At 47.4% G+C, this 72,089-nt stretch overlaps 1 long non-coding RNA gene and 2 pseudogenes across 1 annotated transcript in view; 1 reads left to right on the top strand and 2 right to left on the bottom strand.

Moving 5' to 3' along the window:
- The window catches only part of LOC117082424, a 5,391-nt gene extending 927 nt beyond the window's left edge, over window positions 1–4,464 (bottom strand). The window contains exons 1-2 of the long non-coding RNA XR_004436607.1: window positions 4,302–4,464; window positions 132–340 (exon numbers count right to left, since the gene is read on the bottom strand). This is a non-coding gene — a long non-coding RNA (uncharacterized LOC117082424). The remainder of the gene's footprint in view (window positions 1–131; window positions 341–4,301) is intronic.
- A 24,209-nt stretch (window positions 4,465–28,673) lies between these two features.
- On the top strand, window positions 28,674–45,161 carry LOC117082255 (annotated as a pseudogene).
- A 12,782-nt stretch (window positions 45,162–57,943) lies between these two features.
- Window positions 57,944–72,089, bottom strand: part of LOC117082422 — a 21,037-nt pseudogene continuing 6,891 nt past the window's right edge.

Raw genomic sequence — 72,089 nt, 5'->3', positions numbered from 1 at the left:
ACAGTCACAATGACATGAGATCTCATGCAAGGCCCCTCGCTGCTGGACCCACATCCCCCTTGGCTATCGTTGCTGAGGTAGACCTCATAGTGCTTTGGGGAATGAGAGCATTGCCCATGCTGTCCACTCACCGAGGGCAAGAACTGCATCTCCCTGGGCTGGCTCTCACCGTCTTCGCTTTCTGTGCTTTAGGGAGGTCTTTGTTGAAGCCAGCCTGAACAATGGCAGAAATGTCTTTTCTAATGACATCACTTTGAAGAGCACCACCTGTGTGAGTACCAGGGTGGGGATGCCACCAACCTGGGCTGTCCAGAGCCTCCGCACTGGAATGAGATACACCCTGGGGAGGACAGAAAGAGCACACAGTTCCTAGGCAGTCCCAGAAAAGTAGCATGTGCAGCAGACACCTGAGCCTGCGTGATCCTGTTCCAGCTGGCACGGGGGGGTGAGGCTTGGAGGCTGTGTGCCAGGAACCAGAATCCAGGACCTCTAGAGTCTCCAGCTTCTCCACATGGGCCTCCCAGGTCCAGGGGATCTGGAGAATTCCACGCACTACCTTCAGGATGCGCGTGCCGCTGAACCAGTGCCCCAGCTGCTAATCTGATCCTAAACCCACTTACAACCCCATCCGCCCAGCCTGCCTGGTGGTCATCTGCTGTCATTTCCCAGATACTGTCAGCCTCCTTTCTGCCTCTCCTCCCCGCTCGGGCCCCGGAGCTGCCCCTCTCTGCTCCCTCCCCGAGCTCTGCAGTATGTCCATTCCTGCTGCTGATGGGGAGGCTGTCAGGCACACAGGCCAGGCTCAGGCCCAGCTCAGGCCAGCACAGGTTCTCTCTTCTCCCCTCCCTAGCCTTCTTTCTAAGCAGAGGTGGAAGGCCTGGGCAACTTGCATTCCCACGGATGCCGCCCAAAGTCCCTTTACTGTGAAGAACAGCCAGAGAAGAGTTCCCGTTGCTTACACCCCATGTATCCCTGGTTCTGAGCCAGGCCTTTCTCTGAGCTCTGTAAACCTCACAAGTGTCCCCAGGGAGGGAGGCTTATTCCCTTTCCACAAGTGTGGAGGCTGAGGCTCAGAGCGGTGCATGGATGTGCCCATGGTGCAGAGCCTGGAAGTGGGGAGAGAGGCTGTGGGGGATGGACCCGGGTCTCCTGCCCCTGCTCCTGCACCTGCACCTCTCTCAGCCATGATACCCCCACCCTCACTTATCTTTGTACCTGTAGATTTAGTTGTCCTCAAAGAAGCCCTGTGCTGCAAGTGAGGTGTTCAGTGAGGCTAGGTTCATCAGATCACAGAAACTTCTGGGACTTTCTTGGCAATGCTCTAGGGCAGCGCCTTTGAGCAGGACCGAAGGAGGAGTCTGTAACTCTCTGGGGACCAGCCCTGGCCACTAGCCTCACTTTGGTACATGGAGGAGGGACCAGCTAGGGAGAGCGAGGAGTGGGCAGATGGGTCACCAAATGGTGGGCACTGGGAAGAGGCCACCCAGGCCACTGACATTTGCATTGTCTACCAGGCATAGTGCACGTTAATACCTTTCTCCTACAGGGTGCCAGTCCACCACAGACCACCATTCGCCACAGGCAACCCATCCATCACAGAACACGCATCCATCACAGACTACCTGTCCACCACAGGCCACTCATCCACCCCAGAGCACCCATTCATTATAGAACACCCATCCACCACAGGCCACCCATCCATCACAGGCCACCCATTTACCACAGAGCACCCATCCACCACACAGCACCCATTCACCACAGATCACCCATCCACCACAGAACACCCATCCACTACAGGCCACCCATTCACCACAGAGCACCCATTTACCATAGAACACCCATCCATCACAGAACATGTATCCACCACAGATTACCTGTCCACTACAGGCCACCCATTCATCACAGGCCACCCATCCACCACAGGCCAACCATTCCCCACAGGCCACCCATTCCCCATAGGCCACCTTTTCACCATACAGCCCCCATTCACCACAGAACACCCATTCATCCCAGGGCACCCATTCATCACAGGCCACCTATCCACCACAGGCCAACCATTCCCCACAGGCCACCCATTCCCCATAGGCCACCTTTTCACCATACAGCCCCCATTCACCACAGAGCACCCATTCATCCCAGGGTACCCATTCACCACAAAGCACCCATCCATCACAGCCCCTACATCCACTACAGGCCAGCCATTCACCACAGAGCCCCCATCCATCACAGAACACCCATCTGCCACAGGCCACCCATTCACCACAGAGCACCCATCCACCACAGGCCGGCCATTCACCACAGGCCACCCATTCACCACAGAGCACCCATCCACCACAGGCCAGCCATTCACCACAGAGCCTCCATCCACCACAGGCCACGCATTCACTACAGAGCCCCCATCCATCACAGGCCAGCCATTTACCACAGGCCACGCATTCACCACAGAGCACCCATCCATCACAGGCCAGCCATTCACCACAGGCCACCCATTCACCACAGAGCCCCCATCCATCACAGGCCACGCATTCACCACAGAACACCCATCCATCACAGGCCACCCATGCACCACAGAACACCCATTGATCACAGGCCAGCCATTCACCACAGAACACCCATCCATCACAGGCCACCCATTCACCACAGAGCCCCCATCCATCACAGGCCATGCATTTACCACAGAGCCCCCATCCATCACAGGCCAGCCATTCACCACAGGCCACCCATTCACCACAGAGCCCCCATCCATCACAGGCCAGCCATTCACCACAGGCCACCCATTCACCACAGAGCCCCCATCCATCACAGGCCAGCCATTCACCACAGGCCACCCATTCACCACAGAGCCCCCATCCACCACAGTCCACGCATTCACCACAGAGCCCCCATCCATCACAGGCCAGCCATTCGCCATAGGCCACCCATTCACTACAGAGCCCCCATCCATCACAGGCCAGCCATTCACCACAGGCCACCCATTTACGACAGAGCCCCCATCCATCACAGGCCAGCCTTTCGCCATAGGCCACCCATTCACTCCAGAGCCCCCATCCATCACAGGCCAGCCATTCACCACAGAGCACCCATCCATCACAGGCCAGCCATTCACCACAGAGCCCTCATCCATCACAGGCCACGCATTCACCACAGAGCCCCCATCCATCACAGGCCAGCCATTCACCACAGAGCCCCCATCCATCACAGGCCATGCATTCACTACCGAGCCCCCATCCATCACAGGCCAGCCATTCACCACAGGCCACCCATTCACCACAGAGCCCCCATCCATCACCGGCCACACATTCACCACAGAACACCCATCCATCACAGGCCACCCATTCACCACAGAACCCCCATCCATCACAGACCACCCATTCACCACAGAACACCCATCCATCACAGGCCACCCATTCACCACAGAACCCCCATCCATCACAGGCCACCCATTCACCACAGAACCCCCATCCATCACAGGCCACCCATTCACCACAGAACACCCATCCATCACAGGCCACCCATTCACCACAGAACCCCCATCCATCACAGGCCATGCATTCACCACAGAACACCCATCCATCACAGGCCATGCATTTACCACAGAGTCCCCATCCATCACAGGCCATGCATTTACCACAGAGCCCCCATCCATCACAGGCCACCCATTCACCACAGAGCCCCCATCCATCACAGGCCAGCCATGCACCACAGAACACCCATCCATCACAGGCCAGCCATCCATCACAGGCCAGCCAGCCATCACAGGCCACTCGTTCACCACAGAACACCCATCCATCACAGGCCACTCGTTCACCACAGAACACCCATCCATCACAGGCCAGCCATTCACCACAGAACACCCATTCATCACAGGCCACTCATTCACCACAGAACACCCATCCATCACAGGCCAGCCATTCACCACAGAACACCCATCCATCACAGGCCAGCCATTCACCACAGAACACCCATCCATCACAGGCCAGCCATCCATCACAGGCCACCCATCCATCACAGGCCACCCATCCATCACAGGCCACCCGTCCACCACAGTCCACCCATTCACCACAGAATATCCATCTATCACAGAGCACCCTTCCACCACAAACCAGCCATCTATCACATACCACCCGTCCACCACAGACCACCCGTCCGTCATAGACCATTCATCTGTCATAGACCATTCATTCACCACAAACCACCCATCTATCACACACCACCCATCCACCACAGACCACCCATCAACTGCAAAGCACCCATTAATCACACACTGCCCATCCATCACAGAGCACCCGTCCATCACAGACCACTTGTTCATCACAGAGTACCCATCTGCCACAGAGCACTCGTCCATCATAGGACACTGGTCCATCACAGGAGGCAAGTCAACCAGAGGGCTGGACAAACAACCCACTAATCATCCAGGTCCTGCCGGCCCTGCTCCTGACCCTGCTGCTGCTTTGTGGTTTCTCGCAGGTGTGTGGCAGGAGAATAAGTGCTCCCTGCCCACCCAGCCCTGGGGCTCAGACACAGGTCCAACCTCCAAGGGACTTCAGCATGTGACTGCCGCATGATCCCACCTGTGGGAAGTTTCCCATCAGTTCCCAGGTCATCACATGAGCCAAGGGAAGCTGTCCACACGTTCCCAGAGCCTAGCAAGCCTGGGCTTCTGCAGGGCCTCCTGCCCTGTTTGGCCACAGAGAGCTGGCCGGGGATGCCCTGGACATGGGGCTGAGGCCTGCCCTGGCTCCTAGAGAAAAGTGACCCCAGAACCCCTGAAACCAGGGCTGCCTCAACAATCCAGACTTTCGGAAGCCTCAGAAGGACAAGGGCCAGGAGGCGGCCTCTGTGTGGAGGGAGGAAGACAGGGTCCCCCATGAGGCCCTGCTGGCCCAAATGGAAGACGGTGTTATAACCCCCAGCTGTCTGTGCCTTGAGAAACCAGCGTGGATCTTGGCATATGTCTGGTGCCTTCTCCATTCCTTCATCTGTCTTTACTGAGCTCCAGCTTCCTCTGGGCCCCATGCTGGGCTGGGGAGGGACAGAAATGAAGCAGCCACTGTTCCCCATGGGGAGCTCACAGTCCTGCCTGGTCAGGGCTGAGAGTGAAATGTCCATCCCACAGGAATGGGAAGGGCCCCCTGTAAGGCAAAGCAGGACCCAAAAGCAGAGACGGAGCCCAGGGCGGGGAGGGCAATAGAGGCCTTGGAGTTGGGGTGGACAGACCCAGCCCAGAGAGTTGCAGACAGACAGAGCAGGGGGAGGAGAGGACAGAGCCCAGCCCAGGGAACACGCAGGTCTCATCTCTGCCCAGGGAGCCACGAGGGGAGGAAGCCGGGGACTCAGCCATGAGGCTGGGAGGTCAGGGAAGGCTCCCAGGGTTAGACAGGCTCTCCCTGAGGAAGACAAGAGGGGCGGGCACTATCTTTTCCATATGGCTGTGGGCAGAGAAGGACACTTGCAGGGGCTGGGCCTCTCTAGGGACCTGATCCCTGGCCTGGCTGACCCCTAGGAACCCCACAGCAGCAGTACAGGGGTTCCCCTTGGATAAGGTTGGAGGCTAAGGCCTGGGAGGAAGAGCCTGCTGTGACACCCTAAAGTGTGCCCAGGTGACACCCTAAAGACCGTGCTCTGTCCTGCTGCCCCACCCCCATCCAGCCCTGCTCCAGACCAGGGTCCCAGCTGGGTACAAGGCCAAGGCAGAGCCAGCCCACCCCCATCCAGCTCTACTCCAGACCAGGGTCCCAGCTGTGTGCAGGGCCAAGACAGAGCCAGTCCACCCCCATCCAGCCTTGCTCCAGACCAGGGTCTGTGTACCAGGCCAAGGCAGAGCCTGCCCACCCCCATCCAGTCCATGTTTGTCTCTTTTGAACATTCTAGACTGTCAAGGATCCACCACCTCTGCAGAAACCAGAAAAGGTAAGTTGCGGTTCCAGTCCCGATATTGTCACATCCCAAGGAGCCCACTGACCTTCACCAAGAGTGCCATGAAGCCTGAGCCCCATGACCTCCACCTGCTTGGGAAGAGAAGAAGGTGACAGAGGGGCAGAGTGGAGCCTGAGAAGGGTGGGGACTCACAGTGATGTCCCCAGCACACCCTTCTCGCTCCCCGCACCCCTCAACATGAGGTTTCTCACCAATTCACAGCCTGGGGTGGCCAGTTTCAGCAACTGTGATGATCTCTCCTGAGTAAATGGGGCTCTTCTGACAATATCCACAGAGCATGTATAAGATGCTAAGGATGGAGCGCTCTGGAAAAGAAGCCCCATGTTTTAGGGATCTGGCCCCATCCCCAGCCTCTGGATGTGGGTGTGGCTCCATTTGGCCTCCCTGGATCCCTGTCTCCTGGCAGGGATGAGGGGCTGGCTGGCGTTAGCTTCTAGGGACTGCAGGGCTGAGGGATGCGGGAGTCCTGGCAAGCACCGAGCTGGGAGAGACATCCAGCCCAGTGAACACAGGGGCCAGGAGTCCGGAAGCAGGCTCCTGGGACAGGGACCCACCCCAAGGGCCATGGGCAGTGGTGAGGGCAGCAGCTAAGGCAGGAGACCCTGGACCTGAGATGGGGTGGGAACAGACCTCCCTGACCAAGTCTGTCCACTGCTGCAGAGTGGGCTCGGGGAGGATGCATCTGCAACCAGGTGGATGCGGACAGCCACTTGTAAATTCTGGGACCATTGCACAGCCCCCAGAGCAGGCCCCTTTCAACAAGGGTGGCCACGGGAGAACCAAAGGGGCAGAGACGAAGTCGTTGGCATTTAGGGGAAAAACTATGTCTGCAAACCAGGAGGAGTTTGCATGTTTCTCACACGAAAGATGCTCCCCTGTTGTGTGGGCTCCTCACTGGTCCTTTCATTCCCCAGACACACATCTGGGAGCGGTCAGCACTGTGCCTGGTGCTGGGGCAATGACACCATGGCCTTGCACTCAGGATCTGCCCATAAAGGAAGCAAACAGTTGTTTTTCCTTTTTTAGAAGCCAGAATAGGAGAAACCACCTCCTCTTCCTTCATCACCACTGCCCCCGCCTCCTGTGTACACCTGCCCCACTGTGATTGTTTATTGCTGTGGGTGCCGAGGAATGTGCAGGATAAGAGGGATAGAGGTGAGAAGCACAGTGGAGAGGTGCTGTGACCCCCGGGCTGGGACTGCAGGAGGAGGGTGCAGCTGGGTCCTGCTGCAGAGGCCTGGGCCCTGGAGGAAGGCAGGCTCTATGGGTGTTGGCCTTGGGTCACTTGATGCCAGGGACAACCAGATACCCACCTCACCCTAGTGTCCCACTGGAGGGCAAGTATGAGGGCTCCTGTCCCCTGTACCACCAGGCCTGTCCCAGCACAAGGAGTTTCCTCTTTGAAGGATCCAGGTTTCTGGACATAGCAACTAGTGACATCTGAGCAGTCCTGGCTCTCCCAGGGGTTATAATCAGCTCTGGTAGTGGCTTAGGTTTCAAACCAGTGGCCTGCGGGTTGATGAGTCAAACAAACTGAATCACAAAGAGTCTCCCGCAGGTCAGTAAAATATCAACGTAAAATAATCAAAGGGTCAGAATGTAGATTAAAGATAATTTATTCACTTGAAAAGATTGAGGATGGACCAACTGGGAAGCATAGATTCCAAAAAGCAAGTCAGTATTACAAAGTGGAGAAGTTAGGGACCATTTATACAGACAAAGTTCAGGAAAGTTAAACTGAATTTTAACATCTGTCCATGTGAAGCTTAATGCATAGTTACAATGATCTGATTAGTGGAGATAGTCTTTCTCTTTTGGGAAAGGTATATTTAACATTCCACAGTAAACATGTAACTATCATGAGGTCTTGGGCACCCTCTGTTCTCAGTTAAGAACAGGACAACAAAGGAGGCAAGTAATCTATAACAAGGATCAATGATGGGAAGGGAGGCGTTCTGGTCTCTGGTCTCTCTTAGTCATTTACAGAACTAGAACAATGAGAGAGGTTAAGCTATAATCTATGAAGCCAAATTGCAAACATGGTATGTGACTGAGTCTTCAGGGCTTAACTTCCCCCTTAGCATAATAAATTTAGAAGGTCAGGACATTTTACTTCTCTTATATTTCTTCCTTTTCTTCAAATTATTTCAGAGAAAACGTGGCAGAAGAATCATGTATTTAAGTCAAAATCTCATCCTACTAGGAAGGCTCGTTCCTAGGAAGTCATGTCCAATGGGGAAGAATTAGAAAGAAGTAAAGCCAGTGTATAAAGTAAACAAGGGAGAAGTGGTCCTCAAATCTGATTCAGGCCACATGACTGCCTCTTCATTCAAAGCAGTTCTTTGAGCAACCATTATTCTAGCCTTTTTGGTTGTGCATTGACTTGATTGCAAACATGTGCCATAACAGCAGTGTAGACAAAAACAGGACAAAACATAACAAATGATTACAATTTCCAGAATTAGTAACAGTTCTTTTATACCAAGTTCTGCAAGATACAAACCAGCTGCATAACTAATCAGAGTACTGAATCTGAAAAGTTAGTTATTTGAATTTGTATACCCGTGATTAATTCCATGATGTTGTTCGAGTCATCTGGAGTAGACACAACACTGAGATTTTCTGATGTACAAGTTCCTCCTCAGGCTGCACTGAGTGTGTCTAAAGCCATACTCTTCTGTAATGTAGCAGTTCTCACAAAAGCAACTTACTTGTTTAGTGATGACATACCCAGGGCCTTTTGTGTATAATTGGTTAGGATCTCTGCATGACAAATGATATTCTCAATACCTGATTTGTGGTACAAAGATGAAAGTTAAATGATCATACCAATGAAATGCAGGATGAACACAACGAGATTGTGAATGAGAAAAATTTGCAGATTTTGACAGGGTATGAACTACTTAGCCCTGTGCCCAAGCATAAGCCAAGGAACACAGTCTTAGCCTATCCTGGGGGTAACCATGGCCACAAGTTAGTACTACATAGCCAAGACATTCCATTTGGAGCTAACCAATAAATACTTGCTCGTTGTGCCTGTTCACCATCATGCCAATCAGTACTTTGTAATGTAATAGTGTGGATATATCATTCTTTGGATATCAATCCCACATCTTCAGCGTTATTTGAGTAAGGTATCTTTGGTACAATTTATCTGTTCACAAAACAAATGGGCAAGCTGACTGAGCTGACCACAGCAGAGGATAAGCCAGATAAAACAGTCCCAAATTTGTGTTATACTAACCTGAAATTGAGTTGTCTTATCTCTCAAATGAGGCAGTGCTGTTTCATCCCTCTGTTGGGGCACCATCAGTGTTAAAGGTAATGTATTAGTCCATTCTCACACCACTATAAATACCTAAAACTGGGTAATTTATAAGGAAAAGAGGTTTAATTGCCTCATGGTTCTGCAGGATGTACAGGAAACATGGCTGAGGAGGCCTCCAGAAACTTGCAATCATGGTGGAAGGCGAAGGGGAAGCAGGGATGTCTTACATGGCCAGAGTAAAGGAATAGAGAGAAGGGGGAGGTGCCACACACTTATAAACAATCAGATCTCATGATAACTCACTCTCTAACATGAGAACAGCAAGGGAGAAATCCGCCCCCGTGATCCAATCACCTCCCAACAGGCTCCTCCTCCAACACTGGAGATTCCAATTCAACATGAGACTTGGGTGGGGACACAAATCCAAACCATATCAGGTAACGAACTAGTTTCTTATACTGAGAAGCTCTTTTCATGCTCTTTACTCTGTAAAGTATTATTAATAGGCCAGTGGCATACTTTATCCTTAGTCATGCTAGTGTCAAGCATCAATGACTGTTTACAGAAACATGAATACATTCCTCCTCCTCCTTCTTCTTCTTCTTCTTCTTCTTCTTCTTCTTCTTCTTCTTCTTCTTCTTCTTCTTCTTCTTCTCTTCTTCTTCTTCTCCTCCTTCTCCTTCTCCTTCTCCTTCTCCTTCTTCCTCTTCCTCTTCCTCTTCTTCCTCTTCTGCTTCTTCCTCCTCCTCCTCTTCTCCTTCTTCTTCTTCCTCCTCCTCCTCCTCCTTCCTCCTCCTCCTTCCTCCTCCTCTTCCTCTTCCTCTTCTTCTTCTTTTTTTTTTTGAGATGGAGTCTCACTGCCCAGGCTGGAGTGCAGTGGCATGATCTCAGCTCACTGCAACCTCCGTCTCCCAGGTTCAAGCAATTCTCCTGCCTCAGCCTCCCGGATAGCTGGGACTACAGGTGCGTGCCACCATGCCCGGCTAATTTTTTGTACTTTTAGTAGAGATGGGGCTTCACTGTATTATCCAGGATGGTTTTGATCTCCTGCTATCATGATCCACCCGCCTCAGCCTCCCAAAGTGCTGGGATTACAGGCATGAGCCACGGTGCCCAGCCAAAGCATGAATACATTTCTGATATTATACCCAATCTTGTCCTTAGAGAGGAGATACTCATCATGAAATATCAGAACTACTGGAAGGGGCATGAGACTCATATCAGCCCATTTTGGCATCATTATGGAGAAATATGTGAAACTGAGTAATTTTTAAAGAAAAGAGATTTATTGGCTCATGGTTCTGCAGGCTGTACAAGACGCATGGTGCCAGCATTTGCTCAGCTTCTGGGAAGGCCTCAGGAATCTTACAATCATGGCAGAACACGAAGAGAAAGCTAGCATATCACATGGCACGAGTGGGAGCAAGAGAGAGAGGAGGGAGGTGCCACATTCTTTTAAACAACCAGATCTCGCATGAACTCAGAGCAAGAACTCATTACTGTGAGGAGACACTAAGCCATTCACGCAGGACCCATCCCCATGACAGAAACTCCTCCCACCAGGCCCCACCTCCAATATTGGGGATCACATTTCAACATGAAATTTGGAAGTGACAAAACATCACTGCACATTAATAAAAAGTATTTTATTTAATAATTAGTAATTAATTTATTTATTTAATAATTTTTATTTATGTGCAGTGATATTTTATCACCTCCAAATCAAAATACAAATTATTTTATTTTAACAAGATATGGAGGTACATATCACTGCACATAAATAAAATAATTTAGATATTTCAAAGGTATCCCATTTAGACCTTTTTAGTTTTAAGTCTTCATAGGTTAAGAACATTTTTCTAGATACTGACAGGAGATGGTGCCATAAATACTATACATGAATCAAACTGGAGTTTCTAAAGGGGGATCTCTCACCACGAAGAATGACTTGGACATAAAGGGATTATTGCCCATAATCTGAGCTCTCTTTCTCTCTCTTTTTTTTTTAAGACTCATGGGATGTATGAGCGTGTTTGTTACACAGGTATATTGCATGATTCTGGGGTTTAGATTTCTATTGAACTCATCACCCAGATAGTGAACATAGTATCCAATAGGTAGTTTTTACACCTTGCTTTCCTTTTTTCCCCACTTTCGGGGTCCCTAGTTGTCTTTTTTTTCCATCTTTATGTCCATGAGTATCCAATGTTTAGTGCCCACCTACAAGTGAGAACATGCAGTATTTGACTTTCTGTTTCTGTTTTAATTTGTTTAGGATAATGGGCCTCCAGCAGCATCCATGTTGCTGCAAAGGACATTTCAGTCTTTTTGTTGGCCACATAATATTCCATGGTATATATGTGCCACACTTTCTTTATTCAATCCTAATTGGCACTTAGGTTGATTCAATGACTTTGCTATTGTGAATAGTGCTGCAATAAACATATGATTGCAGGTTTCTTTTTGACAGAAAAAATTTATTTTGCTTTTGGTAGATACCCAGTAGTGGTATTTTTTTCATTCTTTAAGAAATCTCCAATTCTGAAGTGGTCAAGATGGCTGACTAGAAGCAGCTAATGTGTACCACTCTCACAGAGAGGAACAGGAAGGGTGAGTAAATGCAGCACCTTCAACTGAAACATCCAGGTACACACATTGGGACTAATCAAGAAAACAACTCTACCCACAGAAAATGGAGAAAAGTAAGGCAAGACACAGCCCACCAGGAAGACACATGGAGCCAGGGAAGCCTCCCCCATCCAGGGAAACAGTACTGGAAAATCAGAGGTAACTAGGGACTGGAGTGGACCCCCAGCATACTGCAGCAGCCCTAAGGAAAAGTGGACAGACTGTTACATGGATGTCCATTCCAATATCTCCTCACTGGGAAGATGCTTAAGGCCCAGGCCTCCAGCCACCCCCCACCGGGGCTATGGAGCCAGGAGCAGCTCTGCAACTCCCTGGATAGAGCTCCTAGTGGGAGGGGTGGGTTGCCATCTTTGCTGTCTTGCGACCCTTGCCCTTGCTGTCTCCAGGTGTGGAAGAGTCTGTGGGGACCAGGGGCTGGTCCAGACCCCTAGCAGAGAACAACCTTCTCTCAGAAAAGTGGCCAGATTATTCTCCATGCAGATTCCAGTTCTTACTTCTCACTGGGCAGGGCCACCCGACCTGGATTCCAGTACAACCACCCTGCCTCTGCCTGATCACCACAATCAGAGGGAGCCCAGCATTCCCCAAGGGGGAAATCCCAGAGTGAAGCCACAACCCCTCTGCCACTACAGTTGCAGTGGCACAGCCCTAACAGCCCTAGAACTGGGAAGGAGCAAAGGGCCTAGTCATTATGCTGACACTTCCAGCACACTGCAGCCACCATACAGAGAGGAGTCCAGCCCCTCTTTTCTGGGAACCCCCATCCCCACTCCAGAAGGCAAGACTGCTGGCTCATGAATACAGAACAGTCACTGCACCCACAGCTGAGTGAATACCATTGGTAGTAACCCAGAGTTTTCCTGGGAAGAGGGTCCCAGAGGCATCTAACAGACCTTCTGCCACTTCCACAGTAACAGTTACATTCCAGATGCCCTTAATTTGGGGAAGATATAAATCATTATACCATAAAGATATATGCATGTGAATGTTCATTGCAGAGGTGTTCACAATAGAAAAGACATGGAATTAACCTAAATGCCTATCAATGACAGATTAGATTTTTTTTAAAAAGTGGTACATATACACCATGAAATACTATGCAGCCATGAAAAACATTATGCTCTCTTTTGCAAGAACATGGATGGAGCTAGAGGCTATTCTTTTTAGCAAAATAGTGCAGGAAGAGAAAACAAAATACTGCAGGTTTTCACTTATAAGTGGGAGCTAAATGATGAGAACTCATTAACAAAAAGAAGGGAATGACAGACAGTGGGATCTGCTAGAGGATGGAAGGTGAAAGGAAGGAGATGAGCAGAAAAAAATAACTATTGGGTACGAAGCTTAATACCTGGGTGATGAAATAATCTGTACAACAAACCCTCATGATACCAATTTACCTATATAACAAACCTGCACATATGCTCCAGAAAAAAATTTCTTTAAAAGAAATCTTCATACTGTTTCTATAGGAGTTGAACTAATATACATTCTCACCAAGAGTGTATAAACATTCTCTTTTCTCTGCATCCTCACCAATATCTGTTATTTTAAAAAATTTTAATGATAGCTATTCTGACTCATGTGAGGTGGTATCTTATTGTGGTTTTGATTTGCATCTCTCTGATAATTAGCGATGTTGAGTATTTTTTCATATGTTTGTTGGACACTTGTATGTCTTGAGAAGCATCTGTTCATGTCCTTTGTCTATTTGATAAGGGAGTCATTTAGGGGTTTTTATTGTTGATTTGTTTAAGATCCTTATAGATTCCATATATTAATACCTTGAAGGATGCTTAGTTTGCAAATATTTTCTCCCATTTTTTAGGTTGTCTGCTTATTCTGTTGATGGTATTTTCTGTGTGTGTGTTAGTGTGTGTGTGTGTGTGTGTGTGCAGAAGCTCTTTAGTTTTTGTGTTTTTTTTTCTTTTTTTATTATACTTTAAGTTCTGGGGTACATGTGTAGAACATGCAGGTTTGTTACACAGGTACACACGTGCCATGGTGGTTTGCTGCACCCATCAACCCGTCACCTACATCAGGTATTTCTCCTAACGTTATCCTTCCCCTAGCCTCCCCACCCCCAAACAGGCCCCAGTGTATGATGTTCCCCTCCCTATGTCCATGTGTTCTTGCTGTTCAACTTCCACTTATAAGTGAGAACATGCAGTGTTTGGTTTCCTGTTCATGTGATAGTTTGCTGAGAATGATGGTTTCCAGCTTCACCCATGTCCCTGCAAAGGACATAAATTCACCCTTTTTATGGCTGCATAGTATTCCATGGTGTATATGTGCCACATTTTATTTATCCAGTCTATTATTGATGGACATTTGGGTTGGTTCTAAGTATTTGCTATTGTGAATAGTGCCGCAGTAAACATATGTGTGCACATGTCTTTATAGTAGAATGATTTATAATCCTTTGAGTATATACCCAGTAATGGGATTGCTGGGTGAAATAGTATTTCTAGTTCCAGATCCTTGAGGAATCACCACACTGTCTTCCACAATGGTTGAACTAATTTACACTCCCACCAACAGTGTAAAAGCATTCCTATTTCTCCACATCCTCTCCAGCACCTGTTGTTTCCTGACTTTTTAATGATCGCCATTCTAACTGGTGTGAGATGGTATCTCATTGTGGTTTTGATTTGTATTTCTCTGATGACCAGTGATGATGGGCATTTTTTGATATGACTATTGGCTGCATAAATGCCTTCTTTTGAAAAGTGTCTGTTCATATCCTTTGCCCACTTTTTGATGGGGCTGTTTGTTTTTTCCTGTAAATTTGTTTTGTTTCGGTTTTTGGTTTTTGAGATGGAGTTTCACTCTTGTTGCCCAGGCTGGAGTGCAATGGTGTGATCTTGGCTCACCACAACCTCTGCCTCCCAGGTTCAAGCGATTCTCCTGCCTCAACCTCCCAAGTAGCTGGGATTACAGGCATGCATCACCTGGCTCGGCTAATTTTGTATTTTTAGCAGAGACAGGGTTTCTCCATGTTGGTCAGGCTAGTCTCGAACTCCTGACTTCAAGCAATTCTCCCACCTCAGCCTCCCAAAGTGCTGGGATTACAGGTATGAGCCACCATGCCTGGCCTTTTTCTTGTAAATTTGTTTAAGTTCTTTGTAGGTTCTGGATATGAGCCCTTTGTCAGATGGATAGATTGCAAACGTTTTCTCCCATTCTGTAGGCTGCCTGTTCACTCTAATGATAGTTTCTTCTGCTGTGCAGCAGCTCCTTAGTTTAATTAGATCCCATTTGTCAATTTTGGCTTTTGTTTCTATTGCTTTTGGTGTTTTAGACATGAAGTGTTTGCCCATGCCTATGTACTGAATGGTATTGCCCAGGTTTTCTTCTACGATTTTTATGGTCCTAGGTTTTATGTTTAAGTCTTTGACCCATCTTGAGTTGACTTTTGTATAAGGTGTAAGGAAGGGGTCCAGTTTCAGTTGTGTCAGATTTGTCAAAGATCAGATGGTTGTAGATGTGTGGTGTTATTTCTGAGGCCTTTGTTGTGTTCCATTGGTCTATATATCTGTTTTGGTACCAGTACCATGCTGTTTTGGTTACTGTAGCCTTGTAGTATAGTTTGAAGTCAGATAGCGTGATGCCTCCAGCTTCGTTCTTCTTGCTCATGATTGTCTTGGCTATGTAGGCTCTGTTTTGGTTCCACATGAACTTTAAAGTAGTTTTTTCCAATTCTATGCAGAAAGCCAGTGGTTGCTTGATGTGGATAGCATTGAATCTATAAATTACTTTGGGCAGTATGGCCATTTTTACAATATTGATTCTTCCTATCCATGAGCATGGAATATTTTTCCATTTGTTTGTGTCCTCTCTTATTTCCTTGAGCAATGGTTTGTAGTTCTCCTTGAAGAGGAACCTCACATCCCTTGTAAGTTGTATTCATTCTCTTAGTAGCAATGGTGAATGGGAGTTCACTCACAATTTGGCTCTCTGCTAGTCTGTTACGGGTGCATAGGAATGCTTGTTATTTTTGCACATCAATTTTGTATCCTGAGACTTTGCTGAAGTTGCTTATAAGCTTAAGGAGATTTTGGGCTGAAATGATGGGGTTTTCTAAATATACAATCACATCATCTGCAAACAGAGACAATTTGACTTCCTCTCTTCCTATTTGAATACGCTTCATGTCTTTCTCTTGCCTGATTGCCCTGGCCACAACTTCCAATACTATGTTGAATAGGAGCGGTAAGAGATGGCATCCTTGCCTTGTGCCGGTTTTCAAAGGGAATGCTTCCAGTTTTTGCCCATTCAGTATGATATTGGCTGTGGGTTTGTCATAAATAGCTCTTATTCTTTTGAGATATGTTCCATCGATATCTAGTTTATTGAGAGTTTTTAGCATGAAGGGGTGTTGAATTTTGTCAAAGGCCTTTTCTGCATCTATTGAGACAATCATGTGGTTTTTGTCATTGGTTCTGCTTATGTGATGAATTACATTTATTGATTTGCATATGTTGAACCAGCCTTGCATCCCAGGTATGAAGCCAACTTGATTGTGGTGGATAAGCTTTTTGATGTGCTGCTGGATTTGGTTTGCCAGTACTTTATTGAGGATTTTTGCATTGATATTCCTCAGGGATATTGGACTGAATTTTTCTTTTTTGTTGTTGTATCTCTGCCAGGTTTTGGTATCGGGATGATGCTGGACTCATAAAATGAGTTGGGGAGGATTCCCTTTTTTCCTATTGTTTGGAGTAGTTTCAGAAGGAATGGTATCAGTTCCTCTTTGCACCTCTGGTAGAATTCGGATGTGAATCCGTCTGGTCCTGGACTTTTTTTTGGTTGGCAGTCTATTAATTACTGCCTCAATTTCAGAACTTGTTATTGGTTTATTCAGGGATTCGACTTCTTCCTGGTTTAGACAGGAGGGTGTATGTGTCCAGGAATTTATCCATTTCTTCTAGATTTTCTAGTTTATTTGTGTAGAGGTGTTTATAATATTCTCTGATGGTGGTTAGTATTTCTGAGGGATCAGTGGTGATATACCCTATATCATTTTTTATTGCATATATTTGATTCTTCTCTCTTTTCTTCTTTATTAGCCTGGCTAGCAGTCTATCTATTTTGTCAATCTTTTCAGAAAACCAGATCCTGGATTCATTGATTTTTTGAAGGGTTTTGCATGTCTCTATCTCCTTCAGTTCTGCTCTGATCTTAGTTATTTCTTGTCTTCCACTAGCTTTTTAATTTGTTTGCTGTTGCTTTTCTAGTTCTTTTAATTTTGATGTTAGGGTGTCAATTTTAGATCTTTCCTGCTTTCTCTTGTGGGCATTCAGTGCTATAACTTTCCCTCTACACATTGCTTTAAATGTGTCCCAGAGATTCTGGTATGTTGTGTCTTCATTCTCACTGGTTTCAAAAAACACCTTTATTTCTGCCTTCATTTCGTTATTTACCCAGTAGTCATTCAGGAGCGAGTTGTTCAGTTTCCATGTAGTTGTGTGGTTTTGAGTGAGTTTCTTAATCCTGGGTTCTAATTTGATTGCACTGTGGTCTGAGAGACTGTTATGATTTCCATTCTTTTGCATTTGCTGAGGAGTGTTTTGCTTCCAATTAAGTGGTCAATTTTAGAATAAGTGCAATGACGTGCTGAGAAGAATGTATATTCTGTTGATTTGGGGTGGAGAGTTCTGTAGATGTCTTTTAGTCCTGTTTGGTCCAGAGCTGAGTAAAAGTCCTGAATATCCTTGTTAATTTTCTGTCTTGTTGATCTGTCTTAATATTGACAGTGGGGTGTTAAAGTCTCCCACTATTATTGTGTGGGAGTCTAAGTCTCTTTGTAGGTCTCTAAGAACTTGCTTTATAAATCTGGGTGCTCCCACATTGGGTGCATATATATTTAGGATAGTTAGCTCTTCTTGATGCATTGATCCCTTTACCATTACGTAATGCCCCTCTTTGTCTCTTTTGATCTTTGTTGGTTTAAAGTCTGTTTTATCAGAGATTAGGATTGCAACTCCTGCTTTTTTGCTTTCCATTTGCTTGGTAAATATTCCTCCATCCCTTTATTTTGAGCCTATGTGTGTCTTTGCACGTGAGATGGGTCTCCTGAATACAGCACACTGATGGGTCTTTACTCTTTATCCAACTTGCCAGTCTGTCCTCTAATTGGGGCATTTAGCCTATTTACATTTAAGGTTAATATTGTTATGTGTGAATGTGATCCTGTCATTGTGATGCTAGCTGGTTGTTTTGCCAGTTAGTTGATGCAGTTTCTTCATAAATTGTAAATAGCTTAGGCTATTTAGGCTTTCTTTACAATTCGGTATGTTTTTGCAGTGGCTGGAACTAGTTGTTCCTTTCCATGTTTAGTGCTTCCTTCAGGAGTTCTTGTAAGGCAGGCCTGGTGGTGACAAAATCTCTCAGCATTTGCTTATCTGTAAAGGATTTTATTTCTCCTTCACTTACAAAGTTTGGCTGGATATGAAATTCTGGGTTGAAAATTCTTTTCTTTAAAAATGTTGGATATTGGCTCCCACTCTCTTCTGGCTTGCAGGGTTTCTGCAGAGAGATCCGCTAATAGTCTGATGGGCTTCCCTTTGTGGGTAATCCAATCTTTCTCTCTGGCTGCCCTTAACATTTTTTCCTTCCTTTCAACCTCGGTTAATCTGACAATTATGTGTCTTGGGGTTGCTCTTCTCAAGGAGTATCTTTGTGGTATTCTCTGTATTTCCTGAATTTGAATGTTGGCTTGTCTTGCTAGATTGGGGAAGTCCTCCTGGGTAATATCCTGAAAACTGTTTTCCAACTTGGTTCCATTCTCCTCATCACTTTCAAGTTCACCAATCAAACATAGATTTGGTCTTTTCACGTAGTCCCATATTTCTTGGAGGCTTTGTTCATTCCTTTTTATTCTTTTTTTCTCTAATCTTATTGATATCCTTTCTTCCACCTGATCAATTTGGCTATTAATACTTGTGTATGCTTCATGAAATTCTCATGCTGTGTTTTTCAGCTCCATCAGGTCATTTATGTGCTTCTCTACACTGGTTATTCTAGTTAGCAATTCGTCTAACCTTTTTTCAGGGTTCTTAGCTTCCTTGCATTGGGTTAGAACATGCTCCTTTAGCTCGGAGGAGTTTATTACCCACCTTCTGAAGCCTACTTCTGTCAATTCGTCAAACTCATTCTCCATCAAGTTTTGTTCCCTTGCTGGTGAGGAGTTGTGATCCTTTGGAGGAAAAGAGGCATTCTGGCTTTTGGAATTTTCAGCCTTTTCGTGCTGGTTTCTCCCTATCTTTGTGGATTTATCTGCCTTTGGTCTTTGATGTTGGTGACCTTCAGATGGGGTCTTTCAGTAGACATGCTATTTCTTTCTGTTTGTTTGTTTTCCCTCTGACAGCCTGGCCCCTCTCCTGCCAGTCTGCTGGAGTTTGCTGGAGGTCCACTCCTGACCCTGTTTGCCTGGTATCACCAGTGGAGGCTGCAGAACAGCAAAGATTGCTGCCTGAGTTTTCCTCTGGAAACTTCTTCCCAAAGGGGCACCTGTCAGATAACAACCAGAGCTCTCTGTATGATGTGTCTGTCGGCCACTACTGGGAGGTGTCTCCCAGTCAGGATACACAGGGGTCAGGGACCCACTTGAGGAGGCAGTCTGACCCTTAGTAGAGTTCGAACACTGTGCTGGGAGGTCCACTTCTGTCTTCAGAGCTGTCAGGCAATGACATTTAACTCTGCTGAAGCTGCACCCCCAGCTGCCCCTTTCCCCAGGTGCTCTGTCCCAGGGAGATTGGGGTTTTATCTATAAGTCCCTGACTGGGGCTGCTGCCCCTTTTTCAAAGATGCCCTGCCCACAGAAGAGAAAGCTGGCAGTCTAGGCACAGCAGCCTTGCTGAGCTGCAGTGGTCACTGCCCAGTTTGAACTTCCCAGCGGCTTTGTTTACACTGTGAGCATAAAATCACCTACTCAAGCCTCAGCAATGGTGGACGCCCCTCCCCCCACCAAGCTTGCACGTCCCAGGTCCATCTCAGACAGTTGCTGTGCTGGCAGTGAGAATTTCAAGCCAGTGGATCTTAGCTTGCCAGGCTTTCTGGGGGTGGGACCCACTGAGCCAGACCACTTGGTTCCTTGGCTTCAGCACCCCTTTCCAGGGGAGTGAATGGTTCTGTCTCACTGGCGTTCCAGGTGCCACTGATGTATAGGAAAAAAAGAACTCCTGCAGCTAGTTCAGTGTCTGCCCAAATGGCCACCCAGTTTTGTGCTTGAAACCCAGGGCATTGGTGGGGTAGGCACCAGAGGGAATCTCCTAGTTTGCAGGTTGCAAAGACCATGGGACGAGCACAGTATCTGTGCCAGAGTTCCTCAGGCTCAGTCCCTCACAGCTTCCCTGGGGAGGGGAGAAAATTCCCTGATCCCTTGCACTTCCTGGATGAGATGATGCCCCACCCTGCTTTGGAACACCCTCTGTGGGATGCACCAACTGTCCAACCAGTCCCAGAGAGATGAACTGGGTAACTCAGTTGGAAATGCAGAAATCACCCACCTTCTGGGTCTATCTTGCTGGGAGCTATAGACCACAGTGCTATTTGGCCATCTTGCCAGCAATCCTCCAGCTCTTTAGTTTAATTAGGTCCCATATGTCAGTTTTTGATTTTGTTGCATTTGCCGTTAAGGTCTTAATCATAAATCTTCACCTAGACCAATGTCCAGAAGAGTTTTTATTATGTTTTCTTCTAGGGTTTTTACAATGTGAGGTCTAACATTTAAGTCTTTAATCCATCTCAAGTTAACTTTTATATATGGTGAGAGGTAGGGATTCAGTTTTATTCTTCTGCATATGGCTAGCCAGTTTTCCCAGCACTATTTATTGAATATGGTGTTCTTTCCCAATTGTTTGTTTTGTTAACTTTGTCAAAGATCAGTTAATTGTCAGTATGCAGCTTTACTTCCAGGATCTGTATTCTGTTCCATTGATCTATGTATCTATTTTTGTACCAGTACCATGCTGTTTTGGTAATTATAGCCTTGTAGTATAGTTTGAAGTTGGGTAATAAGAAAAAGCCTCAGGCTTTGCTTTGTTTGTTTGTTTGTTCTGCTTAGGATTGCTTTGGCTATTTAGACTTTTTAATTCCACATGAATCTTAGAATTAGTCTCTCTAATTCCATGAAAAAACAATGTTGGGAATCAGATAGGAATTGCATTGAATCTGTAGACTGTTTTGGGAAGCATGGTAATTTTAACAATTTTGATTGTTCCAGTTCATGAACATGGAATGTTTTCCCATTTGTTTGTGTCACGCATGATTTCTTTAATCAGTGTTTGTGGTTCTCTTCATAGATATCTTTCACCTTCCTAGTTAAATGTGTTCCCTGATATTGTGTGTGTGTGTGTGTGTGTGTGTGTGTCTATTATAAGTGGGACTGCATTCTTGATTTGGTTCTCAGGTTGAACATTATTACTGTATAGAAATGCTACTGATTTTTGTACATTGATTTTGTATTCTCAAACTTTACTGAAGTTGTTTATCAGGTCAAGGAGTGTTTTGGAGGAACCCTAAGTGTTTTCTAGGTATAGAATTATATCATCAGGGAACAGATCATTTGACTCCCTCTTTTCCTACTTGAATACCTTTTATTTTTCTCTCTTGCCTGACTGCTCTGGCTAGGACTTCCTGTACTATGTTGAGTAGGAGTGGTCAGAGTCTACATTCTAGCCTTGTTCCAGTTCTTAGGAGAAATGCATCCAACTTTTGCCCATTCGGTATAATGTTCACTGTAGTTTCCCATACATGGGACTTCTTAAATTGAAGTATGTTACTTTGATGCCTACTTTGTTGAGGGTTCTTATCATGAATGGATGTTGAATTTTATCAAATGCTTTTCCTGGGTCTATCAAGATGATAATATGGTTTTTAATTCTGTTTGTGTGGTGAATTATATTTATTGATTTGCTTGTGTTGAATCATTTTGCATCACAGGTATAAAGCCCACTTTACTGTGAAGAATTATCTTTCTGGTGTGCTGCTAGATTTGGTTTGCTAGTATTTTGTGGAAGATTTTTGCATCTATGTTCATCAGGGGTACTGGCCTGCAGTTTTCTTTTTTGTTGTTGTTTCCTTGCCAGACTTTGATATCAGGATGACACTGGTTTCATAGAATGAGTTAGGGAGGAATCCCTCCTTCCTGATTTTTTGGAATAGTTTCATTAAGATTGGTACCAGCTCTTCTTTGTACATCTGGTAAAATTTGGCTGTGAATCCCTCTAGTCCAGGACACTATTGATTGGTAGATTTTTATTACTGATTCAATTTCTTAACTCATTATTAATCTGTTTAGGATTTCAAGTACTTCCTAGGTCAATCTTGGGAGGCTGTGTTTCCAGGAATTTATTCATTTCCTCTAGGTTTTCTAGTTTGTGCACATAGAGGTGTTTATAGTAGTCTCTGAAGATCTTTGTATTTCTGTGGTATCAATTGTAATATCATCTTTGTCATTTCTGATTGTGTTTATTCAGATCTTCTGTCTTTTTTTCTTGGCTAATTTACCTAACAGTTTCTCAATGGGTCTAATGGCCCAATTCTTCCCTTCACTGATCCTTTGTATGGGTTTTTTGGACTCAATTTTATTTAGTTCTGCTCTGATCTTAATTGTTTTGTTTCTTCTGCCAGCTTAGGGTCTACTTTGTTCTTATTTTTCTAATTCATTTAGATGTGATACTAGATTATTAAATTGAGATCTTTATACCTTCTTGATGTAAGGATGTAGTGCTATGAGCTTTCCTCTTAACATTTTGCTGTATCCCAGAGATTTGGTATGTCATGTCTCTGTTTCCACTTGTTAGAGTTCTGACTTAATTTTGTTGTTTACCTAAAAGTTATCAAAAGCAAGTTATTTCATTTCCCTGCATTTGTGTTGTCTTGAAGATCTTCCTTATATTAATCTCAAATTTTGGGGCACTGTGGTCCAAGAAGATGCTTGATATGATGTCATTTTTAAAAAAATGTATTGGGCCTTGCTTTATGACCTCGCATGTGATTAATACGAGAGAATTTCATGAAGAGAGAATATCTATTCTGTGGTTGTGGGTGAAGTATTCTGCAGATATCCCTTAGGTCTATTTGGTGAAGTGTCAAATTTAAGTCCAGAGTTTCTTTATTAGTTTTCTGCCTTGATGATCTGTCTAATGCTGTCAGTGCAGTGTTAAAGTCCCCCACTATTATTGTATGGACATCTATCTCTTTTCTTAGGTCTAGTAGTATTTGTTTTACAAATCCGGGTGCTCCGATGTTGGGTGCATATATATTTAAATTACTTAAATCTTGTTGAATTGAACTCATTATTATTATATAATACCCTTCTTTGTCTTTTTTTTTTTTTTACTATTGGTTTAAAATCTGTTTTATCTGATATGGGAATAGCCACCCCTGCTCTTCTTTGGTTTCCACTTATGTGACAGATTTTTCTCCATGCCTTTACTTTGAGCCTATGGGTGTCATTGCATGTGAGGCTGGTCTCTTGAAGGCAGCAGAATGTTGGGACTCATGTTTTTCTATCCAGTTTGCCTCGGAAAATGTATATCTTTAGTGCTCTGGGACTTTGAGAGCAGGGTGCTCCCTGCCTCAGAGCTTCAGGGAAGGCAGCTTAACAGAGGCAAGATCAGAGTTGAGACTCAGGCTCAGAAGACAGCTGAGCCTTGGCTTGCAATAGTAGTAGGTGCAGAGAAGAGCCCTCAAAGCAGAGGAACGAGGAAGGGTGGCTGAGACATAGTCGGGTCTTCTAGGGTCTGGGATGTGGGTGCCTGCAGTTCCTGCTTTCAGGCTTATTTCATGGACTAGCACTAAGCCCTTGTGGTGGCAGATTTTTGTTTGCTCATGCAATTCAGGCTGCTGTCCAGTAGATGGCACTTAAGAGTAAGAGCCGGCAAGGTGGCTGGTGCTGAATGGATGCATTCGCCCTGAATACATCAGGAAGAGATTATGATGGGATGCATTGAGGTCCTGAGGCAAAGAAAAGATGGGTGCTGCAAATCTCCATCCTGAGCCGACAGGAATGCAATCCACTTTCCTATGATGCCCCTGTCACAGGACCCATGACCTTCTGTTTATAAAGACTTCATTCATCCTTTGGTTCCCAGCCACACTGTGGCTGGGGGCTGTGGATATGCGTCTCTGATGAATATCACTAAAATGGGGCCTGAAGCAGAGCCTCTTCCCCTAGTCCATGGTAGGCAATTCCATGGCCTGTCCTCCATTGCCAGCATGCTGCTGCTCTGTGTAGGATGAAGGAGTTAGGTCCTTGCCTTCATGAAAGCTGGAAGCAGGAAAAGGCTCAGTTTCAGCAGGGGTGGTGCCACCATGAAGAGCACTTTCCTTGACTTCATGCTCACCATCCCTAGCAGGAAGGACCACCTTTGCATCCACAACAGTGTATGGTGGGGGAAGTGGGAGAAGACCCCCTTCCTAACATTTGTTCCCAGTCATCAATGATGCCCCCTGCAGCAGTGGGCCCCACTGCCCCACATTCTCTTTATCTTAACAGGGCCTTTGGCAGGATGTGCTTCCTTTCCTCTTCCTTTAAGGGCAGCCCACCCCAAGGGTTAGACCTCTAGGGAGTCCCACAACTCCATGGGGACCTGCCATGCTAGCCAAAGTGAGAGCAGGGGAGATATGGTGGTATAGTGACTGAAGGGCAGAAAATCCTCAGGCAGGGCAGTAGCACCATCGATGCACACTCAGTATGGTGCCCACAATCTCAGTTTGCTTCTGAGGGCAATGTAGGCATGCCTGCACAAACTGGCCAACTAGTTTGCTGTCCCTGGTGAGTTCTCTAATAGCTACGAATAGTGTTTCCCTGGGTCAAGAGCAAAGAGGTGCTCTCCAAAAGTTAGGTGTTCAGTAGATTGTCACAGGGGAGAGAAGAGCAGAGAAGCACTCCCACCTACACTTTCCACAGGGCTCTGAGTTCCTTGGGGGTTGATCTCGGCCAGACTCTTGCTGCTTTCCTTTTCCATGCCCCAGCTTCTTTCTGTGGGCATGATGACAGGCCCTGGCTCTTTTCCCTCTGTTTTCAGTTCAGAACTTGTTCATTTAACAGTAACTTAGACCTTCTTCCTAAGGAGATCTGGCATCCCACGTCCCTAGTCCGCCATCTTGAAAAAAAATGGATTATCTTTTCAAGTGACCAAAGACTGAAAGGGAAAGATGTTTTGGATCTGGTGTGCTGCTTAAGGGGGTTTACTCCTCAAGGTGTCACTCTTGTGTCACTTCTTCCCTTTTACATGGCTCACTAAATCCAGGAATCACGAGCAGTTACGGCACTAGAAGAACAACCCTTCTTATGTGCCCACCAGGGTAAACAAGCTTCCCTGCATGTTCTTCTTGGAGATTCCCTGGGGGACAATCACACGTTACAAGCCATGAACTCAATTGCATGTTACAAGCAATGAAGTCAAACACTTCCGCAAGACCTTAATTACTTGAGGTGCCTTTCGGCAAAGAAGGAAACTTTCCCTTATCCCAGGACTCATCTTCATCCTCAAATAAAGTTTCTCATTGGTTTGGCTCACTCTTAAAGGGACTTTAGATATGCCAAATGAATGAAGCTTCAGAGTTCAGTCAGTTTTTAAATAAAAAGTATTTATTCCTTAAATACTTCTTAAATATTTCTTATGCTATGAAACATTCACCTCTTCTTTTCAGAGAAGGAAACTACTTCCTTCCCTGACCAAAACTGTGATGAAAGGAAAGGACGTACAAACTCTAAAGGGTAGTTCAACAAGCAACCTGCAACCTTAGAGAAAAGTAAAAATCACAAATCCATGAACAGCAAAATTGTTAATATATACAGAAATATTCTAATATTATATATACTCTAATGTTGTGTGTGGGTGTGTGGGTGTGAAACTCCTACCTTAAAAGCAGAGCTTCAATACTAGCTGCATCAAATGTGGAACTGGATCACTCAAATAAAGTCTGAATCTCAAACCAAAATTAGACAGATTCGAAACCCAAGAGGAGCCATGGCAGAGATCCCTGTCAGTCCTGGCAAAGTTGGGTGAATGAAAAGACATTCATGTTGGCACCAAGGCCTTGGTCGATGACACAACAGGAGTGATCACTTGAGGCTCACTTTGAGTCCCTTCAAGGTGGCTGAATGTCAATCTAAAATAATCAAAGGGTAAAAATATAGTTTAAAGTTTAGGGATAGGTTGACCAGGAAGCACAGAGTCCAAAGAATGGAGGTCAGTATTCCAAAGTGTAGAAGTTTGGGATCATTCCTATCGACAAATTTCAGGGAAGTTTAACAGAATCTTAAAAAGGTATACTGCATATTTACAATGGTCTGATTAGTTGAGGTGGTCTTTCTCTTTGGGAAAGGTAGATTTAACATTCCACAGTGAAGATGTAAATATCAAGGGATTTTGGTTACTGTCTGGTTTCAGAAACAGGACAATAAAGGAGGCAGGTAACTGATAACAAAGATCAGTGATTGGACAGGGGGATGTCTGATCTCTGGTCTCTCCTAGTCATTTATAGAACTAGAACAATGAGGAAGAGAGTTAAGCTATAATCTAAGAAGCAGAATTGTAAACATGCTACATGACTCAGTTTCCAGGGCTTAGCATCCCCTTTGGCATAATACATTTAGAAAGTCATAAAATTTTATTTTATTTTTTTACAAAAACGAAAAGAATCAGTCATGAGCCACATTCTTACTGCCATGAAAACTCTGGGGAAATGCTGGTGGCACCTGAAGCCCTGGAAGCAAGCTCTTTGGGCAGAATGAGGAAAAACATTCACCAAGTGGGCCTTGTAGCTGAGATGAGCTTACAAGAGCTGCAGAGAGCAGGGGCTGAGATGGAGATCTGAAAGCAGGAGCTCCAGGAACCCACATCCCAGACCCTAGAAGACCCGACCATGTTTCAGGCACCCTCCTTCGCTTCTCCGCTTTGAGGGCTCTTCTCTGCATCTACTAATTTTGCAAGCCAAAGCTCAGCTGTCTTCTGAGCCTGAGTCTCAGCTCTGATTCTGCCTCTGATAAGCTGCCTTCCCTGAAGCTCTGAGGGAGACAGCACCCTGGTCTCAAAGCCCGAGAGCATGGACACTGGCTGAGTCTCTTTCCCCAGCATTAAAGATAGACATTTTCTGTCTTTTTCTTTCTCTCTCCTCTTCTGACACAGGTTTGGGAGCTCTTTCACCTCACAGAACCATTGTCTTCCCTGCCCCAGGTCACACCAAGCTCAGAGCTGAATTCAGAGCAATAATGTCTTCCCTGCCCCAGGTCACACACCAAGCTCAGAGCTGAATTCAGAGCAAGAATGACCAGAGCGTCTATAGACTTGGCCCAGACTTCAGCCTGGAGGTACAAGAACAGCCTGTCTCCTCTTCTTTTCAGGGCTCAGGAAGGCTCAAAAGCACATTCCACCTCCACCACCACCACTCCTAATTACTAGCCAGCTGAACCCAGAGACCAGAATATAACCACCAGGATGTATCAGGACACAGTCTATGCCTTCCTGGAGTGGCTCAATCACGGGGAGCCTGAAGCCCCTTCTTCACACTCCAGGGGCGGCACCCTACCTAGGCCCAAGGAGGGCCTTCCTTCCTGGTTAGTGCTGTCCTCTGTTCTTTATTGGGCTGATCCAGGGAATGTGTTCAGCCCTCACCACAGACCCTGGGGATCAGATTGTCCTTCAGGCTCCTGGCTTAGTCTGGGCCAAGGATCTGACCATGGGAAGCACAGGAAGATGAGTTCCAGGCAAACCCAGGAGCAGGGTTCTCCAGGGCCCCAGGGGCTGAGCAAGGAAGCTCTCCGGTGGTTTGGGAGTAACCATCACCAGGTCTTGAATGCTGGTCCAAAGCGGGGCAGGGCAGTGTGAAGAGCAGGAGCCAGGCCCAGTTCACATCCAGCTTTATGACTCTCATGCTTTGTAACCTTGAGCAAGTAACTCAAATTCTCTGTGCTTCAGTTTTCTTCAGTAAACTGTGATAATAGGAGCACTTACTTGCACAGTTACTGGGAGGATTAAAATAGTGAAAACATGGAAAGTTCTTAGTCTAGCAACTGGCCCACAGAAAGACTCAATATGTATTAGTCCTCATTATGTTACAAGGAGGAGGGCAATCTTAACAATTTGCTTTCTGATGGTTCCAAGGTGACGACCAAGGAGGGTATCTTTATTCCCTATTAGAACAAGTCAGGGTTGCCCACACAACCTTGTCAAACACATCCAGCAGCATTCCTGGCCTCAAGTGGCCTGCAAAGGAAGCGCATGGGTTCCAGGTCCAGACACAGTCTGGGGCCCCATGGGCACCATTTCAGTGTGCCTTGTGCTGCCCTCCTCAGCAGATACCTGACATGGCTCTCTGTTCCATGATCCCAGAGGGCAATTGTCAAGGGCAAAAGCTGTGGCCTTCAGCCCACTGGGAAGGTCCCTGTGCCCCAGCTCACCCAGCCCCTACACTGGGAACACATCAATGGCACCTGGTTGCAGCTCGGTGAATGAGGTTGCACAAAGTATCCTGACTGCCCTGAAAAGCAATGTGGTCATGAGGAAGCAATGCAGCTTAGACACTGCCTCCAGAAGGCATCAGGACCCTTCAGCTCACCTCAGCTCTGTCCCTAGAAACACACCCAGGTAAGACTTCAGTCTCCTCCTGGGGGAGGGGTCCTGGCAGCCTTTATGGGTTAAGGGATGGCCACTGTGGGCCACAGAGAGTTTGGAATGTGGAAATAAGAGTATTTTTGGTGTGGGAGGAGGAGAAGCCAGGGACAGTTTTAGAGGAAAAGTACAAAAGTTAGAGGGACATGTGCTGGCTGAGTACAGGTCTTGAATTGAAAGGTGAGGTGGAAATGGAGCCTAGGCAGGAGCTGGCGGAATGGGAAAGGAGCGCTGCTTTAGGGGGGCACACAAGGGTAAATAAAGCAGGTGAGAGGACCATGCCCTGCTCATTGGGGGAAGGTGCCTGAGACCGGGGAATAGAGAATAGGAAGGCAAGAATAGGCCAGAAAGCAGCCCAGGACCCATAGTGGGCATCCCTTGGTCACTCGGGGCTGCAGTGAGGCCTTTCTGGGCCCTGGTGGGGATGGGATGAGGGCCGTGAGTTGCAAGGCAGTGCAGGCCACTGGCAGGTGACTTCCTCCCGCTGGAGCCTGTGTTTTGGCTTCTCTGTGCCCCACACTCCAGGGAGACACAGGCCTGGCTTCCCCAGATGCCCACTGAGGCTGCATAGGAGCCTGACACTCCCAGAAGAAAGAAAAAGATCTGACCACAGACAGAGCCAAGACCAAGGAGGAGGAGGGCAGAACCAGGCAAGAACTCTGGGATCTTTTCCCCTTCAACAGTGGCCACTCAAGCACGCCCTTCATCCCTGTGCTGAAGCCCCCTGCTGCTTCCTGGCTGGGTATGGGGACTGGATCCTGCAGGCAGTAGGGAATCATTTTTAAAGGGTGTGAACTCAGTAGGGTGACCTCTGGAGATGGGTAGCTGGTGTATCTGGAACCATCTGTCTCCCCTTCCTCCACCCTTTTTGATACTGTCTTTCCTAGAAACCTCTTTTATGTTATGTAAATGGTTTGCCCTGCAGCCTGTATTGGGTGGAAAACAAGGTCCTTGCCATCAAGTCTCATCATCACACTTATCCAGTACATTAGTCACCTTAATGATGTGGACAAGTTTGGAACCAGCACTTGGGGGAAAAAAATTTCATATAATGCCATCCATTTAGAGATATGTCCCCAGAGCCAGGTAGAGCATCCCCCTTCAAATCTAGTACAAGATAGATTCATCTTATAAATGTGCAGAGCAGCATGCACCAGCAGCCCTGTGGTCCCAACACCTCAGGACCCACCTCAGTCCTGGGGGCCCTTCCAGATTTGGGACAACATCATCTATACAAGTCCTGTTTTCTGACTTGGCTTCCCATTCCAGTCTTTTTTATAGACACTGTACTATATACTTTATTTTTTAACCAACTGATGTAGTTTGGATATGTGTCCCCACACAAATCTCATGGTAAATTGGAATCTCCAGTATTGGAGGTGAGGCCTGGTAGGAGGTGATTGGATCATGGGAGTGGATTTCTCATGAATGGTTTAGTACCATCCTCTTGGCGTTGTCCTCACAATAGTGGTGACTTCTCACAAGATCTGGCTGTTTAAAAGTGTGTGTCACCTTGCTGTCTCTCTCTTGCTCCTGCTTGTGTCATGTGACATGCCTCCTTCCCCTTCATCTTCTGCCATGAATGGAAGCTTCCTGAAGTCTCCACAGAAACTGGGTAGACATCAGCACACCATGCTTCCTCTAAAGGCTACAGAACCACGAGTCAACTAACCTTCTTTTCTCTATAAATTACCCTGTCTCAGACATTCCTTTATGGTAATGCAAGAATGGCCTAATACACTGACAAATAGTACTGTTATATATCCATAGGATACACACAACAAAGAATAAAAGAGATTGACAAAGATCTACAGGATGTATAGGACACCATTAAGTGAACAAATATTAATATTATGAGAATTCCAGAAGAAAAGCAGAAGGGGAAAGATGAGGAAAATACATGTAGTGAAATAATATTAGAAGGCTTCTCAAGTCTTAGGAGAAAGATATATCCAGGTCCAGGAAGTTCAAAGAACCCCAAACAGATTCGACTCAAACAGATCCTCTCCAAGGCACATTACTGTCAAAATGTCAATAGTAAAGACAAAGAAAGAATTCTAAAAGCAGCAAGAGAAAAGAGTCAAGTTATATATAAGGAAATACCCATTAGACTAACAGTAGATTTCTCAGCAGAAACCTTAGAGGCCAGGAGAGAGTGGGATGATAAATTCAAAGTACTGAAAGAAAGCCACTAACAACCAAGAATATTATACCCAGCAAAGTTACTCTTGATGAATGAAGGAGAAATAAAATCTTTCACAGACAAGCAAAAACTAGACATTTATCACAACTACACCTGACTTCCAAGAAATGCTCAGGGAAGTCTTACATCTGGAAATGAACAGATAATCACCACCATGATGAAAAAATGCAAAACTATAAAACTCACTGGTATAACTTATACACAAAGGAGACAGAGAAAGGAAAATCATTAGATAAAACAACCCAATCACAAATATAAGCAATAAGGAAAGAAGTAAGGAACAAAGTCCTTTGGTCTTTGTTTCAGGGGCACAGGAAGTCAGGGAGCCCTGGCGCTCTAATTGAGTGGTTTGCTGCTTCCTATAGCAGGGTAAAGAGACAAAGGGAGACTGAATCAGGGTCAGGGATATGGGGCTGTGAGGGTTGGGTTTTCCTGAACTCAGCCTTGCCTGTTGAAGGATAGAGGGCCCAATAGAAGAGAGCCCACAGGGCTAGGGTTGTCCTATTGAAGTCCTGTCCTATTGCCAGTCCCTGACCTCAGCTGCACATCCCTGTGTTGCAGTTAGGCTTAGGACTAGGAATGCAGGTCCACTGAGAGGGCCTGAGTTCCCTTTGCACATCCATGGGAAGCTTCCCCTCTCACCATCAATGGTCCAGGTGGGACCTTTGGTGAGGTCACTCAGGCCTGTGTTTCCTGAGACTGGGATGAGCTCAGAAGGCTGTGAAATCTCTGGTCAATGTCACAGTGAGGAATGAGCAGGACAGAGACCTTGCCTGGTCCCCTCCTCCATCCAGGAAGCCCTGCACGATGAACAGTGGCTCCTGGAGAACTTGGGAGCTGATTTTTAACAGTCAACCCTCTTTTTACTTTTTTTTTTTTTTCAAAAAGAAATATGTAGGGCTCTTTGTACATTTGCCAGCAGGAGAAACGTTCATGCTGATAGGATTTGAAAGGGCACAGACCACTAGAGCACAGATAATGTATTCAAGTTTCTTAAGTTCCTAGAACATTGCTTGGGTCACCTCACTGTCCAGGCTCAATATTTCTTTGTTCCCTTGCAGGCAATTCAGAAGATGGAATATTTCAACTCTGGATGTAAGCACCTGCTGTCCCCATGGTGGTCATACAGGGGGAATACCAGAGTCCCTGGGTGATTTCTATGCAGCACTTTCTTTCTCCTGGGCTGATAATCTCAGCCTGGGGGCCACCATTTACATCATGGGTATGAGCCAATGTGAGTAGGAGCAGGTGACTCAGAACAGGTGGCAGGCGTCACTCTGGAGCCTACTGGGGAAAGGCACCCCAAGCAGCTTTCCGGGGGCCACCCCATCATCTAACCTGCTCCAAGTGACTTGGGCCAACCCATGGCCACTACAGAAGTGATTGACAGCAGGTTGTATAAATACCACCACACCAGAGGGGAGGGCTGAAGAGCTCCCCTGCTCCCCAAGAGTGGGCTGCTGGCTGGAGAAGCTTGTGACCCTCAGAGCCTGACATTCTGCTGCCCCCAAAGCAGACAGACATTGTTCCCTGACCCTGGGATCTGCTGCATCCTCACCCCCGGCAGAGAGTCCAAGGCACCTCCCATCTCTGTAGATAACAGCAATTGCAGATAGCCCGGACCATGTGTTTGTGGTGGAGAATGGCTTCAAGGCCCTGAGAAACACCACTGATGCCAGGAGTGGGCTGATGGTGAGGGGCTGAGGCACCCGGCTCCTATGGCAAGAGGCTCACTCTCCCTGCCCTGCTCCACCCCTCCTGTGTTCCAGCTCACATCAAAGGCCTGCACTGCAGTTAGGTCTGTGGATCCCCCACCATGTGTGCAGGAGGTGAGAGCTGAGGAGGCCCTGCTGAGGGCAGAAACGTCTGTGTCTGTGTCTGGCGGTGAGAAAAAGGGTGCGGTTTGTGTGTGTTGCCTGTGTATGTGGTGTATGTGTTTTTGTGGTGTGTGGGTGTATGTGTACTATATGTATGTGGTATGCGGTGGGCATATGTGTGTGTATTTTCTGTGTGGTGTGGCACATGTGTAAGTAGTGTGCGTTTGTGGTGTGAAGTATGTGTGTGTTGTGATGGTGTGCATGTGCTGCGTATGATGTGTGCATGTGGTGTGTATGTGACATGTATGTAGCATGGTTAGATGTCTGTGTGTGTGCATAGGGGTGTGCAGTATGTGAGTTTGGTGTATTTGTCGTGTGGTGTGTGTGTCAATGTGTGTGTGTTTCATGTCTAGTGTGTGCTTTTCTGTGGTGTGTGGTGTACTGTGTGTGTGCTATTTTTGTGTAATGTGTTGTGTGTTTGTGGTAATGTGTGTGTTGGGGGTGTGTGATAAGTGGTATGTGTGTCATATGTGCACATGGTTTGTAGTGTGTGTGGTGGCTGTGTGTGTAGAGGGTCATGTGTGATGTGTGGGTGTTTGACGTGTAGTATGTGTGTGGCATTGCGTGTGTGTGTGTGTAGTGGGTGCGTGTGACAGGTAATGTGCATGTGGTATGTGTGTATAGTGTGTGGTGAGTGTGGTGCTTGTGTACATGTATAGGGCTATGTGCGATGTGTGTGTATTTGCTGTGTATGTGATATGTGGTGTGTGTGGCAGTGTCACTGTGTATACGTATCTTGTGGTGTGTTGTGTGTGGTGTGCTCTGTGTGTATCAAGTGTGTCTATGATGTGTGGGTATGTGTATGTGTTGAGTGTATAGTGTGGTGTGTGTGTGATGTGTGCGTGCTGTGTATGGTGTTGGGTGCGTGCTGGGTGTGTGTGTTGTGTGGCAGAGTGGGGAATTTGTGCTCTTTGTGTGGTGCGTGTATGATGTGTGATGTGTGTGGTGTGTGTATGAGATGTGTGGTGTGTCTTTGGTATTTTTGGTGCATGTGTGTTTGCTATTTATGTGTGTGGTGTGTGGGTGTGTGTGCTTTGGGTGTGTGGTGTGATGTGTGTGGTATGGGGTGGGTTGTGTTCGTGGTGCAGTGTGCATGGGTGGATGGGTGTGGATGTGTGGCCTCATGGGTGTGAATGTGTCTATTTGTGTGGGGGGAATATGTGGGGGTGGTGGTGTGAGTACCTGTGTACAATTAGTGTGTTGTTACCTCACAACAATAAGTTTAACTCTGAAGCAAGAAAAGATGTGTGAGAGGCTCTCAGGAAAACACTAGCAAGTGGCATGGAGCAGCAGCTAACTCGGTCCACAGGCCAGGAAAAGCCAGGGCTCCTCCCAGGAAGACCAGGAGGATGCAAGAGCTGAAACATCTGTGTAATTTACCACATCAGCAAAATGGGAAACAGGAACCAGGCACCAAGCGGTTATCTCAGGGGATGAAGAACAAGAAGTGGGGGCATCAACATGCCACAGCACCCTGTGAGCAGAAGGAAACCTCCACAGCCCGACAAAGGCATCCACACAAACACCCTCGGCTCACCTCAATCCCACAGGATCAATCCCAGCATCCGTCCCTGCTGTCTGGAACATGGTGAGGATGCCCTCTTGCCATCCAGGGTCCTGGTATGGGTGGTGACAGCCTTGTGTGGTCCTCTGTGATGACCCCTGTCTTTCCTGACCTCGGCCTGTGAGTGCTGGGACTCCGCACAGCTGGCATTTACACAACTGCAGCTGCTGGAGAGGAGGGGAGCCCTGGGCATCCTCCCTCCATGGGGACAGCATGAGGCTGGGTGCCACTGGCCCCAGAGCAGCAGCTGGGCTCTGGCCTCCCTGTTCCTCACTGCAGGGTGCCCTGGCACTAGGCTGTGGGGACAGACACACCATCCATGTCTGAGCTCTGCTCCCCATGGGCACACGACCAGGAGCAAATTGTCCAGTGTCGGCAAGCTCCTGCAGTGCCTCCTATGAACAGAAAGGATGCAGTCAGGCCTGTCTTGAGTCCCAAGGCACTGGGCTGTGCAGGGACTGGCACGGGCTGGGAGCTGGTAGGTCCCAGAAATAGGAGCTGTGCTGACACTTCCATGATTGGTCCTGGGCTCTGTCCCCAACTCTGCCTTTCCCCAGTGCAGAGCTGAGGATGGGGGTGGAGTAGAGAGAGCTCCCCTCTCCCTCGGGGTCTCTTTCTGCTGCTCCTGATTTAAAGCCGCTCAGCCGTGCAGCAGTTGTGACAGCTGTGCTCCTCTGATGATGTCCCCTGGACATGCACAGGCTGTGGCGTCTGAGCAGCCCTGTCAACCCCAGGTGAGGATGTGAGTCGTCACTCTTCAGCTGGAGGCAGCTGAGTCGAGGCGACAGGTGCCCTCTGCCCACCAGCTCCGCCCTCTGGCTCTACCCCTGTGGCCTGGCAGTCACAGCCTTGACCTGTCAGCTGTTGGCCAACTTGTGCAAAGCTGCCCCACATGGAGGGTGACAGTCACAGCAGGGAAAGCCCAAGGCAGAAACTTGACCCCAAATACAACAGAATATGCCCTCTCAGCCGGCTGCCACTGAGAAGCCAGGAGGGTTCTAGGGAGCCCAGGAAGGAGGCCAGGGAGGGAGGCAGAATGTAACTTGGAACCACGCGTTCCATGAAGGTCCAGAGCAGTCCCCAGCCCTGCTCAGGGTGGCAGAGTTGGGCTGGCCAAGGTGTGCACTACCCAGGCTCAGATGTACCTTCCAGTGTCCGGCTGGTCAGGGCCCTTTGGAAGCCTGAGCAGGGAAGATATTGAGAGTGCAGCCCGGGAGCATCAGATTTGGAAGCAGCTGCTGTTGGCCTCCGCAGTGGGAGAGGACCGAATGCTTGCACTGAGGGGACCCAGCCCTGGGAGCTCAGCACAGGGCACCAAGCTGGCCTTTCCTGTCGTCTCTCTCACAGCCTCAGTGCCCCCACAAGTTTCTTCCTAAGGAAGCGTCATGGCCATTGGACAGGTGACCTCAGAGGCCAAACAGGAGATACCATGAGGAGGAACAGGCCAGGGCGAGCCAGCTGAGGTCGGCAGTTGGAAGACTTTGGAATGAAGGTGGGCCCTGGAGCTCCCCATGTGAGGAGGGTGGAGCCCCAGGCCCCAGTCAGGGGCTGACATGGAGGGACACAAACCCACTATTCCTGCCATTCCCATTTTACAAAAAATCTAGAAATTTGCATTTTTAGAAAAATGTTCAAGTGTTCTTGCTTTTTTTGTCCTTTGCGACAGGGTCTCACTCTGTTGCCCAGGCCAGCATGCACTGGCATGATCATGGCTCACTGCAGCTAAATTTTAAAAATTTTCTTAGAGACAGGGTCTCATTATATTGTCCAGGCTGGTTAATTCCTGGGCTAAAGTGATCCTCCCACCTCAGCCTCCCAGTGTGCTGGGATTACAGGCATAAGCCACCGTGCCTGTCAATGTTCAGGCGTTTCACTGTGGGTCCCCATTTTTGAAAATACTTGAAAGCCTCAGAAAGCATGTTGGCAGGCCAGCTTCACCCACAGCCCGCCTTGAAGGTGTGACGCTGCAGGAAGGCAGGAAGCAGGGTTCACAGGAAGCTTTCTTTGGGTACATGGACCGGGGCACCCCAGGCATCTGCAGGGATTAGAATGAGTGGGGCCAGGGCCAGGAGGCAGGGATGGAGGCCAATGCCCTTGGCAGCTGCAGACCTGTGGGAAGCCCGGCTGGCTCCTGGGGCCACCCCCACCGGCATGTGTCCCCTGTGGTGTTTGACTCAGGGCAGGAGCCACAGTGGTGGAAGGACACACTCCCTGAGCCTCAGGGTGGGTGTCCTGTGGTCCTCGCTGGGTCAGGAAGAGCAGGAGATGAGGAATCACCTGTAGGTCTCTGGAATCACAGTTAAAACAGGGCTTCTGTGATGGATTCCCCTGAGCAGGGTCCTTGGAGACTCACCTGCCACACCCGAGTCCTGGCCCTGCCCCTGTGGGTGTCCTGCCTGCCACAGGCACACAGAAAGACAGGAAGGAGAGACCCCGAGTGTTCAGCAGCCCTGAAGGAGGCATCCCGGCCTGGGTGCCCAGCTCAGGCACAAGACAGGGTGTCTTCAGGCAGCCTTGTGGCTCCGCTTACACCTTACATCAGGGAGGGCGTGGCCGAGTGCGCGGCCTGCACGCCTGGGGCCCAAGGGAGCACCGCAGATGTCAGGGCAGGAGCATCACGCTGACCCCACCCCGTGCAAGGGCTGAGACCTTTCCTGGACTCCTTGCTTGAGGCATGGTAGGGAGAGCGCCCTTGAGTACTCAAGGCCCAGCCGCCTCCTCTTGGACCCTCAGTGACACCAGATGAAGATGTGGCCCAGTGACACACAGACATTGGTTGAGACACAGACGCTTCCTCACAGCGGCCTCTGGGAATTCAGTTTTGGGGGAGGACCTCCAGGAACAGGGAGGTCAGAGGAGAGGCAGCCACCCACTCTTCCTCACTCAGACTTTGAAGGGCCTTGCCCCTACTGCCTCTCTGCATCTTCCACCAGAGTCCTCCCCCATAGACTTGCTTTCTTCCCCTTCATGCTCACTTCAGTCTCTCTCCCAAACCCACAGCACAGGAGGCACACACCCAAGCCTCCCCGTCTCCCACAGAGGGGAAGCCTCCTCCCGGCTCCTCATCAAAGCTGCAAGAGGTGCCCAGGCCCCTCCCATCCTCAGTGTCCTCACCTCTCGTCTGTGCTTCGTTCCCTCTGGGCTCAGTTCCAGGCATCTGCATTGGAAGTGTTCTCACCTCCCCGCCCATCAGGAGTTCTGCAGTGCCCTAGGGCTGTGCCACCTCCAGCACCATGGACACTTGTTCCTCCTGCCTCCCTCCAGCTTCCCAGCCTGACCTGGAACTCAGGACTCCACCCAGGGGCTTCCATGTCTGGGCCCACCAACTTCCCCGCGCTCAAGCCTTAGCACACCCTGTGGCTCTGACCCTGTCTCCCTCCCGCACTGGCCAGGGCAGAGAAAGACACATAGAGAGCAGTTGCCAGCATAGGTAGGTGTTCACAGGACACATACACCTGCCCTGCCAACCTCTGCACCCCAGGAATCCTCCCAGCCACTTCCCAGGGAAGGAGGCAAGGCAGAGGGAGGGCAGGGGAGGGAGAAGGTCAGGGAGGCCAAGAACTTTGGGAGCACAAGGGCCTGCAGTAACAATGCAGCCAGGGGCCGGAGGGTTCAGGGAAACAGTCGTTGAGATCAGAGTGGGCACTGAGTAGTGTCCTGACCACCCTGCCATGTGTGCTGTCAGGCTCCCAACCAAGGTCGCAGGGCGCCCCTCAGCTCCCTGGAGTTCCCTCTGGCCCAGCCCCTCAGGCCTCCCTTGGGGACTTAAAACAGCACTCCCCTGCCTGGTGTGAGTGTGAGCTGCAAGACCATGCTGCCCTCCGTGCAGTAGGTGATGAAGGACAGTCGCGTTCTCGGGCTGGAGAGGAAGCATGTGGCCCTGAGAAGCCAGAGAAACAGCCAGAGTGGGTGACGCCCATTCGCCACCTCCCACCCTAACTCTTCCTCTTTGGGGCCCCTTGCTAGATATAGGGAGGTGAGATAAATGTAGCGAAGCACTCTGAGGCCTGTGGAGATGAGGGGCCCACAAAGGAGAGTCAGAATGGCAAATCGCTGCATCCCCACAATCCCAGCACCTCCTGAAGACACTCGCACTCACCACACACACACACACACGCACACACACACACACACACACCACACATGCACCGCCACACACACACAGGCAAACACACACAAACACACATCACACAGACACACATACGCACATATGCACACACACCACACACATGCACACACAAACGTGCACACACACCGCACACACATATGCACACACATGTGCACACACATACACACACGCACATCACACACCCCACGCTGAACATGCAGGAAGATGGACACACAGCTCTCACAGCTGGTCTCTCTCTACTGGAAAATACTTTGCCTCTTCACCCCATTCCTCTCTCCTCTTCCTCATCCCTCCTCCACCTCAGAAACCAAGCAACAAGGCAGAGCAGAGGGAGTACAATTCAGGCCAAACCCACAGCTTCCCCACACCATCTTCCCATCACCTGTGTTTACTGAGGTCAGACCACAAAAGCCCTCTGGGGCCACCACCTAGCTAGAGGGTCCAGTGAGCTGCTGGGGTCCTGAGTAGTTTGGGGAGAGGCCCCTGGAGTCCCGTAAGCAGAACTATCTAGTGCAAGGGCAGCCTGGGGCAGGCCGATGTGTGGGGCAGCCTGCCAGCACCTGCCGCCCAGTGCTGGAAGCGGGGAGCACTGGAGAATGGAAGGACAGCAGGGCTCAGCCAGGACCCAGGGGCCCATCCAGCCCTGACCGTGTGCACACGCTGGAATGCTCTGTGCCTCCCCTCCTAGCATATGAGTATGGTTAGGTCCTTCGGGGTTTAGATGTGCTCAGCATCCTGCTTGGCACATGGCAAGTTCTGGATTCATGTTATTTCACATTCTCCACCTGTGCCCAGAGACCTTCCCCATCCATCCCAGCCTTCAGCTTTGCCCCCACTGGGGTCCCCAGCAGAACCCTAGGAGAGTGGGCGGGTGCATGTAGCAGGGGGTGACTGAGAGGACCGTTTGGACCCTTACTCCCACTCTCTGGAAGAACGGGCTCAACAAGGCTGCCAGCCCTCAGAGAAGCCCATCCTTTGTCCAACCAGATGCCAAAGTGGGGAATCACCACCCTCAGGGCTGTGCTAAGGATCAAGGGCACAAGACCTGTCCAGTGCATCTTGGAAGTCCCTAGACTGGGCAGGGAGGAGGGACTCCCCTTCCAGCAAGCAGGGAGCTCCCCTCATTGCTGGCTTTGCTTGGAAGTTGGTGGGCTGGGGTCTGCATTACCTAAGCATCAGCATCCAGTGGGAATGAGAAAAATCAGAGGGAGTTCAGTGGTTGCCTCCCCCAAAGTAGTGCGCTGAGGATGCTGGAGTGAGCTGTCCTGCTAGAAATTCCTTATCTGCTCCTTGTGCACAACGTCCTGTTTCTGGTTTCCGTCTTGGTCAGCAGTGCCGCAGCACGGATGTTGCTCAGGTCTTTGGAGTTATTCCACTGTTTGTCTTAAACTCTGTGTTTGTGTTTCATTTCTCATTAATGAATTTTAGAACTTTGGTCCTTTTAAAACTCTGCTTTTGTCTTAATTAGCTGTTCTGGTCATATAGTTTTATTCCTTTATCTTTTTTGAACACTTTATACACCCTTATTTTAACATTCCTTTTAGGTCACTCTATTCTCTTTACTTTCTGGGCCCTGAAACTCCTTGTTTCTTTATCTGCTGCCTCTCTTTGGGGAGATACCTGGGAGTTTTTCCTCTGAGCTCCTCTTCAGTAGGAAATGATTCTCCGTGAGAATCCTGGTTCCCCTGGATGAGGACGGTGTCTCCTGGGGAGAGTTTCCTGTTTGGTTTTGCTGGAGCCTGGCAGGTTCCCTCAGGTGCAGATGGGTATAGTGTTAGCTCCTCAGCTCACAGTTTCTGCACCAGTCACTGCAGACCTCGGGCCCTGGTTTCCCACAGATGCCCAGGGCAGAGGCCTTCTTCTGTGCTAGGTGCTGCTCCGTGGTATTTGTTCCGTGACTCTGCAAACATTGTTTTAAAATCAGTTTGTAACATCAGCCTAGTAAACAAATGTAACACATGTGTCTCCCGGAACAATGGACTGGCACACACCCCCCTTCTCATCTTCATCCCAGTCCTCAGGGAGGCCCCTGGTCACTGAAGTCTGAGGCCACCAAGGCAGGAAGACCCTGGGGGGAGGGTCAATGAGAGATGCCTCTCAGCCCCTGTGCCTGCTGTCCCCTGGGCCGCAGGGTAGAGCTTCTGCAGACTTTGTTCCTTCCCGTTTCTGAGACAGCCTGAGCTTGGGCCGCCCTCCCCTTCATGGAGTCCCAGTTGTCAAACAAACACCTCCAGGGCCATCTGCTCTCTGAACAAGAGTTTTCCTCCTGGGATGCCCCCACCCACCCACAGAAGCAGGGATATAGGGAAGGAAGGACCCGGATTTCTGGTTGCAATGATTGTATCCGTGAGTTTGAGACTCCCAGGTTACCTTTGGACTCATGAGCTGAACTGCTGGGCATTCTGGCCTGGATGTCCCTGGAGCCCCAGAACCTCCACAGGGATCATGAGCAGGGGGGTCACTGCCCCAGAACAATGAGGACACCCACATGGTTTACCCTGGCTCCTCACTCATCAGAGGAAATGACGAGATTCCAAGGTCCCCTCCAGTGTCACAGGCTGGCCTGAGCCATAGGGTCCTGACCCAGCATGGCATCAAATGCCTGGAGCTCATCCTGCAGGAGCAGCCACGGAGGAGCTCCCGGCTGTGCTGGGTAGGGGGGCTGTATGGAATCTCATTCACTCTGGACAGCTGTGGTCTCTGCAGAGGCCAGGGGGCCCGTGGCTCCCAAAATATCCATAACGATGCAGTCCAGCCAGAACTGGGGCCTTTTGGCTTCAAAACGTGTTGGAGTCTTTCCACAGAGCCCATTGTCTTTTAGAAATTACCACTTAGGGAGGGTAGTGCTGCTGATAAAGCCTGGCATGCACTGAATTGTGTCCTCCCCAAAATTTATATACTAAAGTCCTGACCCCTGGTTCCTCAGGATGCAGCTGTACTGTGTTTGGAGAGGAATTGTAAAGGTTAAACAAGGTCATTAGAGTGCGCCCTAATCCAGTACGACTGGTGTCCTTACAGGAACAGTTTAGGAAACAGACATGCGCAGAGGGAACAGCATGGGAGGACGCAGGAGGAAGGCAGCCATCAGCAAACCCGGCTCCATGAGACTCAGAGGAAATGACCCCACACCTTGACCTTGGACTTGCAGCCTGCAGAATTCTCAGGAAAAGTGTCTATTTTTTGTCAATCAGTGCGTAGAACTTTGTTCTGGCCTCTAGTGGACAAATACAATGGCTTTGCTGTTAACAGCCTAGTGGATAAATACAAAGGCTTTGCTGTTAACAGCCCAGACCCACGTTTCCTGCACGTAAGTCATGGGACTCCCTCATACCCTCTGCTCAGGCCCTGCCCTGGTCTCCAAGCTGAGCTCACCGGGTAGGCTGCAGGCAGCAGGCGGGAGTGGGGCCTGATGGAAGAGGCGGTGCTGAGGCAGTGAGGGTGGCAGAGGGATGCTCACTTGCTCATGTGGCTTGGCTTCATGGAAGCATCGGGAGCAGGAGTGAAGGAAGCAAGGTGACAGGAGCCACTCATGGGGAGACAGACGGGCAGGCTCCTCCACATGCTGGGGACAACTTTGGGGGCACCTGATAAAGCCATTGCCACACCCTCAAACTTCCCCATACCCCATGCAGGGTCCAGCAGCAGCCCTGATTGTATGGTACGACCTTGGTGGTCAGATCAGGCAGGCACAGCTTGACCCAGACTATGGGGTCAGAATCTCTCCCCAGCAACATGGCCACGGGGTCTCTGAAGAGAGGACGAGCAACCACAGACTGCAGGGCTGCTAGTAGCCAAGTGCGCAGAGAGGCAGAGGTGGGGAGAAGGGAGCAGAGCTGAGGCCGCATGGCCCAGGAAGCAGGGCAACCTGAAGGAGACCCCATGCAGGGGTCCTGTGGGCTTTCCAATGTCTGGTCCTGCTGAGGCCTGGCTGCCCCTGTCATCATGAGCCGGCAACCTATAGTCACTACAGCCCTGTCCTTCTGGTCTCCTCTTGGGTCCTGCCTCTGCACAGCCTGTAGCCAGGCTCAGGCTGGGATCCATACGGACCCTAAGGCAGGCTTTCTTACACTTTCCATGGAAATTCTCCAGCTGATAGAAGAAGTGAACACCCCAAGCTGGGGCCACATTCTCAAGTGGTCTGTAAAATTTTTGCAAGGTTTGTGGTTCATCTAAAAGATTCATAATTTTGAAATGGAATTCTTGATAGTTAGGGAGACTTTTCACATACACCCAAAGGGCTCCTCCTTCTCCAGGGTTGGGTCAAAGTCCTGTGTCCAGAAGCCCCCTGGTCAGCAGTCCTCTTGGCTTCCCCGACCACCCAGTGTCCACCCTGCATGGGCCCTTCAGTCCCGGGGCCATGATGAGGCTGGGTCCCTTGGCCTGGCACCATCTAGACACCCCTTGGGGGTCCAGTGATGTGCAAGCTACATCTCTAACCCCCTGGCCTCTGCCTTCTCTACCTCCCTTCCCATTCCCTCATTCAGAGACACTGAGCGTCACCTCTTAGGAGTTTCCATCTTAATACAAGTTGGAAGAGAGTTTCACTTCAGGCCACTGTTTCCCACTGTGTTTTAGTCCATTTGGGCTGCTCTAAAGAAACTACCACAAACTATAATTTTTAAACCACAGGAATCTATTTTAAACAGTTCTGGAGGCTGGGAAGTCCATATCAAGGCAGATTAGGTTTCTGGTGAGGGTCAGCTCTCTGGTTCATTGTTAGCATCTTTTGGCCAACAATGTCTCCTCTGTCCTCCCATGGTGGAAGGAGGGAGGCAGCCCTCTGGGGCCTCTTCTATAAAGGCACTAATTCCATCCATGAGGCCCTGCCCTGGTGACCTAATCACTTCTCTATACCTCCACTTCCTCATACCATCTCTTGGGTTTAGGATTTCAGCATATGAATCTTTAGGGGACACTAAATTTCAGGTCATAGCACTTGGACTTATACCATTGCCCCACCCCCACCCCTCTAATTCTTGGGCCTTCGGACTCAGACTGAGTCACACCACTGACATTCTTGTTTCTCTAACTTGCAGATAGCAAACCGTGGGACTTCTTGATCTCCATAACCACATGGGGCAATTCCTATAATAAATCTGCTCTTACATATACCCGTATATATCCTGTTGGTTCTATTTCTCTGGATAACCCTGGCTAATAAACACTGTGGGCACCTGTGCAAAACCAAGGGCCTGGCCATCTGCTTGAAATGTAAAATAGAAAACACACACACGCACACACACACACACACACACACATACAGAGAGAGAGAGACCCTGCCCAGAGCCACCCACCCAGTGCCTGTCTCCAGACCAAGGCCCAGTCCCCTTCACCTGTCTCCATCATAAGTGCCGCCAGCCTGTCTGACAAACTGCCCTGCAAAGTTACTGACATTGGCCTGGCCGCCTGGGGATGCAAGGCCCTGAACATTGTGAAGAAGGAGATGCCAGACCTGATGCACATGCGGGAGCTGTACTAGGCCTCCAAGCCACAAGGCTCCCAGGCTCCAAAGGCACCCGCATCGCCAGCTGCCTGCACACAACCATGGAGACGGCCATCCACATTGAGACCCATCACCCTGGGTGCCCCAGCAACAACATCTTCCTCACCCAGGACCACGTGTTGACTGCCATTGCCAAGTCTGGCATTCCAGTGTACACCTGGAAGGGCGAAAGGACAAGGAGTACCTGTGATGCATCGAGCAGTCGCTATAATTCAAGGATGGGCCCTCAACATTATTCTGGAGGATGGGGGTGACTTCGCCAACCTCTTCCACACCAAGTACTCACAGCTCTTGCTGGGCCATCTGAGGCACTTCCAAGGAGACCAAGACTGGGGTCCACAACCCACACAGGATGCTGGTCAGTGGGATCCTGAAGGTGCCTGCCATCAATGACAATGACTCCATCACCAAGAGCAAGTTCAACAAGCTCCATGGCTGCTGGGAGTCCCTCATAGATGGCATCAAGTGGACCACAGACGTGATGATTGCCGGCAAGGTAGCGGTCATACCAGGTTATGGCAACATGGGCAAGAGCTGTGCCCAAGCCCTGTGGTGTTTCGGGGCCCACATCATCATCACCAAGATCGACCCCATCAACGCACTGCAGGCTGCCATGGAGGGCTATGAGGGGACCACCATGGACGAAGCGTGTCAGGAAGGCAACACCTTTATCACCACCACAGGCTGTGTCAACATTGTCCTTGGCCGGCACTTTGAACAGGTGAAGGATGATGCCATCATGTGTAACACTGGACACTTTGATGTGGAGATCGATGTCAAGTGGCTCAGCGAGAACACTTGGAGAAGGTGACCATCAAGCCCCAGGTTACCAGGTACTCGCTGAAGAATGGATGCCGCACCATCCTGCTGGCTGAGGGTCGACTGGTCAACCTGGGTTGTCATGGGCCACCCTAGCTTTGTGACGAGTGACTCCTTCATCAACTAGGTGACTGCACAGATTGAGTTGTGAACCCACCCAGAGAAGTACCCCATTGGGGTTCATGTCCTGCCCAAGAAGCTGGATGAGGCAGTGGCTGAAGCCCACCTGGGCAAGTTGAACATGAAACTGACCAAGCTGACTGAGACGCAGGCCGAGTACCTGGGGCATCTCCTCTGATGGCCCCTTCAAGGCTGATCATTACCGCTACTGCGAGCCAGGTCTGAGTTTCACCTTCCAGCTGCCGTTCTTGCCCAGGCCCTGCCTCTCCTTCTTAAGAGGAAATAGCACCGACTTTGTGATTGGTTGGTCAGCATCCCCCATCGACACCCCAGGGCTTGTCATTCAGTTTTTGGCTTCTGCTGCACCCTCATACTATTCCAAGTGTGTCAGGGGAACTGAGAGGCCCCTCCTTAATCCCTGGTCATGGCAAAGGTATGAGGGAGACAGCCACAGGGAACCGTGAGCTCAGTGGTCTTGGAACTGCTCATTAAGTCAGTCCTCCCTTAGCCTGGATGTCAGCAGTGGAGTCACAAAGCCCATGTACTTTACCATCTAGGCCTTCACCTGACCTGTGGACTTACACCGTGTGCTTGGTTTACAGGTTTAGTCATTCTTCAGCCCCTGACAGACGAGAAGGAGCTGTACTGAAGGGCAAGGAGGAACTGTTTCAATTTTCCTGAGAGCTTGGCTTACTGCTGGGCCTTCTCTTAAACCTCATGACAAAGAGGTTGGTACTTTCAGTCCTTGTTTTACAGGAATTAGAATACACTGTTAAGGAAAACTGAGAAAGAACAGAGAAGTGACAGCCAGAGGTTGAGAGGGGCCAGAAAAGCATAAAAAGCAGGCACAGATCGGCTACCACTTTGTAACAAGAGAGTTCCTATCACAACCCTGGGTCAAAAAGAGAATAATTTGGCTTATAATGTTTATAATGTTAAAATAAAGCAGGAAGGTAGGTTAATAAAAATCTCAATGCCATTAAAAAAAAAGAGAAAGAACAGAGAGGGAGAACACAAAATGGAATGAATGTTTCAATAGATACCTGACCAGGTATGCAAATTACCCAGCATAGCACAGGCAGAAACACTAGGCAGTGCTTGAGACATAGAGTTCCCTTCTGCCCCTCTGTCTCCCTCTACATGCTGGGCCTACTCAAGGAATTCTGGTGTTCACAAAAGGGGTCAGGGGAACTGCATGAAGACCACAGCTTTGTGTAGGCCCACAAGCTTCAACACAGGCTTATGGATGTGTGGTTGTATATGTGTGCATGCAGAGGAGTCCTGCAGCCACGCCTGGTGGGAGTCTAGGGGAGGCTCCTGGCTTCAAAGAGTCCAAGCCACTAGCCCAGGCTTGGAGACCTGAGCTGAGGGATTGGAGGAAGGGGCTGAGCAGCAAGCTCAGGAATAGCCCAGGCCAGCCAGGAGGACAGTCCACCCAACCAGCGGTGGTGAGGGAGCCTTGCCCCAGCCCAGAGCTGGGTCCACTGGCCAGCCAGGTGGAGGGGTTCCTTCAGGCTCCAGTGATGACCTGGCAGGAGGCTGAGGACATGCTCTAGGCTGTGAGCCTCTGTGAGAGGTGGGTGGATACTTCCCCCATCTCCCCACTCCTGGTTGCAGGTTCTGCATTTGGGGACAGAAACCGAATGCCCAGAACAAGCTCTACAGACAGCTGCTCTGCATTGACTCCTGGTTCTTCCGCTTAAAAGTTGTGGGATGTTAAGCAAGTTGCTATAAATTCTCAGACCTGTAATTTCCTAATCTATCCAATGTGAAGAAAGCAAGTCAAGCTCACAAAATATTAGTGAGTCTAAAACAATTCACCCGTGGCGATCAGCAGCACATCCCCAAGGAGGATAAGACAAAGTTGACAAAACTCCCCAGTGTTCTGATGTGACATCCCCACCTCCTAGGACCAAGGGTCTAGCACAGAGTAGACGCTTAGGATGTATCAAGGCCCCATTGAGCTCTGGGAGTTCTGGCTGTGCCCACTTTAATGATAAATGATCAGAGTGCTGCACTAAGGCAGCTTCACCATGAAGCAGCCATCTGGGAGGGCCTGGTGGTTCAGCTCCCGACTGCGGAAGGGGGCAACCTGGGGAAGTGCACAGGGCTCTGAGCTAGAGTCAGAAGACTCAGCTGCTAAAGCCCAGCCCAGCCCTCCTACACTTTCCAACACTTCAACCCACCTGATGCCTCCTCTCACAGAGGCTCGAGCCCCTGGTGGTGGGTGCAGGGTGGGGGATCTAAGGGCTCACCTTGTCACTAGGCAATCCCTGTCCCAATCACCTCCATGCCTCTTTGCTGGGGCTTGTGGGTTGACAGTTGGAGTTTCAGGACCCCAGGAAAAGTGCCTTAAATAACACTTTCCTGCAAATGAATAGCCATTTATTTTCCCATTGATTGGAGATGTTCGCTGTAGCACATCCTATGTGGGTCTGGTTCCTGCCTTTATTTTCTCCCTCACCGTGGTGCTCCCCAGAGGACTCCCTAACAAAATAAACCTTCTACATGTACATTTTCCTCTCCAGTCTGTTTCCAAGCCTCTGTAAGAGGTTCAGCTAATACACGTGTGCAGACCAGGTGTGCACATTTGCCTCCAAAAGTCCCACCAGGGTCTTGCCATCAAGGGAGCCTTCCCTAGTAGGTTGGGGAAACCAGTAGGAGAGCTAAAGCTCCAGGGTCCTTGCCCTCAGTGATTGGCATCATAGCAGGGACTGGGCACTGGTCACAAATCTATCCCCAACTCTTTCTTGGACACACAGCTACTAAATTGTAGCCTCCCCTGCAACTTAGCACGCTCTGTCTGAGCTCATGGCAGTGGCAGGTGCACATGCCTGTCACCCAGCCTAGCCCTGCTCCTTCTGTCTGGCTGACTAGAAGCTGATCTCAAAAGAATGCCCTTGCCTGGCAGAGCTTCCCCTGCATATTAAGGTCCCTGAATGACCAATATAGGCCTGCAGTGCCCCTGGAGGCCTGGACCTTCTCTGTGCCATCCCAGGGGTGAGAAGTGCCCTGGCTTCATGTGAGCTTGGTTGTTCCATGTGGGGCTACTCGTAACCTCACCTGCTCTGGCTCATTCCAGTTCTACAGGAGTGCTTTACGTGACATCCATTGGACTCTCATAAATGTGTGTTCTTATCGTTCTGGTCTAAAATAAGGAATAAAAATTGCCCGCCGTGTTCCCTTTTGTGCAACTCTGTTTTGGGCAGCTCTGATGTGAGACTTGTTTTCTAAAAGTATCCTGCTCCTCTGGAGGAGGAGACAGTGGAATAATGACAGCCCAGGCTAGAAGCAGTTAGTGGGTGCCTCTCAGGCATCAAAAGAGTTAGTAAATACCAGCACTTCAAATAGATCGTCTAAGACAGCACGCTGAAATTCACCAGAGACGTGATGAGAATCAGAGGAGAGGGAAGCCTGCCGAGCTGGGACCCCCAAGGAGCCACAAAGGGCTCCGTAACACAGGGAAGAGGTGAGCGAGTGAGAGAACCCTGAAATTTCACACCTCCACCATGGACCTTTGCAATCCTAGCCACAGGGAGCCCCCTCATCGCCCCCAGGCCTCCAGATGAACACAAGGAGCCTGCTGGAGACAATGCAGAGGCACTGTTCAAGCCTACATGGATCCCACAGGCTTTTCATCCCTGATCTGCCTGGTGCAGCCACTGCTGCCCGCCATGGAGGGGAACTGGGCACTTTCATGTGCCCCAAAGACAGATACTGCAGCTGTGGTAAAGAGGAGTGGGTAGACGATACTCTGCATGGCTTCCCTCTGCTGCTCCTCTCTGCCAAAGGAGACTTGCCTGCTTTGGTGACAGGCTGCCAGTGCCAACACCCACCCCTGCCTGAGCATGACAGCCACAGCTCAGTGTTCCTCTGAGAGCCCAATCCGCAGAGGCTGCCCATTAACCCTTTCCACCACAGGCTTGCCTCTGCTGCCCCAGGCCAGGGAGGGAGCAGGAAGTTCAGGTACCTTCCTGAGCTCCTAACAGCAAAATCCAGCTTTGGGAGAGAAGTGTGAGTGGGCCATGAGCCCAACAACTGCCATCGCTCATTGCCCCAGCTGAAGGGTCCTGCCTTCCTGAGTGAAAGGTGCACAGCACAGCCACCCTGCTATGCCTGAACATTGCAGCTGTGGCCTGGAGCCCTTCGGAATGCCCAGCACCCACAGTCCTGTGATCTGTTCTCGGGCTCCAGGGGACCAGCCCACCCCTCCCTATCACAGGCAGCACCTGAACTCTGGGCTGGCTGGATCCTGGTCCAGTCACATCAGGACTCCTACATGCCATCTAGTGGGTCACTGAGACGTGTGGGAGTTTGGGAATTACCTAGCCCAGTCCAACATTGCTGGCACCTGACTCCTCCTTGGGCCTGAGTTTGGGCCCACCCAAGCAGCCAACACCACCATGATGACTCCCACCCACATGGCTGATAGGCAGAGCCGTTCCCCGTCTCCCCATGAGGCAGTGGGATTACCACATGGAGAACATCACCACATTGGAGAACAGGCGCGCCGTACAACTGCCTGCATTGGGCTGAGTGAAGACCTTCCACCCTGAAGCCACTCCTGCGGAGAGGCACACAGGACAGGCATTTTCCATGTCTCTCAGCCACACTGTGGCCTGGAGATAGACCACAGTGTGCATCTGAACTGAGAGACACCAGCCCCAGAACAGGGGTGTGATAGGGAAGCTGATTGCGTTCCTGCCTATCTAGGATATGGAACCAGTGCAACCCCCTCATCCCACCACAGAGATCTCTGTGCATTTCATCAGGAGCTCCCCCAGCCACCCCCATCAGGGCTGGTGCCTGTGCCTATCATTGGGGGTGTTTGTGGGAAAGCCAGGGGGTCCACTTCTGCCCAGCTGCATCCTCTCTTCCACTCCCCCAATGCATTCTGAACAGGAAGCTCAGGGCAGCTGGCATTCCACTATCCAGCCTGTCACCTGAAACTACAGAGAGCACCTCAGTGAACAAAGATCAAGTACACATCCATGGGCTTATGCCACAGCTAGCTCTTATTTGTAAGTGCCACCTACTGGCCTGTAGGTTGAATTGCACAGCCCGATAAAAGAAGTGCACAGGGCTGCAAGAGAAAAGCCAGTACTCTACAGTGACACCCTCAAGGGGAGGGGGGATAACAGAGAAAATATCCCACATAAATGGAAATAAATTTAAAAATCAGGAGTGCCAGCTCCTCCAGATGAGAAGGAACCAGTGTAAAAATTCTGGCATCATGAGAGATTGAATGTTGTGACAACATCAAATAATCACACTAGCTCTCTAGCAATAAGCTCCAACTGAAATGAAAACTAAAATATTACAGATAAAGAATTAGAATTATGGATTTCAGGGAAGGTCAATGAAAGCCAAAAGAAAGTTGAAAACTAACACAAAGAAACCATGAAAACAAACCAGGAAATTAAGGAAGAGATAAACACCTTTAAGAAAGCCAACAGAACTTCTGGAAATAAAAAACACCCTTAAAGAATTTCAAAATACAGTTAAAAGCTTCAACAATCCAAGTAGAAGAAAAAAATTTCAGATCTTGAAGACGGTCTTTTGAATTAACACAGTCAGACAAAAATAAAGAATTTTTTAAAAAAAGAAATACACAATTATGTAAAATCACCAAACCTACAATTTATAGGCATTCCTGAGAGAGAAGAAGAAAAAGTAAGTAAACTGGAAAACATCTAGGGGAATAATTCAGGAAAATGTACTTAATCTTGCTAGAGAGGTAGACTTCAAGATATAAGAAACTCAGAATACACCTACAACATATTATAGAAGATGAACATCATGAAGACATATAGTTATCAGACTATCCAAGATCCGCAATAAGAAAAAAATCTTAAATGCAGCTAGAGAAAATGATCAAATTACCTATAAAAGAAAACCCATTAGACTAACAGCAGACTTCTCAGCAGAAACCCTACAAGCTGGAAGAGACTGGGGGCCTACTTTTAGCCTCCTTAAGGGAAAAAATGCCAGCCAAGAATTTCATATCTACCAACTAAGCTTCACAAATGTAGGAGAAATAGAGTGTTTCCCAAACAAACAAGTGCTAAGAGAATTTGTCACCACTAGATTGCTCCTACCAGAAATGCTCAAAGGAATTCAAAAAGTGGAAATTAAAGGGCACTACTCACCGTCATGGAAGGATACATAAGTACAAAGCTCACAGATCCTACAAAGCAATTACAAATTTGAAACTCCAAAAGAACTAGCTGACAACATTATAATGTGAACAACACTTCACATATCAATATTAAGCTTGAATGTAAATGGCCTAAATCAGGGGTTCCCAATCCGCAGGCCATAGACTGGTCCTTGGCCTGTTAGGAACCTGACCACACAGCAGGAGTTGAGTGGTGGGCAAGTGAGCATTATTACCTGAGCTCTGTCTCCTGTCAGATCAATGGCAACATCAGATTATCCCAGGAGTGTGAACCCTATTGTGAACTGCACATGCAAAGAATCTAGGTTGTACGATCCTTATGAGAATCTAATGCCTGATGATCTGAGGTCAATCAGTTTCATCCTGAAACCATTCCCTGCCACCATCTGTGAAAAAAATCATCTTCCATGAAACTTATCCCTGATGCCAAAAAGGTTGGGGACTGCTGGCCTAAATGATCTACTTAGAAGATCAGAGAGGCAAATTGGATATAAAACCAACCATTGGCTGCATACAAGAGACCAGTCTACTGGCTAAAGGTTCAGACTCAAAGTAAAATGGTGAAAAACATATATTATGCAAATGGAAAACAAAAGTAAGCAGGAGTAGCCATTCTCTGATTGGATAACACAGACTTTAAACCAACAACATTTAAAAAAAGACAAAAATACCATTATATAATGATAAAGCATTCAATACAACAAGAAGATTTTACTAAATATATATATGCACCCAACAATGGAGCATTCAGATTCATAAAACAAATACTACTAGACCTAAGAAAACAGATTGATAGCAATATAATGATAGTGGGGGACTTCAATATCCCAGTGACATCACCATACAGACCATCGAGGTAGAAAATAGCAAAGAAACTCTGGACTTAAACTGGGCTACAGACCAAATGGACCTAAAAACATTTATAGAGCATTCTACCAACAACCACAGAATATACCTTCTTTTCACCTGCACATGAAACATTCTCCATAATTGACCATATCCTTGGCCATAATGCAAAGCTCAATAAAATAAAATAAAAACTCAAATAATATCAAGTGTCTTCCCAAACCACTGAAATGAAATCAGAAATCAATACCAAGAGGAACACTCAAAACTGCACAAGTACATGGAAACTAAACAACTTCCTCCTGAATGACTCTTGGGTAAACAATGAAATTAAGGCAGAAATTAAAAATTCTTTGAAATGAATGAAAATAGAGACATAAAATACCAAGACGTCTGGGAAACAGCAAAAGCAGTACTAACAGGAAAGCTTATAGCACTAAATGTCTACATCAAAAAGACAAAGATCTCAAATTAACAACCTAACATCACAGTTGAAGGAACTAGAGAAAAACAGAACAAACCAAACTCAAAGCCAGGAGAAGAAAGGAAATAACAAACAGCAGAACTAAATGGGATTGAGACCATAAAAAGATTCAAAGGACCAGTAAAACAAAAAGTTGGTTCATTGAGGGGATAAACAAAATTGACAGACTGCTAGCTACATCAACCAAGAAAAAATGAGAGAAGATTCAAATAAGCACACTCAGAAATGACAAAGGTGACATTTGATGCTCCAGAAATACTAAAGATCATTGGAGACTACTATGAACACCTCTATGCACACAAACCAGAAAACCCAGAGGAAATTGATAAATTCCTGGAAACACAAAATCTCCCAAGATTGAACCAGGTAGAAATAGAAATCCTGAATGGACCTATAATGGGTAAGAAAATTGAATTAGTAATAACAAACTTTCCAAAGAAAAAACACACACACAAATTTCCCAGGACCAGATAAATTCACAGCTTTGTACATCTACCAGATGTAGAAACAAGAGCTAGTATTAATCTTACTGAAACTATTCCAAAATATTGATGAAGATCCAGTATCATTCTGACACCAAAATCAGGCAAGGACATAATAAAAAATAAAACCACAGGCCAATATCTTTTATGAATGTACATGCAAAAATAGTCAAAAAAATACTAGTAAAACAAATCCAGCAGTGCATCGAAAAGATAATTCGTCACAGTCAAGTGGGCTTTATTCCAGGGACGCAAAGATGGTTAAAAACAGCAAATTAATAAACATCCTTCACCACATAAACAGAACTAAAACAGAAATCATATGATCAATAGATGAAACCCTCAATAAACCAGACATCGAAAGAACATGCCTCAAAATAAGAGTCATATAAGACAAACCCATAGCCAGCATCATACTGAATGAGGAAAAGTTAAAAGCATTCTCCTTAAGATCTGAAACAAGACAAGAATGCCCACTCTCTCCACTCCTATTTGACATAGTACTAGAAGTCCTAGCTGGAGCAATCAGGCAAGAGAAAGAAATAGAAGGTATCCAACTTGGAAAAGAGGAAGTCAAATTATCTCTGTTTGCTGATGACATGATTGTATACCTAGAAAACCCTAAAGACTCTTCCAATAGACTCCTAGACTTGATAAACAACTTTGGTACAAAGTTTCATGAGATAAAAATCAATGCACAAAAATCAGTAGCATTTGTATACACCAATAACATGGAAGCAGAGAACCAAATCAAGAACTCAATCTCATTTACAATAGCCACACTAAAATAAAAAAAAGGAAAGAAAGAAAGAAAAAAACTAGCTAGGAATACATTTAACTAAGGAGGTGAAAGATCTCTACAAGGGTAACTGTGAAACACCGATGAAAGAAACCACAGATGATGCAAATGGAAAAACATCTCATGCTCATGGATTGGAATAATCGATACTGTTAAAATGACCATATTCTCTAAAGCAATCTATAGATATGACACAATTCCTGTCAAATTTTCAACATTATTATTCACAGAACTAGAAAAAAAATTCTAAAATTTATATGAAACAAAATAAAGCCTAAGTAGCCGAAGTAATTGTAAGAAAAAAAAATCCAGAGGCATCATACTGCTTGACTTCAAACTATACTACAATGCTGTAGTATAAGCATGGTACTAGTACAAAAATGGACATGTAGATCAATGAAACAGAATAGAGAGCCCCAAAATTAAAGGTACGTATACCTACAATCAGTAGATATTTGACAAAGTTAACAAAAATAAACAGTGGGGAAAGAACAGACACCCTATTCAATAAATGGTGCTGGAAACATTGGCTAGCCACAGGCAGAAGAATGAAACTGGACTCCTATCTCATTATAAATAAAAATTAATTCAAGATGGATTAAAGATGCAAACAAGACCTGAAACTATAAAAATCCTAGAAAAAAACCTAGGAAAAGCGTGGATATCAGCCTAGGAAAATAGTTTATGACAAAGACCCCAAAAGCAAATGCAACAAAAACAAAAATAGGCAAATGGAACTTAAACTGGAAAGCTTCTGCACAGCAAAAGAAATGATCAACAGAGTAAACAGACAATTTACAGAATGGGAGAAAATATTTGCAAATTATACTTCCAACAAAGAACTAATATCCAGAATATATAAGGAAATCAAACAACTAAACAGAAAAAACAAGCAACCTTATTAAAAATTGAGCAAAGGATATGAAGACATTTCTCAAAAGAAGAAATATAAGCAGCAAACACATGAAAAAATTCTCAACATGGCTAATTATCAGATAAATGCAAATTAGCACCACACTGAAATATCATTTTACACCAGTCAGAATGGCTATTTTTAAAAAGTCAAAAAACAACAGATGTTGTTGTGGATGTAGACAAAAGGAAAGTTCATATACTGATGGTGAAAATGTAAATTGGTTCAACATCTATGAAAATCGGCATGGAGATTTCTCAAAGAACTAAAAATAGAACTACCATATGACTCAGTAGTCCCGCTACTGGGTATCTATCCAAAGGAAAAGAAATCCTTATATAAAAAAGACACCTGTACTAGTATGTTTATCTCAGCAGTATTCACAATAGCAAAGTCATGGAACCAATGGTCGACCAGGTAAATAAAATGTGGTATATATACACTATGAAATACTATGCATACATAAAAAATGAAATCATGTTCTTTGCAGCAACGTGATGGTGGTGGAGGCCATTATCCTAAGTGAACTAACTCAGAAACAGAAAATCAAATACTACACGTTCTCACTTATGAGTGGGAATTAAACAATGGGTACACATGGACATACGGATGGAAATAAGAGATGCTGTGGACTCCAAAAGGGGAGAGGGTGGGAGGGGGATGAGGGTTGAAAGACTACCTGTTGGAAACAACATTCGGTATCTGGGTGATTGGTACACTAGAAGCCCAATCTCCACCAGTACACAATATACCCATGTAACGATCGTGCACATGTACCCCCGAATCTAAAATTCAAAAAGGCAGCCCACCTGCAACTCAGCCCACCTGCATGATCAAGGGCTGTGTCCCTTTTCTCTCTTCACTAGGGTGAGGAGCCCCTGACTGATGCCAAACCTGGGGGATCAACTCAGCTGGAGAGGAGGAGGCAGGGCAGGAGTGGCCCATGGAAGCATGGCTGGCAAAGTTCCCTCTGCCTGCCCCTGCTATCACTGTTCAACACAGAAAGCCTGGGAGGGTCCCTGTGGGTGGCCAGAGTGGAGGGGCCCTCCCCTCTGATGTATTCTGAGCTCACCTTCTTAATATATGACTTCCTCCCTTGAGGGATGAGGAAGGATGACAGGCCGTAGCTTGAGCTCATATTGGCTAAACTCCAAAGGCTCTCAATCCCCATTAACAAACAGGTATGTTGATTTCACCAGAATCACATAAAGCTCTTCATGAAATTGCATATACATTTCTTCCTATGGGGTCTCAGAGTTGCAGGGATGGGAAGCAACATCTTTATGTTTCCACGTGGGTAACACAGAAGAAATAAAGTCTTTCTACACTTTCATGTTATTTCAACTCCCTTTCTGCCTAATGAAAGCTTTCCCACACTTTTCCTGGTGTCATGAGTATAGTGAACATTTCCTCCCTTAGTGTTGAGAGATACACAGTCCCAGGCACCTTGTAAAGTTGTCTTGGCTGCTCTGGGCACATTTATATATGCCTGTAGGCATTAGGCAGCTGGGCCAGGCAGTCTAGCGCCAGAGGGTGTACTGTCTGTCTGGCTGTCCCTTCCCACACCTGCAAGGGCATACATCCTACCTCTCTAGACTCTGTCTCATTGCGCTGCACACAGGCCATGCACCTGCTCACCAGGCACCAGGCACCCTTGTCATAAATATCTCCACCTGTCTCACAATGAGGTGGGAACACTCAATTCTTTGTGGAAATCTCTGTATTTACAGGACCAGAGGTGTTTTGTTTTGTGAAACAAAAACTCTCTCAAAAACAAAGCAAGACAAAAAATTGATGAAGCCAGGCCTCCCACTGCAGGAAGAATGTTGAGAAGTGAAGCGTGGAGGGGCAGCATGTTCTTGAGTACCCACAGCTGTTCCAGGAACGAGCCTCCAAACAGGGAAAACCAAATGACTGGGTCCCATCCACCCCCAGGGCTCTAGCACCCTCTTCCATTTCCTCAGCATTGACCTGGCTTATTTCTCTGGACGCCTTGTGCAGGGCATTGTGCGCCTGGAAAAGCCTCCCATAACCAGCTTGGGAGAGAGATCTGCAGACACAGAGGGGACAGGCTGGGGAAGGGTGGGAGAGGCTTGCTTCCCATCATGGCAGCTGGCAGGACCTAGATGCAGACTCCAGGCTGTGACAGGACAGGAAGGTGCAAGACAGAGAAGGGGGACAAGAAAGAGTAACTGTTTGGGATGATGGCACTGAAGGTCAAAGTCATGCGACCTAGACAAAGCCCCCAAAGCCCTACACATATAAGCAAGCCATTGCGTTGAAGCCTAAAAACAAACAAACAAACAAACATGGAAGGGGGGGACAGTGTGGTTATCACTGTTAAATTAGTCAATACTGTTTAAAATCCAAACCTGGTATATTTTTAACTTGTACTTATCTTTCAGAATTTCTATGGAAAAGCATAAATATTTCATTCCAGTAGATGGGGGAGGTGGAGAGCTGTTTATTTCTCTCAAAGATGGATTCGGGATGACTGGACAACCTCAGCCATAGCCCCCCAGGGGGTCCCCTCCTGACACGCTCAGGAATCCCATGTGGGGTGCCCATGGCCTGTGTGGGTGGCACCTTGGGCAGTCATGCAGCCACCATGTGCACACGGTGGGCGGTAGGACACTGCCTGTTGACACTCATCTCTGTTGGGGCTGTGGCTTCTTCTATGGGGACAAATGATTAAGGAGGGAAGTTTATCTTTTCTAGTGAGACGAGGAGGATTCCCTGAAATTTGCCTGGTCTTGGGGACAGTGTGGGGTATCTGGGAAGATAATTAGCATTTCCAGAAAGGGCCTCACTGCCTTCTGGGAAACATTCAGAATTTGAGTAGCCAAAAAACGGAAACCAGGGACAAGAAGATGAGGAGTACAGGAAATGAGATATGCAAGTATTTGTCCTTTCAAAAAGCCAGGGAGAGGCCAGGTGTGGTGGCTCACGCCTGTAATCTCAACGCTTTGGGGGGCCGAGGTAGGTGGATCACCTGAGGTCAGGAGTTTGAGACCAGCCTGACCAACATGGTGATACCCCATTTCTACTAAAAATACAAAAATTAGCCAGCCATGGTGGCAGGCTCCTGTAATCCCAACTACTCGGGAAACTGAGGCAGGAGGAGAATCACTTGAACCTGGGAGGCAGAGGTTGCAATGAGTTGAGATCACACCATTGCACTCAGCCTGGGTGACAGAGCGAGACTCTGTCTCAAACAACAACAACAACAACAAAGAGAAAAAAAAAAAGCTAGGGAGGGAGACACAGTATTGAATTCATATTTCAAGACTTTTGGGGCTTTTTAAATGGAGAATTTGGCCTAAGGCCTCATGTGTCCCAGCTGTTGATGATAGATGAAGTCGGGGATGCTGGGAGTGGAATGCATCCATGCCTGGCATCCCCACAGCACCAGGACACTGTGTTGTGGCAGGTGCAGTATAAATCCAGGTCACTCGTAGGACAAGCTCCCTGGTGACAAACACAATCAACTTTGATCAGCAAGAATTCAACTCCTTTGACCATAAGAAAAGACTCAATTTATATGTCCAGTTCAGCAACAAAAGCCTGTTAATCTTGGGTGTTTGGTGCCTTAGAAGTTGGGCTCCGAGAGAGGGAGTGACAGAGGGGGTTCTGCAGTGTGCCTGAGCAGTGGGGACAACAGCGGCAGGAGCCTGGAGGGAGGCCTCGAGCACCTAGCAGGCAAGAGGTGGCACCTGGAGGAGCAGGTGACGGGGAGGCACTGCCGGCCGTGTTGAAGGCAGCTCTTTGGGCTGCACAGAGTCTGTGCTTGGGAAAAGTACTCCAGGCTGTGTCTCAGGCAGATTCAGGCAGATCCTAGGGCTGCAGGGAGCCTGTTTGAGGGCAAGGCACTCCCTGCTGTGTTGGTTGTGTCTCACGCACATCCTTGGGCTGCAGGGAGCCTGTGGTAGGGAAAGGCACTCCTGGCTGTGTGGAAAGCAGATCCTTGAGCAGCAGGGAGCCTGTGCGTATTGGGACTGTGCAAGAGCTAAGCTGAGGTAACTCCCCTGTAGGGAAGAGAAGAGAGAAAAGCTCACTGTAATGGCATTGGAATTGTGCTCAGAAGGCTGCGGCTGCCTGGCTCAAGGGGTGGGGCCAGGACCTATCAGGACCCACAGAGTGGGCCTTGCTGAGCTCCTCCTCTCTCCCCTGGGTGCTGCCTCCAGTCTGGACTCCTCCTTCCAGACTTGGCTCTAGCGTTAAAAGTCCCCTCTGCCTCTCCAGGCAGCCCTGGATCTCTGACTCTGGACTCCCTCAGCCCTCGGTTGAAATTGTTTGCTTCCCCCTGGCAGCTAGGAGGAGGTCCCAGTTACCTCTGTGCCCCAGCATGGCCCAGAAGGCTCTAGTGAGCATGTGGAAGGGATGAGCGCTCACCAGAGCCCTCAAGGCTGGCTCCAGGGACGCTTGGGTGGGTGATGAGCTGAGAAGGCAGCAGCTACACCGTTCCCTTGGTTTGGAAAGAGGATGATCCAGACCCGTAGGAACAGCTAATTCTGTCTTGCAGAAGCAGTTGCTTTGCTTTCATCCTGGGCACACACCAGTGCAGCCAACCCACCACCCACACAGCTGCAAGCCACACAGAGATTGTCTGGGTTCGTCTGCGATGCCTTTCTCTCTGCTGGCTTCTTAGGCCAACGATCGGGGCAAGCCTGTCTGAAGACTTGATCTGGGCCTTTCTAAAAAGCCCTCAGGGTTACTCTAAGTAAGGTCAAAGGGACTGGGGTTCAATCTAGCCTCTGACCTCAGGCAAGTCACTCAACCTCTTGGGAACGTCTTTCCCATCTCTCAAATGGGCCCAGCAATACCAAACACGGATTGGTCACCCCAAGTCCATTCTTCCTGTCTTCCTTACTAATGAGACCTGATTTTGTTAAGAGAGGCAATGTGCGCAACAAACCACCATGGCACATATTCACCTATATAACAAACTTGCACATCTGCACATATATCCCAGAACTTAAAATTAAAAAAAAAAAAAAGAGAGGCAATGTGCTCAGCTATAAAAATGACCTTTTCCCAGTCTCCCTTGCTGAGCAACATGGCCATGTGAATGCATTCTGGCAATGGAGTATAAACAGGAATTGTTGGGCATTGCTTTAAAGAAGGCTGCCTTCCCTTTTTCCTTCTTCTTCCTGCCTGGAGTATGAGTGTGATGGCTGGAGCTCCAGAAGCTATCTTATAAGCATGAAAGCAAATTGAAAGCCTGGCCTTTTCAAGGATAATTGTTAGGTTTCCCCAAGGCTGTTCTCTTGGGGCTTAGCAGGCAGGCAAACAGATAACAATCTTTCTCAGAGCCCCTCAGCTCTCCCATTTCTCAATTTGTATAGGCTGCCTTCTGTTTCTGGAATGTTCTTCCTAATGTTGTCTGCCCAGTGAACTGCCGCTCACCTTTTCAGACTCAGCTCCCGAGTGGCCTCCTCCAGGAAGCTCCTTACCCTTGCTCCCAGCTAAAGTGACCACCCTGCTTGGTCTTTCTGGTCATGTGCTGGCAGAAGGCTGAGCCTGTTGTGGGAATTGCCCTGTCCCTCTAGATGTACCTGTCCCTGCTCTGCATGCATGAGGACTGTAACTGCATCCCCTTCCACATCTGTGGCTGGAGGGCTGCAGCAGGCTCCCAGGATGCCGGTGGGCATACGCCACTTCGCCTCCACCTCCCCATCTGTGATGTGGCGCTGACGATACCCACAGACCACGGCAGGAGCAACAGCCCGTCAACACCTGTGGTTTCCCTGGCGTGGGGCCTGCTCAGCTCCTTCTCCACTCAAGGCCACCCTTCCCAGGCTGTCTGGAATCCCAGGGGTCCCCTGCCAGGCCAGTCTCAGCCTGATGGTCCCCAGGAAACCCTCCATTCCTCACAGGTATTCCCCAGAGCGTGCAGACTTTGAGCTTGCTTGAACCTGTCATTCATGCATAAAGCCTCCCCTTGGGCATGTGAGTGACAAATGCCTCAAATGCTGGATTCCCTTATAGAGATGGTCCCTCTCTTACTGAGAGGGGCCCTTCTCCCCTCTAGGCCCTGTCCTGGTACCTGCCCTCTCCTGCCCCTGCCCTGCTAGTCCCCATCCAGGATGATGCTCACTTTCCCCTTGTGCCCCCTCAGACCCTGTCCTGAGCCACCTGTGTCTGCAGCTGCCTGTCCACCCTCCTCCATGCCTGACTGGGCTCCGGCTACCTGTTCAGGGATTCAGGCTTCCTTAGTACAACCCAAGTGTGTTAGCCTGCTCTCCCTGGCTCCACCCATCCCCAAATCTAGTCCTCCCAGGACCGTCTTCCCTCCCAGCTCATACCCTCCAGAAATGCTCTGCACTGCTGGCAGGATCCAGTCCTTCCACCCAGCCTGCACGCCAGACCTTCCCCTGCCAGGCTCCTGGGGTCTCCACACCCTGCCTTCAGGCAATCAAATCCCAGCTACTAGAAGAGCTGGCTGTGCCCTGGCACCCTCCCTCGCTCCTCTGCCTTGAGGGCTCTGCTCCTTACCCCTCCATGTTGCACATCTAAGCCCAGCCATCCTGAGCCTCAGCCTCAGCTCTGATGCTGCCTCTGACAAGCTGCCTTCCTCAAAGGGGAGCACCCTGGTCCCAAAGCCCCAGAGCACTAGAGCTGAGTCTCTTTCTCTTTCTCCAGCCTCTCTCTCTCCTTGCAGCACAGAGTTGGGGTCCCTTCGCATAACAGCACCCTCACCCTGCCTGCCCCAGGTCACACACAAAGCTCAAGGCCGTACCCAGAGCAAGAGCGACCGGAGAGTCTATGGGCTTGGCCCAGACCTCTGCCTGGAGGCACACAGATGATTTCTCCACCTTTCCTTGGGGCTCAAGAAGGTTCAGCACTGTATTGCACCTACCACTGCCCTCCGGACCACAAGCTGACTGGACCCAGAGAGCAGGTCACTTCGTCAGTGCTGGGCCACAGTCCAGGCCTCACAGAGGTGGCTTTGTCATGGGGGCTCGAAACTCCACCACACTCCTCCTGGGCACCACCCGACTATAAGGCCCAGGCAAGATCTTGGTGTCTGCTCAGTGCTCTCCTCTGTTCACTCAGGCCCCACCCCCAACCCTTTTCCTCTGAGCAATCCCTGGGGGCAGCCAAGGTCATTGTGCTCACACCCTCTTCTGGCATGGTTAGAAGGCGTGGCGGAACCAGAAAGGATAATGCACTCCCAGAAGGAGGTGGCCCCTCCTCCCGGCACTGCCCACCCAGCCTGGGGGACCTGTGGTGATGCTGTGAGGGGCTGCCTCTGTTCATCTTTGTGGGAGGGGGAAGTGCCAGCTATGGGGCTCCAGGGCCTGCTAACTGCTGTCCACTCATTTCTCCCTGCCTTCCATCAACCCTGACACCAGTGCTGGGTGAGGGCAGGGGTGAGTCACCCTGCCCAGCCCCTGTTCCTCCCTTTTATTCATCTCTACTCACAGCTAGTCCTTCTTTTTATCCATCTCTATTCACATATTGTGAGTCCACTCACATTTTTAATAAGTTACCCTTTTACCATGAAGATGAAAAAAAAAGAAAAAAAAACACCCAAATGCCTTACAAAGAAAGACCTTCTGATCAGCCAGGTCTTCCTGCGATAAACACCTTTACTCCATGGCCTAAAACTGAGCTTTGAGCCACTGTGAAGGACTTCCCTAACCCAAGGATGAAGCCTTAAGGGTTAACTGAGGAATTTAGAATGGCTCCCTGACCTTAACCAATTCATTCACATAATATTGGGGCCTGGTGAAGCTAAGAAATGGATGGCAGCAGCAGAATGGGGTGGACCTGAGGAGGATATTAAAGAACCCCGAAAACCCCTGCTTGAGAAGGGGTAAAAGGAGCTAGAAAAAAATGCTGAAAACATTTTACATTCAGGTCCTAAGATCATTCCAGAAAAAATTGATTGGTGCATCATCCAACCCTGCAGACCAAAGCAGGAGGAACCAGTTTCAGATTACAGAACTTGTTAGAAACACTGTTTCTGAAACATTTTGTGCTCAATATAGCAAGGAGTATTTCCTTCAGGGACTGGAATGGCATTAACTGCTGTATTTACAAATGAACTCCATCCTAGGAACTTGGCAGTTCAATTAAAACACGTAAGCCAGGATGGAAAGTTACAGACATGACTGAATTGGTGGCCTTAGTTGAACATTTTGAGACTCTAGAGCAAGAAAAAACCCAAAAAGCTAACAATCTTATGCCTCTCCAGTGATAACAGTTACCGGGGCCAAGACCAAAGAGATCTTCTCATTTTTATTTTAAATCACAAGCAAGAGGTCTAGAATGAGGAATGCCTTACCCCAAGGTAGATACCTTCATTGCAAACACCCAGGACACTGGGAAAGGAGATTGTTGACTTTTGTCTCAGTCCACCACCAAGCCTCCTCCCTTTAGGCTGAACTGGTTCACCACTAGAGGGGACCCAAGAGATTTTAACGCTCAGGATAATAAAAATAGACAAGGCTCAGGGATTCTCTGGTAAACTGCTCACCAAAATACCTTTAAATAAACATAGAAAAACAAGACTTAAACTGGGAATCCTGTGCAATGCTGGTGTACACCAGGGTCGCCTTATCCAGCATAAACCCTACTTTAATAAGCCAACGAATCTCTTGGAGTGAAAAGATCATCTCTGTGGTGTGGGTTTCAAATCAAGTTCAAGAGGCTTCCGTATCTGAACCCGTCTAATCAACTTGGGGCTATTTGCAGGAAAATGTACCTTTCTATTATGTAATACTGATCCAGTAAACTTGCCAGGGCAGGACTTTCAAAGTTGAAAGGGCACATACAATTCTCCTCAGAGGGAGAAGCAATCGTAGAGATTCCTGACTCTCCTGAACCAGAACGGTTGTGCTCTCTACAGACAAATTGATAAGATCAAAACTCAGGCCCATAATGAAACACCTTTCTAAAACCCCGGAATATTTATGGGTCTCTACCTCAAATGATAGAGAAAGAATGAAAAGTGTGGAGTCTATAAAAGTCCAAACTGGTCATTCCAAGTCTTTCCTTAAATTACTGCAATATACACTAAAACCTAATGAAATTAAAGGGCTCTCACAATTGTAGGAGACTTAACTAAGCTAGAATTTAGAGTTCCATGTACCAGTCCTTGTTAACACTTCCATCTTACCAGTTAAAAAACCAAATGAATGAGGTTGAAGAAATAAATTAATAATTTATTAATTATAGCTAATTAATAAAATTATAATACCAAGATTTCCCATAGTTCCAAATTCAAATACTTTATTATCTAATGTACCCACTGACCTAAAGTGGTTCATGGTAATAGACCTCCGCTCAGCCTTCTTTAGCATTCCAGTTCATAAAGAGAGTCAACATTTGTTTGCTTTCACTCGGAAAAATCAGCAGTACACCCGGCCTTTTCTATTTTTCCCAGGCATTGCCTCAGTACTTAATAACCCTACAGTCTTCTGGACATTCTGCTGTTACTCAGTATGTAGATGACCTGTTATGCTCTCCCGCTCAACAGTGCTCTGAAATTGACTCAATTTACCTTTTATAGCAACTCACACATAAAGGTCACAAGGCCTTGATGGAAAAACTTCAATTTTCAAGAGAAAAAGTTCACTATTTGGGACATGACTTGACTGCTAATGGGATTTCCCTCTCGCCTGGGAGAATTAAAAACTATTCAACGTTTTCCTCGGCCTGGAACCGAAAGACATTTAAGAGGTTTTCTTGGACTCACAGGACATTGAGGATCCTGGGTCCCAAATTTTCCCTGAATCGCCTCACCATTGTTTTAGCTCACTAGAAATGCAGTATGGGAATCTTTACCTTGGAAAGACAGTCCAAGCTTTTAACCATGAAATTGGCCTTATGACAGCCTCCAGCTTCAGGACTTCCAGACTACACTAAACCTTTTATCTTGGTTGTTCATGAACACAACAATCAGGTATTGGAAATTCCTACTCAAGAACATGGGGGAAACATAGGCCCACTGCATATTCCAGCCTGCAGTTAAACCCAGTAGTTAGGGCATATTCGAATCATTTAAAAGCAGTAGTAGCAGCAGCCAAGTTGGAAGCTTCATCTGAGCTGGTTTTAGGGAATGAACTCAATTCACAAATCCAACATGCTGTGAAAAGTCTATTAAATTTCAACAAAACACAGCATTTTCCAGCAAGCCAGCTAGCATCTTATGAAATTCTTCCTCCTATCTTCTAATCTCCATCTAAAATGCTGCAATCTACTTAACCCTGCTATTGTATTAACTCCACCTGACTCTGGTGATGACCACATTGTGTAAGTGCAGTATTGGAAACAGTGGCCTCTTGTGTTGATTTACGAGACAGTACATCGGCTAATCCTGAGTTGTTGTTTTTTTGTTCATAGGTCCTATGCCAAAAACTCAAAAGAAAATATCAGGCAGGATATGCCATTACCACCCAAAATGAGCTAATAGAGGAGGGAACTCTTCCTCAACTAAAGTCAGCTCAACCCACAGGCTTTTTGCTCTCACCCAAGCCTGTCCTACAGCTAAGGACAAGTCAGTAAATATTTACCCAAATAGAAGAGTAGTACACGATTTTGGCATGTTATGGAAACAACAAAAGTTTCTTACTTCTAGTGGGATCTCCATTAAAAAAAACAGACTCCAAGTTGATGAACTCCTTTCTGCTACCTGGTTACCATCAGAGATGGCCATTATTAAGATCAAAGCTCATGCCTGTAAAACTGAACTTGAACATAAAAGGAATGCTCTAGAAGATATTTATGCCAAATCAGCTAGTGCTGAAACTGTTAGGGTATACAATTTAAATTAACTCCGTAAGATTGATCCAAGTCAATTCCCTCATGATGACCTACTCAATAAACACTGCAATGCACTTGATTTGGAAAAACAAATTTGGTATCTAAAGGATGTAAATTCAATGTTAAGCATAGACTCACAGAGGGCTCAGCTGGCTGCTTGGCCCTTCCTGAGTCTTTGAAGCTTCTATTATTAAAATCTCTGCATTCCACAACTTGTTCTGGAACAGAATCCACGTCATGAAGAAATATTAGTGGGATGACTGTTTCAAAATTGCTAAAATGGTTTATAATCAATGTTTAGTTTGCCAAACTCATAATCCTGGAAAAACAATAAAAACTTCAGGTAGTATATTTTCGCCACTTGATGGGCATTTTTTTTTTTTTTTTTTTGAGACAGAGTCTCACGCTGTCACCCGGGCTGGAGTGCAGTGGCATAATCTCGGCTCACTGCAACCTCCACCTCCCAGGTTCAAGTGATTCTCCTGCCTCAGCCTCCTGAGTAGCTGGGACTACAGGCACACGCCACCACACCTGGCTATTTTTTTATATTTTTAGTAGAGACGGAGTTTCACCATATTGGCCAGGCTGGTCTCAAACTCCTGACCTCGTGATCCACCCGCCTTTTGAGCACTTACAGATGGACTTCATTCAGTTGCCAACCTTACCGGGCTATCAGTATGTCCTTGTAGCAGTTTGTATGTTTTCTGGTTGAGTAAAGGCTTTCCCATGTGGGAAAGCTGATGCAATGACAACAGCCAAGAAATTATCAGAAAAAAAATGTGTTTCCTTCTGGCAACTTGCTGGAGAAATCTCCAGCAATAAGGAAACTCATTTTACTGGGCAAATTATAAAGCACTTAAATAAGATATTATGGACATGATGGCACTATCATTGTCCTTAGCCCTCTGTCTTCTGGAAAAGTTGAAAGAACAAATGACATCTTAAAACTCAAACTGACAAAGTTAACTGAGTCAATTGGGTTGCTTTGGCCAAAGGTACTGTCATTGGCTTTGATGATAATCAGATACACTCCTACTGGAAAACATAAGTTGATACCTTATGAAATAGTCACCGGAAGACATATGCCCCTAGGAACAGAACTGCATGCCTCTCCCACTCTCCTAAACTCTGATACGCCTGAAGTTGGAAGGCTTTAATTATGTCAAAGTGTATTCTCACCAGGTAAAGGAAGCTTTTTATGGTGCACTGACTGAGGATAATCAAACTCATCATGGTCTGGAATCTGTAGCTTGGGTCTTCTGGAAATGACGTCAGAGGAAAATTGCTTTGAACCTCATTTGAAGGGACCATAACAAGTCCTTGTCACCACCCACACTGCAGTGAGGCTTCAGGGACTTGGACCGCGGGTCCACATTTCACAACTCAGAAAGGCCCCTTCAAACTCTTGGGACTGTATATCTCTTGGAGAATTTAAGGTAAACCTGATGAGAGAAACTTCTCCTTAGAAGCAGACAACATCCTAGAAATGGACAACTTTTCAAAGATCATAAATTAAGATTTCTCTGACATCATGGAAACCTTAAGCTTTTGTCTTTCCCCCTCATTTCTGCTGTCCTAATCCTTTCCTTTTCTCTACAAGAAAATTCATGGAACCATAATCAGTGGATGGCGTTAGCTCAAGCTTCTGCTCTAGCATAAAACCCGAGCAATTGGGTTTGTGGGCTAAAACCAAAAAAATGAAGAAACAATTCCATTAATGCCAGTGTCGCTCTGTGTTCTCAAAGAGAATTACCCTGAAACTCCAAAGGAAGAGTGGAAAGTTTTCCTTGATACACTAAACATCACTGCTACTTGCTTTTCTGCACTTGCTAGAAACAACACTCTAACATTTCCAATTAATAACCTGATTGTTATCAAATATAGAAAACCTATTCAAGTGATACCTGCAAAACTTATATTTGGCTTCCAGGCACTAGTCTCTCAAGACCTGAGAATTACCTATATGGGTACAAGTAATTGCTTGTATAATGTCACCAGATTAAATTCAGTAGGGTACTTTTTAAAAACTAAATGTGGTTATATACCTTTACAGCATATTGTAAGAGAAGTACAAAAAAAGGGAACTTCTTTTTATGCAGACTAATGGGCAAACAATTTTTTTTTGAGACAAAGTCTCCCTCTGTACCCCATGCTGGAGTGCAGTGGCATGATCTTGGTTCATTACAACCTCTGCCTTCTGGGTTCAAGCAATTCTCATGCCTCAGTCTCCCAAGAACCTGGAATTACAGGCATGTGCCACCATACCCAGCTAATTTTGTTTTTTTGGTAGAGATGGGATTTTGACATGTCAGCCAGGCTGGTCTCAAACTCCTGGCCTCAAGCAATCTGTCCACCTCAGCCTTCCAAAGTGCTGGGGTTACAGGAGTGAGCCACCATGCCTGGTCATGGGTGAACAAATTTAACAAACCCTTGCTCAAATACAACTAAATAGCCCACTTTTCCAACACCTAAGGGCCTATATTGAGTCAGCAGAGAATCTGCTTATTCCATTCTGCTGAACCCCTGGGAGGTCTGCCTGGCTATAAAATTTAAGAATTTTCACAATTTAATGATTAGCTCTAAATTTCATGCAGTGGGTTCCCCACTACCAGAAAGAGTGAGGCCCCAGGAAACCAACTGAAATCTTTCCTCAGTAGAAACTGTCTCCTCTTTGTCTGTTTTAAAGTTGGTGCTAACTTCAGTTATTGACTGTTTTTGCTTCTGATCACAGGAGCTATCATGGGAACTTCCATGGGAAGGTATTTGAAAGGCAGGAGTTAGCCATATCAAATAGCCAGATGTGAACCATGGGTAAAAGTCATACTCCAAAAGATAGATGATGACATATGCATTCACATGGAACATCATGCAGCTTCAGATCTTCTCTTTGCTACAGTTGAGGGCTTGTGTTTGGTTCTAAACACAAGTGAACGTTGTACCTATCTCTTCTCTGATCTTGTTACTACAGAAAGTTTAATTTATAAGGTGGCTGGTATTACTGTTTTCTTGGACTCTGCCACCAAATACATTAAGAAAATCTCTCAAGAGAAAGGAGCACATAATGTGTTCATGGGAGCAACTGACAGTTGGTTTGCAGGCATCCTGAATGGTGGATGACAAACTTGGGTTTTCTAATCTTTATATTTATTCTAGTGACTTTCCAGGCTACCATGCTTGTGTTACCAGGTTAACAACAAAGTTGAATGCCTCTATAAATCAGGCCATTTTACAGTGAATTATGGCCTGTACACCCTGAACAAAGACTATGACCAATCTATTGAAATACTGTTGAGTTGCCTGTACTGCCTGAACCGTGACTTGATTGATTTGGGACAGTTTGCTTCATAAGAAATATTGCTAAGGAGTTCACTTTGGTCTTTGGATATCATCCTCTTTGTAGTCATCCTAATAGTCCCTGTGGTCCACTGCACCCTCTGAAACCTTCGATGTTTTGTATGCAACCATTCATTGAGCATAAGTGGTCTCACTTCCACTAAGTCAGCAAGCGCAGACAAAAGTATTGAACTGGCATGATGTTGTGACTTGTGAATTCCATGCTGAGCTCAAATAACTCATTTATGATGGTGACAGAGAGTGGCATCAATGCCCAAAGTTTTGGTCAACCTCTCCAAATTGAGAGGCCTCTCAAAAGAGTGAAATTGTCAAATAAAACTAAAATTTGGCCTGAGAAAGCCTCCATATTCACATATTTGAGTTCTCACATATGAACCACAACCTAACTCAGTACCTAAAAAACTGAAAACCAACTGTGGAGTGTGCTTCTATAACAGGAGCTGAGCCTCGGCCATTCACAGCAGCCACACTTCAGCCACTCACAGCAGCCAACTGTTCAAATGAGGAGGACACACAGAGCTGTCGCCAGTTCCGCTGTTTCCGTACCTCAGTTCCGTTTTCTCTTCTCTGTTCAGAAATCTTATTTGACCCTGTGGTAGCCCTGAAACCTCTCTGAGTCTGTCCTGACTCTGGGGGCTGCCCTATTTGGAACCATGTTTTGTTTTTTGGGCTCATCTAAACTCTGTTACATTTAATTTGTTTGATGTTTTTCTTTTGACATATGTCAAACAATCCTTAAACATCCATAAGTGCACTTGAGCTCACCTGCATACATGCTGTCAGTACTAGGGGCTACCACCACAGTCACACGCTCTATTTATTCCAGGGAGTGTTTGCGTGATTCAGGCCCACTATTTTATCAGCCTCTCGTTTTTCATTATTTTAAATTTTGGAGCTTAATGTTTAACACTGGATAAGGCAAATCTTCTCACTGCTTTTCTGTATTAAAAATTCCTTAATGATTCTTAACTGTCTTTTTTTTTTTCAAGTGAACTTGTCATTTTGATCAAATTCCCTAAAAATATTTCATTACAATTTTCACTAACATATTAAGCTCATGAATTCCTCTGGGGAAAGTTGACATTGTGCTCTAGATTTTTATATTTTCAAATTTGTCTTGTACCAATAAGTAAGGTTTTATGGTTTCTTTTCATCATGGTCAGTACATTTGTGTTACACTTACACATGGGTATGACGTTTTTTGTGGCTGTTGTAAAGAGAAAGGAATCTTTCATGTTTATTTCCACCTCCTTTGTTTCTACTTATTTATTGCAAAACATTCCAGTAAAAACTTAACCACAATAATTCCAGACCTAGTGTTTACCCACTGCTGAGGGATCCCCTTGATTTCCTCCAGAGCAGGACCCAGGGCACTAACACTGAGGCCACCTCCTCTCCTCTGCCCCAGCCTATCCCAGGAGATACAGGGAGCGCTAAGGTATGGGTCTGCACTTGCACTGATGGAGAGGAGCAGGGTTGGGGTGCCTCACAGTAGAGGAGACCTCCAGGTGGCTGCCCCCTGAATCCGTGGGGTAAGTGTAAGGTGGTGACGAGGTTCCTGGAGTTTGAGAGGGTGTCCTTCCTCACTGCCTCTCTACTGATTGCAGATATCTAAGCCAGCAACTGATCACTTCTCACATCAGCTCAACCACTCTAAGGTGAAGGGACATTTCCTGAAGTGATTGGCAAACAATCAGAAACCTTAATCGCCAGTGCTTTGGAGGTTTGGCTCAATCTTTGAATTTCCTGATTATGTTACAGAAGTGTGTGTGTGTGTGTGTCTGTGTCTGTGTGTGTGTGTGTGTTGGGGTAGGGGGTGGTGCTGAGGAGTTGAAGGAAAGCTTGCTGTAATTGCAATACCAAAGTTATGATCTGAAACTTTCCCAAAAAGCACTGGCTTCAAGAATGGCTGCAAACTGGGATTCCTGGACAGTTGGAGGCCACAGCCAGCCTGGCTTTGCCACGCCTGTCCCTTGGTCAAGCGCCCTCCACAGGCACATGGCCAGGAGGAGAACTCAAGACCATCCATGGTCATGAATGCATCCTAAGGCCCATCTGCATTAAGCTCCAATTGTTACCCAGAACAACTCTCCCAGCAAACGTGAGTACAAATTTAGAAGGAGATCTTCAAGTGACAGTGTGAAATCAAGATATTAATATTCATAAATGTATCATGTGTAAATTTCAGTAAATCTTCATCAGCAGCTGTCGATAGTTTCTTAGAAATCATGACTTCCAGTGAAACAGGGTACAAGAAAACCAACTGGATCATAGATTAATTGATACTAGAAATTTAAGATCCTGTGGCATATATCTAGTCATGAAGACATCACCAAACGTCTAAATAAAAACCAAAATGCTTCTAATATTAAACATTGACATAAATGTGAGCTATACATACCCTTAAGAAAAGTTAATAAAAGCAAATAACATAATTATTTACTCAGTTATTCCAGCTTAGGGTCGCAGGAGGCTGGAGCCTGTCCCATCAGCTCAGGGTGCAAGGTGGGAACTAACCCTGGACAGGATGTCATGTCCTTGGACGTGCACTCACACACCTACACACTCACACTGAGCCCACAGAGACACGTCAATCCACCTGATGTGCACATCTGTGGGATGTAAGTGGAAACTGAAGTACCCAGAAAAATTCCCTGCAGCCATGGGAACAACATGCAAACTCCACACAGACATTGACATCAGCTGGGAATGGATTTTTTTCTGATCAGCATCATCATTTCTCACTCAGTGTTCATATGATGTTGAATGAAATATTATTTGAGGACCTTCTATGTGACATTTTGCACTGAAGAGAGAGATGCACTTGCAGGTGTTTCCACAGATCACTCTGACAGCAGGACATGGGGTGGAACCTGACTCAGACATGAGCCTCCCCTCGGGTCAGTTCATAGCCCAGCTCTACCACTCAACTTTCAAAAAATTTATTCAAGGAACTGAAGGTGATAAAGCAGAGAGACACACTCAATTAAAAAAAAAAATTGAAAGTAAACAAGACTGACTGCTTTTGCCACAAAAAAAAAAAAAAAAAAAAAGCTGATGTTTTCGGTAAACTGAGCCTTTGATAATTTCCTGCATTATTATGTGCCGAAATGCAAAGATGTTTGGGTTTGCTGAAACCAGCAACTAAACAAGGTTTTAAAAGGCAGCAGCTCCTCTAAATTCAACAGCACACTCCAGTTGAACAGACTCATCAATGTCCCGAGCTCATCACACCCCCAGGTCAGCCCACAATGCCAAGTCAGGAAGAAGAGTTTGGAAATAGCCTCCCCACGAGGCCGGGGCATGGACGGAGAAAGAGGCATGCACTGCTTCTGTCAGGATCCCCCACACTGCTGAGGGCCTGAGTGAGTCTCTGTCTGAGGGGAGATCCTGGAAGAGGGGTGCGCAGCACACAGGTGGCCTCTTCACTCTGCCGTGAAGAGACAGACAGCCTAAGCCTGTCCTGGGCAGGAGACGTCTCACTGATGCCTCCACAGCCCTGCAGTTGCAGTTGGGCTGCCTGGCTCGGGCGAGTCACCCTCCCAAGTCTGGTCTCCAGCGGTTTC

Source organism: Trachypithecus francoisi, unplaced genomic scaffold, assembly GCF_009764315.1.
Source record: "Trachypithecus francoisi isolate TF-2019V2 unplaced genomic scaffold, Tfra_2.0 Lachesis_group9, whole genome shotgun sequence".
NCBI lineage: Eukaryota > Metazoa > Chordata > Mammalia > Primates > Cercopithecidae > Trachypithecus > Trachypithecus francoisi.
Note: the sequence above shows the minus strand (reverse complement) of the source record. Positions and strands in the feature narration are given on the sequence as shown.